This window comes from Chelonia mydas, chromosome 1 (assembly GCF_015237465.2).
Source record: "Chelonia mydas isolate rCheMyd1 chromosome 1, rCheMyd1.pri.v2, whole genome shotgun sequence".
Taxonomy (NCBI): domain Eukaryota; kingdom Metazoa; phylum Chordata; order Testudines; family Cheloniidae; genus Chelonia; species Chelonia mydas.
This window is the reverse complement of record NC_057849.1, coordinates 209,416,578-209,470,939: the sequence shown is the minus strand read 5'-3', so window position 1 is coordinate 209,470,939 and position 54,362 is coordinate 209,416,578. Positions and strand designations below refer to the sequence as shown.

At 46.5% G+C, this 54,362-nt stretch overlaps 1 protein-coding gene across 18 annotated transcripts; it reads left to right on the top strand.

The window, feature by feature from the left end:
• Positions 1 to 283: 283 nt before the first annotated feature.
• On the top strand, positions 284 to 53,870 carry LOC102942359 (C-type lectin domain family 2 member B). Of its 18 annotated transcripts, none has more exons than XR_005227251.2 (6): positions 286 to 1,071; positions 3,527 to 3,604; positions 7,082 to 7,269; positions 48,398 to 48,549; positions 51,143 to 51,686; positions 53,005 to 53,870. XR_005227251.2 is itself a non-coding variant. In XM_043548006.1 (5 exons), exons 1-5 carry the CDS (start codon positions 738 to 740, stop codon positions 39,055 to 39,057), a joined length of 870 nt encoding a protein of 289 aa, XP_043403941.1. In that variant the 5' UTR covers positions 284 to 737; the 3' UTR covers positions 39,058 to 39,171. The 18 variants fall into 18 exon arrangements, 12 of the variants coding, with proteins under 12 accessions (XP_043403941.1, XP_037767887.1, XP_037767923.1 ...); XR_005227253.2 differs by having other exon boundaries at positions 51,143 to 51,285; positions 53,005 to 53,868; XR_006291454.1 differs by lacking the exon at positions 53,005 to 53,870 and adding an exon at positions 49,509 to 49,619 and having other exon boundaries at positions 291 to 1,071; positions 51,143 to 52,949.
• Positions 53,871 to 54,362: the final 492 nt, after the last annotated feature.

The following is a 54,362-nucleotide window of genomic DNA, read 5'->3' as shown; positions in this document are numbered from 1 at the left end:
CACAGGGGGGCACCAGAGCAGGCACAACGGGGCAGCAGCTGCTGCCAGAGTGGCCACAGCTCCCTTGCTCAGGCTGCCACAGCAGACAGCAGTAGCTGGGGATGCCCCATTAAGCCATCCCAACCCATTCCCCCGACCCTGGCACCAGCAGCCCTGGGACCACTGCAGGTGGGGGGAGAAAGCCAGTGAGCCAAGGGGATTGGCTTCAGTGCGCATGTGTGTGTGCATGTCTGTGCTTTGCCCCTCTACCCCCCCCCCCAATATAGCAGTCAAACTATGCCTAGGCTCCTTTCTGTGCCATCTCTTCACCTTCTCCCCTGTGTCCCATGCCACCCCTTCTTCTCTGTACCACCTCCTGCTGTTTGTCCATGGCATCTCCTCCTTTCTCTGTGCTACCCACCCTGTAACCTCTTCTCTACTCCCAGGTCATTCCCATCTCCCTTCCCCTTTACCCCTCCACCTGCTATTCAGTCTGCTGTTCTCTGTGCCTTCCCCCTGTGCCACTCTGCCCTCGTCGCCCTCTGGAGGCACTGTTCTCCCCGTTCCCCACCCCTTCCCCTTCCCTGCTTGCCTCTCCAGGGCAGAGCAGGCGGGTGCTACCGGGGGGAGGCCGCCCGCCCCCCAGCCAGCGCGAGCCGCTGCCTTTCCTGCGGGCGCCCGGGCACGAAAGTGAAAGTGAAAGGGGGGAACCGGATCGTTGCGGAAGCGCGACCACTCCGAGGCCGCGTCCAGCTGGGATGGAGCCTGTCGGGGCCCAGAGGGAAGGAGAAGGGGGGATTCCTCCTCGGGCTACGTCGGGAGCCGCTGGGGCCCTGCCCGGGGGCCGAGAGGAGAGAGAGCCGCTAACAAACACAGCAGCCCCGGGAACCCCGGAAGATCGCAGCTCGCAGGGCACTGAGTGGGCACCGGGCGCCGGCAGCGAGCCCCAACCTCGCAGCGGGTCGGGAGAGCCGAGTCCTCGGTGTACTCCTGCCATTGGGAGCCCTTCGTTACCGACTAATGCAACTTTTTGGACCTGGAAGCTGTCGGAGTGCGGGGAGCAGTTCAGTCGGATGAAGGAAGCTGTGTCCGGTAAGAGCTTTTACTCCAGGAGACTGTGGAGCTGGTGCGATCTGAATTGTCCCCACTCCTCTCCGCTGCAGTTACGGGCCTAGACACATTTGAGGGGGAAGGGTGCCCACCTTTGGGGGTGGGGAGATTTTGGATGGGGGAAGAGAAGAGAAAAGGTCGTGTTCGGGGACGATGACCAAAGAATGGGGACTGTGTGGGAGGGAGAAAAGGGAGCGGGCTGGCGGTGGGACTATATTACAGGAGGAGGTTGTAATGTTTAATTACATTAAACCCCCCACATCCATCTCGGAAAGGGGCCACGCTGAACACCTCCATCGCGGGGGAAGTTGAGCGCCACATCCAGGTTGGGAAAGACGGCCGAAGTCCCAGATTTGAGTTCTGCGCGGTCCTAGCGAGATGCCCCGATCGGGTGCGGGTGGGGGCTGAGTTTGCTGCAAGCGCTAGTTGCACGCGAAGGACACAACACAATGGTTTTTTGCCCAGAGTGCAGGGCTGCGCACACATTTTGACTTCGGAAGGGACGCTCTCTCTCTCACAAAATCCAGTGGTGAGGCCCCTCACCCCAACAGTTGATTCGCTTTCAAGATGTGCAGCCAGGCCTCCTGCCCCAAATTCTGCCATTTGAACTGTGCAATATTATGGTCTGTTTTTCAGGAACAAAGTATAAATCTTGTCAGCCAAGTGCATCTTAATACACTTGTAAATTCTGTGATTAAGAGAATGTGTTTTTGTTTAAGTGGAAAAACAAAACAATAGATTCCTCACTCTTTCACACCCTTTCAAGCATACCTCTTTACGCAGGGATTATCACAGGTGCACTAGGAAAACGTAAAGCCATTGCTTATTTAAAAGGATACTGCCAATTAAAAATCATACTTCTCTTTGACAATGTTTCCTACTAACTACAAGTAACATCAAAGATTATTGTAACTAAAAGAGGTTAGAGAAAGAATATCCATTTACTTTCTATTTGCTAGCACATTGGCCCAGATCCTGAAAGGTATTTAGGTGCCTGACTCCCACTGAAATACCTTTGCGGGTCTGGGGCCTTGTGCTGAGTCAGACTCTCTACTGTCCCTGTACAGGAAGGCCAAAAAGTCAGAAGCGGTTAGTGCCTTTGAATGCCTTGGTCTGGGGCTGCCCTCTATGAAAGTTGCACTTCTCAAACTGGCCCCAAAATCTATGGGAAATGTGATTGCTGTTTATTTGTTTCCCTGTTTGTGTGGGTCTTTCATACAGGGGTGAAACAAACCTTTTTGAAACTAGAAAAATGTGATTATAAAACCACAGCAATTGGTAGGGGTATTCAGGAGCAGGTATAGAGCTTGAGGCTCCTTTTAACGAACATATATATTTTAAATTGATTAGATTTCAAGTAGACATGCCCTTTTAAATCCAAGTCACTACTGTCCTTGGTTTGTCCTGGTATCCTTTGTATCCCTTTGCTCCTCTCATATGAGATTCTAACTCTTCTCTGTCTCCCACCCCATGCCCCCCAACCCCACGGCCCCCCAACCCCACTCAAGTACCTCATCTTGTATTAGAATCATAGACTTTAAAGTCAGAAGGGACCATTCTGATTGTCTTAGTCTGACCTCCTGCACAATGCAGGCCACGGAATCTCACCCACCAACTCCTGTAACAAACCCCTAACTTATGTCTGAGCTACTGAAGTCCTCAAATCGTGGTTTAAAGAGTTCAAAGTGCAGAGAATCCTTCAGCAAGTGACCCGTGCCCCACGCTGCAGAGGAAGGCAAAAAACCCCCAGGCCTCTGCCAATTTGCCCTGGGGGAAAATTCCTTCCCAACCCCAAATATGGCAATCAGCTGAACCCTGAGCATGTGGGCAAGACTCACCAGCCAGACACCCAGGAAAGAATTCTCTGTAGTAACTCAGATCCCACCCCATCTAACATCCCGTCTTGCTGCATTCATTAATATAACATGATTACAGGTATGTACATGTGGCTGACTGGTTGACTGCGTTGGGTGGATTTGCTAGGTAGACACAACTGGGCAGATTCTGATCTCACACAGGAGTTGTGTATGCTTGAAAATTGACCCTGATTAAGATAGGGTGTGAATTTAAAGCACAGTAGCTGTTCCTGAATTACTCCATGTGTGGCCACTATTATTCCATAAGAAAAGTGCTTTCTTCATGTTTAGCATACATAATCCATGTGCAAATAGTAAGAGTGTCCACACGTGACGTTAATCAGGAATACTGTAATTCTGTGTGTAGAAAAGTCCTGTTACACTGATGTAAAACTGGAGCAACCACTTCTTTGACTTCAGTGGAGTTGCTCAGGATTACATTGGTGTAACTGAGATTAGAAATTGTCCCAGCGTTGTCTGAGGACTCCTTTATCTGGCTCTGTGGTGCACAGCCTAAGTCCAGCCAGTAGTCCTAAACCTGCAACACATGTTAAAGCCTTTAATGATCTTCACCTTTTCAGGATTTTTCTCAAGCCAGAAACTCGTTGTTGGAACTGTTGCTATTGGGATTTTGGTATTGGTCCTGGTAATTTTCCTGAGTAAGTATTTGTATTTTTTGCCATTTGAAGTACTGTACATTTCATCTAACTATCATGCTCTAGGACTTCAGTTGTCAAATGCAATAATACTTGTATCCAACAATACTGGAAATGCTGGGGCCTAAAGCCAGAACTCCCATTGATGGAGGCAACATTGCATTTTATTATGTCAGGCATCTTTACAGCAATGTGATGCTGCTATTGAGGCGGAATAACTTCAATATAGAATCTTAAAAAATGATGAAGTCTGCTATTCCAAAACTGTTTAATTCCCCCCCACAAATTAATAAAATCCAGAGGATTTAGCAATAAAATTACCTTTTTATTCTTAACTCGACCTTTTGTGCCCCTTTCCCACAAACATTCTGTGGGGTCATTTGCTATTTTTCGGTGTTTTATTTTTTTGTATTGTTCGTTAAACATTTGTTAAGGGTGAAATGCAGCCTTGTGTACCCCTAACGGAGCTGTCAGAAATTTTCTGATGAAAATAAGTTTAGCTTCAGGACATAACTTTTTTCAAAATTGAAAGAATTTTTCCAGAAAAGGATTCCCCTTTTTCAGCCAACTCTAGCCCTTAACTCATTGGAGACCAGAAAGAATCCCATTTTCCTACTCCACACCAACCTGCCATTGGATCGGGGGTGGACAATAATTTTTGCGGGGGGGCCACTCCACGAATTTTGGTAAGTTGTACCAGGCCGCACATTCCTACTATAGTAAAGGAGGGTGTGCGGGGTCTGGGAAGGAGTTTGGGTGCAGGAGTGAGCACTAGGCTGGTGCAGAGTGTTGGGGTGCAGGAGATGGTGAGGGGTGTGGGCTCTGGGAGGGAGTTTGGTGCAGGGGGGACTCTGGGCTGGAGCAGGGGATTGGGGTACAGGAGGGAGTGCAGGGTCTGGGAGGGAGTTTGGGGGCAGGAGGGGGTTCTGACCTGAGGCAGGGGTTGGGATACAGGAGGGGGTGTGAGGTGCAGGCTTTAGCTGGGAGGCACTTACCACAGGCGGCTCCCGGCCATCAGTGCAGCAGGGCTCAGGCAGGCTGCCTGTATGCCGTGGCCCCACACCACTCCTGCAAGCAAATGCGGCTGGCTGCTGCTGGCACGTTTCTGCATGCCCCTTGAGGGGAGGGGGGGCAGCAGGTCTCCGTGTGCTGCCCGCTCCTGCAAGTACCGCCTCCGGATTGGAGAGGGCAAGTGTATTGCCTAATAATCAAGGTTTTTTTCTCCTTTATCAAGTTTTGTTACTGAAAACTTTCACAATAGCCCGGGGGGGGGGGGGAGAGAACTTGTGAAGGAGCGGGCTGCTAGGAGTAGGTATGGAATGGTCACAGGATGACCTGCCAAGGAGTTGCCATGTAGAATGAGGACAGAGGATGGTTGGATGTTTAGAGAGGGTGGTGGATGGAGAGGTTGAATGGTGAGTGAGGATGGGGTTGGGAGTTTGAATACAGGGGCACTCTACCCTGGAAGAGGATTTAAGTGAGTTAAGGGAGTTTTATACACGTTGTCAAACACATTTTGTAACAAGATGTGCATAACTCCAGGTGAACCCTCTGTAGACAAAGTTCTATGAGTAGAAAGTACTTACAGTAGTATAGTTAATGCCTGTTTCCCTGCCCAGCATAAGCTATACTGGCATAAGCACTGTCATACTGATATAACTGCATCTACACTAAGGCTTTTACTGGCATAGCTATATTGGTAAAAATCATACCCCTAGCTGATGTATCTTTGCTGGTAAAATTTTAAGTGTACATGACCTTATTGTCTGCAACCCTCTGTCATGGAGTCACCAGGGCAATACTCTGGAACTACGCCGTATGAAGCCAGTCAGGACTCTGGGGTAGCATGCCTACTTTCTCTGAGCATACTGTCACCAGGGCAAGAAGCTTACACAGCTTCGACCTTCCTGGATCTGACCTTGGAGCATTCAGCATCCCCTTCCAAACCGTGCGCTTCCTGCAGTGAGTCCACTTGGATGGGGCTCTTGGGGAAGCCAGAGGGCCCTGCACCCCAACACAGCAGTCAGCATGTAGAACAAGAGGGTTTATTAGTTGACAGGAACACAGCATAGAACAGAGCTTGGTAGCACAGAAATCAGTGACTTCCAGCCAAGTCCATCTTGGGAAATCCTGGGCCAGATGCCCTTGACTCCCCTCTTCCAGTCCTCCCAAGCAGACTGCCAGCTTCCAGCAACCTGACCTCAGACACCCCCGTTGCTCCTTCCCCTTGTCTTTGTCCTGCTTCCCAGGCAAAGTCACCTAGTCGTCACCTGGTTGCATCCCACTCCTGGGTCTCAGGTTACGAAGGGCACCAGCCATCGCCTACATGCAGGCAGCTGGAGCAGCCTCACCTGCCCCCTGAGGGTCTCAGCCAAAGTCACGCACCCTTATTCCCACCACCTAGGCATTGGTGCAGCACACAGGGAAACTGAGGCACACACAGTATTCATGCAAAACAGTAAAACTCACATAGGCTCAACAATAAGACTACATAGACTCACATACAATGTAACAAGGGAAAATCCCCATTTTGTCACACCCTCCTCTGGCCATCCTCCAATTTTCCCATCTATTGTTGTAGCTCTTTTTTCATGGCTGCCATTGGTTTATAAGCTTTTGGGGTCAGTAATACACCTGTCTACATGGCAGTACAGTGCTCTGAGATATTTTGGGAGTTACTCTAATATAAATAATAATTCACCATGGGGTGAAATTCACCCTGGTGAGGATCCCTTGTGCAAAGCCCCTGACACAATTTATGCCCCTGATGAGGTTGTGCAGATGGAAGCAGATTCTATATTCTCTGTGCATTGCAGAAAGAGATTTCACACCAGTCCTACATAGGCCAATGCAGAAGGTGGTGTTTGGGACAGGCTGGGAGAATGGCTACATTACTGACAATTATGCAGATCCAATGATCTAACACTACACAAAAATGGTGAGGAGAAGCTGGAGCAGCAGGAGGTTCTGGCCACAGGTACTGGGACATAAATTCACTCCCCACAAGCTCCTCCTCCTCTCCACAGTACTTCACATGTATAAAGCCCAATTATTTTGACTTGAGGTGAGTGAAGTGACCCAAAAAGAAGATAAGAGCTTGTTACTACTATCAGCTAAAGTATAGCTCAAGTGGTAGAGAACTTTTGGTGCCTTTGGTGATGAAGGTGCTCATGACCTAGGATGTGCATTGGTACACATGGAGGATGAGACCGTCACTGAGATCCTGGGCATGTCACTGAGGGCACAATCCTGCATGGTGTTGAGCTCCCTCAACTGCTGAGACCAATGGGAGTTCTGCATGCAGAAGGGCTTGCAGGATTAGGTGCATTATTATTCTTTATTTAGTTTGTTTTTTCCTCCGACATTCACTGTGAATCTTGCTTCAGAAGGGCTAAACTTGGCTGGATTAATCTGCCCCAGAGAACCTGAACTGGGAGATTTTATCAGAAAGAATTATGACACATTTTTTTCCCTTTTTAGTTGTACATCTTTTCTCCTATAAAGAACCTCCCATCTCCCTGCCCTCTGAGCCATGCCCTGAGGACTGGCTGTACTTCAAAAGGAAATGTTATTACCTCTCAGAAGAGGAGAAGGACTGGGACTCCAGTCAGAGCTTCTGTTCCCTTTATGAAGCTTCACTTGCTGTGATTGAAAACCATCAAGAAATGGTAAGGGAATAAAAACAAAATTCATTTAGTCTCCTCCCTTAGCTCCTGTAATGTCCCCACTTTCTCATTCAACATTTGTCCTTTTAAGTCTTTATAAAATAAAAAAATTATGTGAGTCAGATAGTGAAAGATGCTAGATGGTCAGTCCAGGAAACCAAGGGCCTTTGTTTAACCCCAGCAGAGGCAGCAGCAATGCACACATTGCCCTGATGGCTGGATTTGAACTGGCAAATTATAGGTGAAATTATTAATCCCCTGACCCTTCCTCCCTCCAGTGCATGTCCAAGCTCACAGGATACAGAGATGAATGGATCTGTGGTAAAGAAATCAGATCCTGTAAAACACGGTTCAGTGAAATGGAGGTCACCTTCCAGTATTATATACTTGCAAATCTGATGTCTTCCTTTAAATACGGGGGAAAAAGAAACCCCCAGAAAAGGTTGGGCTTATACAAACAACATCTATCATGAGTCATATTAATTTTAGTACTTGAGAATGACAAATTATAGACTAGATAACAGCTTCTCACCTAGAAGACAATCCCAGAGTCCACATATGTGAAAGACTCCTTGGCTTTGAGGCTGCAGAATTCCCACCAAATTTAAGTACAGATGAGGGAAGACAGACTGCCTCTCCATGTAGTAATGACAGGTTTCAGAGTAGCAGCCGTGTTAGGAGACCTACAAGTCGCAATTCTTCAACAAAAAAACTTCAAAACCAGACTCCAACGAGAGACTGCTGAATTGGAATTAATTTGCAAACTGGATACAATTAATTTAGGCTTGAATAAAGACTGGGAGTGGATGGGTCATTACACAAAGTAAAACTATTTCCCCATGTTTATCCCCTCCCCTCACTGTTCCTCACACGTTCTTGTCAACTGCTGGGAATGGCCCACCTTGATTATCACTACAAAAGGTTGTTTGTTTTTTTCTCCTGCTGGTAATAGCACACCTTACCTGATCACTCTCGTTACAGTGTGTATGGTAACACCCATTGTTTCATGTTCTCTGTGTACTGTCCCACTGTATTTTCTACTGCATGCATCTGATGAACTGAGCTGTAGCTCACAAAAGCTCATGCTCAAATAAATGTGTTAGTCTCTAAGTTGCCACAAGTACTCCTTTCCATGTGGTAAGTGGGAGACATGGTTTTCCAACATCATAGAGGTCCCAAGATTAATGAGGAAAACCTGGAGATATGAGACCATTCTGAGAAGGCCATGCACCAAGATGGAGGTCACTGCATCCACACAACTTCCTGGCCCCACAACCTTTGGCCTCAGTGGCTTAGCTGTCATGGTTTCTCTAGATACACTAGGTCAGCCATCTTACTGAAGAAGTTTGATACCATGGAGTGGGATTCCATCTTATTGATATAGCCAGTAGGGAAATCAAAATGAGTTTGAAGGGGGACAGTGCTGTGAAGGACAGTTCTTCAATATCCTTTCCACACCTAGTCATCTCCCTGAAACCATGTAATACCATAGGAATAATATTTCTGTGGAGGGGCTTTCATGGTCTCAGACGGATGAGTGATGATGCCTCATTAGTTTAACCCACCTCCTTCTAATAGAATTTTGGCAACAGGAGTGGTGTTTTTGCTCCTCTGTCAATATATTTATATCATGGCCATACCTGTGGTATCTGACCACCTTAAAAGAATGTAAGACAGCCATCAGAATCTTAAAACAATGAGCCCAATTCATTCCTTGGGTTGTAGGCACTAGTGGGAGAAAATTTCCTTAGATTAAAGGGGGTGCTTTTGCAGAGCTATGGGTATGGAGTACAATATCAGGAGAGTACTCTAGTTGTGGTCTCTGTTCTTTACCACTCCAGTCTCTAAATTCTGTAAATTTTTGTTTCTCCCTTCTTATCTCTCCCTTCTCCCTCTGGAAAGCAGTGAATGATGTGGACTAATTACACTGCTGTTTCTTGTGGTTCCTTGCCTCCAGCTATCATCTGTTCTCCTTGACACACACTTAGGTCAAAGTGTTAAACATGGGTTCTTAAAATTAGGCAACTAATTCCATATCACACTGGGAGCAGTGGATCTTCAGGTCACTTTTATTTAATGCCTAAATATGGATATAGTTGCCTAATTTTAAATTACCCAGATTTGAACATTTTGGTCTTCATCCCTATTAAAGATACACACCAACTATGCCAAGGTGGGACTAGATCCCTTGATTGTGTCAGTGGTGTAGATCTGGACTGATCTACTTTGGCCTTCCTTGGATTCTAACTCACTGTTTTGTCATTTGCACGGACATATCTTCATTCCTTCCTGTTGTTGTCCACACTGGGTTAATCAACACTAGTGACATTGCTGCATTATTACTTATTATTAGATGAGAACTTGAACCTGTGTATTCTGAGTAATATACTGAACAGGTAACATACTGTACTCTTATGGAAAGTTTGGTTTCTGATAGACCAGGGGTGGGCAAACTACGGCCTGCGGGCCGGATCCAGCCCGCGGGATTGCCACCCCCGTGGCGCTGCACTGCTCTGGGAAGCGGCCACACCACGTCCCTGCAGCCCGTGGGGGTGGGGAGCAGAGAGCACCGCACGCTGCTCTTGCCTGTGGGTACCTCCTGCAAAGCTCCCATTGGCCAGGAATGGGTTACCGTGGCCAATGGGAGCTTCGGGGGAAATACCCACAGGCGAGGGAAACACGCGGAGCCCTCTGTGCCCCTCCTCCCCCCGACTCCCAGGGGCCGTGCAGGGACATGGTGCCAGCCACTTCCCGGAGTGGCACAGCGCGGGGCCGGGGCAGGCAGGCAGGGAGTCTGCCCTGGCCCCGGTGCGTGCCGCTGCCACCCCGGAGCCACTCTAGGTAAGCGGCACCGGGCCGGAGTCTGAATCCCTCCTGCACCCCAACTCCCTGCCCTGAGCCCCCTGCTGCATCCCGCACCCCTCCTGCACCTCAACCCCCTGACCTGAGCCCCCTCCTGCACTCCACACCCCTCCTGCACCCTAACCCCCTTCCCTGAGCCCCTCATACACCCCGCACCTCTCCTCTGCCCCAACCCCTTGCCCTGAGCCTCTTCCTGCACACCGCACCCCCTCCCACTCCCCTCACTCCGCCCCCGTACCCCAACCCCCTGCCCCAGCCCTGAAAGCAATTTCCCTACCCAGATGTGGCCCTTGGGCCAAAAAGTTTGCCAACCCCTGTGATAGACTGATATTTGAACTTTCTGTCCTACTTTAATCACTGAATATGGTCAGAAAGCCAGAGTTTTATCTGATTTACTGGCTGGTACAGATTTTATTGGTGATAACAGATAGTGACATGGAAATAATTCAGTCCTGAAGTCAATTTACACTAATTTACATCAAGATTGAATTTAATCCATGCTTTTTAATCTAATTTTATTTATTTGTATTGGAAAGGAATTCAGCAATAACAATGCTCTATACCAGTGGTTCTCAACCAGGGATACATGTATCCCTGGGGGAATGGAGAGATCTTCCAGGGGGTACATCAACACGTCTAGATATTTACCTAGTTTTACAACAGGCTACATAAAAAGCACGACCGAAGTCAGTACAAACAAAAATTTCATCTAGACAAAATGAGAAAGTAAGCAATTTTTCAGTAATAATGTGCTGTGACACCTTTGTATTTTTATGTCTGATATTGGAAGCAAGTAGTTTTTAAGTGAGGTGAAACTTGGGATATGCAAGACAAATCAGACTCCTGAAAGGAGTACAGTAGTCTGGAAAGGTTGAGAACCACTGCTCTATACCTATAAACTGATCACAGCTAGTCTATATATAAAAAAAAAAAGGAACATAGTAATTGCTACACTGGGTCAGACCAGTGATCCATCTCATCCATTACACTAGCTGCATCAGAAGAAAGTATAAGAAACCCTGGAGAAGGCAGTTACATAAATGTGCCCACAGTGAAAGTTTCTTCTTCATACCATTAGCTGGCGATTGGCTTTTGTTTGGAAGCACATCTGTTAAAGTTCAGGGTAACTGTACCTGTATTTCCCCTCAGTAATTCAGCAAGGGCACCCACTTTTGGCTTACAGCTGCCCAGCTGTTGCTTTCCTTCGTGGAGACCCCGTGTCTCACTCCCTTCTGACTGGGGTATTTCCAGGCTGCACAGTTCCCTGCCTTCACTGTGTATCTCCCAGCAGATAGTCTGTCTAACCAGACCTGCTTGCATTCTCTTCGGAGACTGATAACAGAGTGATTACTATAGATACAAGTTACCACACATCTCTTTCTAAGCAAGCCAACTTTACTCTTAAGGTAAAAAGCATTACAGAGAGAACATTAAAAACAGTGAAAGAACCTCCATGCATGCTAATAAACTTACCAGGCATCACCCCACTCTAGAGGTTTCTTTGTGGTTACAAGCTTATCAAAGCTTCAGGTCAGAACAAGCACATAATCTTATGAGGTCTCAGTAGCCAAGTCCTGCCAGTCCTCCCCTAAGGATTGGGGCCCTCCATGGACTAGGGCTCCTGTCATAGAATCATAGAATATTAGGGTTGGAAGAGACCTCAGGAGGTCATCTAGTCCAATCCTCTGCTCAAAGCAGGACCAACCCCAATTAAATCATCCCAGGCAGGGCTTTGTCAAGCCGGGCCTTAAAAACCTCTAAGGATGGAGATTCCACCACCTCCTAGGTAACCCATTCCAGTGCTTCATCACCCTCCTAGTGAAACAGTGTTTCCTAATATCCAATCTAGACCTTCCCTACTGCAACTTGAGACCATTGCTTCTTGTTCTGTCATCTGCCACCACTGAGAACAGCCTAGCTCCATTCTCTTTGGAACCCCTTTCAGGTAGTTGAAGGCTGTTATCAAATGTCCATTTGCTGCATCAAAAATGAGGCCTAGAATCAGTTTAAATGCAGGCTTTTATCCAAAAGTATTTTCTTTGTCGTCTGCTCCCTGGAAAATCCAGTTGGAACTAACATGTGCTTATCTCCCCGTGGGGCCTCAAAGGTTGAAGAAGGAAGAAGTTCATTAGCATCCCCCTCCTATTAGAGAAGATACACACAATACCCCAACAACATATACACAGTTACATTTTTAATATATTGTACACCAGAAGTATTAAGCCTAGTTCAATAAGGTCTAACTTAATTCAATAAACTTTATCTTAATTCCATAAGGTTTGTTCAGGATATTACAAGATATTGTCCGTCTGCTATAATATCCCTTCCAAAACTTTTAAATAAACCCCCTTACAGTCATAATCCTGAATATTCCTGCTAGCCATACAAATAGCTAATGATTTACTGAATCCTGCTCAACACTTGACCTCAGTGATAACTTGTGGCAATGAGTTCCACATGCTAACATGCTCATATTTCTGTTACCTTGTCCTCCCTTTCCTGCTACCTTCCACTGCTCTTTGTTTGTTTCACTCAGGTTAGGTTAGATTACACTGTGACTTAAACTAAGATTGTAAACTCTTCAAGGCAGTGATTCTTTTACTGTATGTCAGAACAGCATACCGTGGGGCGCTGACCTTGTTGGGACGGCTAAGTGTTTCTGCAGTGTAAACAATAAACAGCAATAACTTGCACTGGAGTAAACCACGAGAAACTTCACTGAAGTCATTGGAGTTACATGAATGTAAGACAGATGTAAGTGCAGAATCAGGCCCATCACTTTCTGTGTAATAACAATGAGAACTCCTTGATAGAATGACTAATCATCCCTCCTGAGTGGGTACAGAAAAGTGCCCAGTGGGGAAATTCAGATTAATATAAACATTGTCTTGTTTAGCATTTCCTCACTAAGCGTATGCACATGCAAGACTCTTGGATTGGACTGCGCAAGCGAGAAGAAGGCTTCTACTGGGTCAATGGCACTCCACTTACAACAGACCTGTAAGTTCCCTCTGAGTTTCTAATATATTGATGCTGATCAAGAATAAGGGAAGTAATTAAACAAATGCAGAGTTAGGGCTTGTCTACACATGACTTTTATACAAAACCAGTAAGTTTCAGTGCTTATGGTGTAGAGAAAAGCTTGGAAAAAGCCCTAATATTGCAACCCAGATGACAAATAAAAAGAACACAAAATGCATTACTTTTAAAAATCTCATTATTTTTGAATGCATGGAGTTGGCAATAGACACTCCTGACAGTGGTACAGTTCCAAACTGCTCTGCTTTTTCCCTAGTACAAAAAGCACTCTTACAGAAAATGAACCAGGGAAATACATAAGATAAACAGGGTCTGTTAAGACTGCAGAGAACAAAGAAATGCAGCAAAAATATAGAATGTGTTACTACTAGACACAGGAGAATAGGAAGAGCTTTCATAAATATTCCTGGATAAAAAATATATTAAACGTATCAGTACGTTGGAAGTAAAAAATCACTGGGGTATTGTAATTATCCCAAAGACGAGCATTACGAACTCAGGAAACTGACTTCAACATAAAACAAATCTAAACATTTTGTCAAGTATCAGGGGGTAGCCATGTTAGTCTGTATCCACAAAAATAACAAGGAGTCCAGCGGCACCTTAATGACTAACAGATTTATTTGGGCATAAGCTTTCGTGGGTAAAAAACCCACTTCTTCAGATGCATGGAGTGAAAATTACAGATGCAGGCATTATTATACCAACACATGAAGAGAAGGGAGTTATCTCACAAGTGGAGCACCAAACATTTTATGTATGGAAATGCACAGTTAAAGCACCCAAACAACTTAAACTTTGCCTGTAGCTATGCCATGCAATAACCAAACATGATTAGTGCATAATAATGTTTGTGATTAGATGAAGTGGATTTATAAAGCTATATTAGGTTTTTCGTGTTCCTCATGTTATCACTACAGGGCAGAATTAGATTGTTTGGCTAGCTTACCTGGGTATTCCCCATATTATAACATGTTTGGATGTTTTGGAATTTTTGTTTAGGAATTTCCTCTTTAAAAAACCAAACAATCGTATACCCAAACACTAAATAATAAGCCCCAAAATAATATTACCATCTGATATTTGTATCTTAAATCATTTTATTTTTAACTAGGGCAGTCAAACGATTAAAAAAATGAATCGTGATTGATCGTGAGCTTAAAAGAATAGTCATGATTAATCACAGTTTTAATCGCACGGTTAAACAACAATAGAATACCATTTATTTAAATATTTTTGGATGTTTTCTACATTTTCAAATATATTGATTCTTTTTCGAGTCCTGGCTCATGTCCGTTCCAATGTAGGTGTACGTGCACTGCATGCACCGTCGCCAGAAGGTTTTTCCTCTCAGTGGTGTCCATTGGGTTGGCTCCAGCACCCACAGGAGCTGCGCCCTCATGGTGCTGTATATAGGAGCCTGCAGCCCCGCCATCCCCTCAGTTCCAGCTTTCTGCCTGTGACGGTTGCTGGAACTGCTCCTTCTTGCTCTGCAGGTACCCTCCCCAGTGGACTTTCTTGTACATTTTCCTGTAAATAGTTATATAAAAGTTTGTAGTTAGTGTTTGCGGTAGTTAGTAGTTGGTAGCATAGAGTAGGACCCTGCTTCATGGGTTCTTTCCCGCTCCAGCACTGGGGCATGCCTCCGTCTCTGGGGTTTAAGCCATGCCAGGCTTGCCACAAGCCTATGCCTATCAGTGATCCCCACTCCACTTTCCTCAAGTGTTTGGGTGAATCCCAGCTGCGTGATCGCAGAGGAATTTATATCAGCTTGAAGCCCTGGACTCAAAAGGAAGGGAACAGAGACTTAAGTTCCTCCTGATGGAGGCGGCTCTTCATCCCTCAGAGCCGGGTCACCCTGACTGGGCACCAAGCACCCTTGCCTCTGTGTGGAGTGTGAGGCTTCTGTGAGGGACAGACCACAGCCCAATCTCTCTGGCACCGAGGAAGGACTCCTCATCAGCATCACATGACTCCTGGCATTGCCACAGTTTGCCAGTACAGAGGAGGTTGGTGCAGGAGAGTAGGCGGCACTGCTCCTGTTCCCTGGTACTGCACAAAAAGCAGTGCAAAACTGACGGGGGCACTCCCCTACCCCAAAGCCCACCAGTCGTAAGGACTCTGGCAGAGTGAGACTTGCACAGGGCCACTCAGACTCAACAACTGCTACTGTGGCACTGTTGACCCCAACCCCAGGGAGGGAGCTGTCGCGTCCAGTGCCACTGGAGAGCCATAGGAGTGTAGGGCTGGCACTCCCGTGCATTGCTGAGGAGTTCCAGGCAACATGGGACCTGATGTCCCTCCCAGTACTGCCATCACCAACTAGACGCGAGCCGGCACCGGAAGCAAGGACAGTTTCGGTACCAAGACCCCAGGTGTTGTCAAAAGGAAAGCCAGCAATGATGCAACAGCCCATCCCGGCACTGCTTGCTGGTACCATCTAGCACCCCGTTGGTCTCTGGGCAGTGAATCCTTGGCATCAGACTCACAAAGGAGCTGTCACTGGTCGGGCCAACTGTGCTGAATAAAGGACACGACTCAGGGATTCCTACCAATGGGCTGGCCAGCACAATGGCAGATGCTGGTGCAATGGCCATTTTGGACTCCTTGGGCTTTTCACCAGGCCCAGGGACCTCAGTCGAGGAAGTCATATTCAGTGGCATCAGAAAGTAGAGCCCCAGCACTACCTCTTCCTCTAGTGGTACAGGGACATGACCAAGGCACCAAGCCCGGTACTGTGCCTCAGGGACTGGCACCACGGGATCCGTCAGGAGTTCACAGGCAAGACCAAGTGCCGGTACTGGTTCTAGGATCCTCTACCTCCTCACCGGAGGAGGCGGTTGAAGGAACCTTAATGGTGCCCACACAAGATGACCACAAGTCGCAACAAGAGCTGCTGAAGAGGGTCACCCAAAACCTGGGGATCGAGGTGGAGGAAGTTTCAGAGACCTCCCATGCTCTGGTGGATATCTTGGCACCATTGGATCCATCAAGGGTAGCTCTGCCCCTCAGTAGTGCCATTTTAGAACCGGTCAAGGCACTGTAGCAGACTCCAGCTTCATTGCAATCTATGGCAAAGAGGGTGGAGAGAAAATACTTAGTTTCACCAAAAGGATTTGAATATCTTTATAACCCGCCCCCTCCTGGGTCCCTAGTAGTCTCAGCAGCAAACGAGCGAGACAAAGGCAACAGGGTCATACCCTGAAGGCTAAGGATGCCAAAAAGCTGGACCGTTTTGGCAGAAAGATCTGTGCCACAGGGGGGCTCCAGCTTTGTGTTGCGAATCAGCAATGCTCTGTAGCCAATATTATTTTAATATTTGGGGACCAATGACAAAATTTAGATTGCCCCAGGAGTCCAGAGCAGAGTTCTCAGCTTTGGTCGAGGAGGGCAGGGTGGTAGCAAAGGCATCCCTGCAGGTGTCTCTGGCTGTAGCTGACTTAGCTGAGCAGACCATGGTGTTGGCGGTGGCTATGAGAAGGTCTTCTCGGTTGCAGACCTCAGGCCTCCCTCACGAGGGGCAGCAGACAATCCAAGCCCTGACTTTTGAAGGCACTGCACAGGTTTCTGAGCAAATGGATGCCAAGCTGCACAGCTTGAAGGACTCCAGGGCCACGCTGAAGTCTTTGGGACCGCATACCGAGACCCCACGGAGAAAACATTTCAAGTTACAGCCATTGCCTCAGTTCTGCAGGTCACAACTGAGACAAGACTATAGTCAAAGGCAGGGCAGGAATTACAAGAGGAGACCTCCTTCTAATTCTCTTCGATCTAGGGATCTGGGCCCACCAGGCAGTCATCTGGCACCAAGCAGGCATTTTGAGGGTGTACCCGTGGATGGCATCCTCCCCTATTTTTGTAGACTGGCTATCCCACTTCTATCGGGCGTGGGCCCATATCACCTCAGATAGCTGGGTGCTATGCACAATAGGACCAGGATACACTCCTGAATTAGTTCTTCCTCTCCCTCCTGCCCTATCTCCTCGTCTCTTTTCAGGGACCTTTTGTGACACGACACCCCATATTCTTCACAGAAATATTGTTATAATATGAATATGGCATAACTAAGATGTATTTTATGCAAGATGGGTCATGTGAGATATCATTGGAAAGGTTATGATTTACTGAACATGATTATCCTATTTGTATGCATGTACCATGTTTGTATCTAAAGTTAAGACTATGAACTATGTAACAATTACAACTGTGTTTGTACCTGGGGAAACACCCACCAGACAGAATGCAATCAGCCTGGATGGGCCATTAGGGAGAACAATAGGTCTTTGAAGATGCTAATCTCCCTCCTTCCTAAGAAGTTTCCTGGGATACTGCTTTGGACACTGCAGGGTCAGGTGATAAAGTCACCTGGTACTGGACACTATCTTGAACTGCTGGTATTTTTCCCACTAGAAGGGGGTGTGGATCAAACTGGGAAACAAAGGATTCCTGCCATATATAAATCCTATTTCAGGCTGGGGAGTGAGTTAATCATGGTCAGTTCTTCGCAGAATCCCCACCCAAAATGACTGCTGGAAACACCTAAGACTGAACTGGGGAAAGAACTGGACCCAGGGTGGAAGGTGTCTTGCCTGTGAAAGGAATACCTGGAGATTTAAGGTGCAACCAGTACAGTTTACCCTCAAGAAACTCTGCAATCTGCTTAAAACAATATTTAGGGTGAGAAATTATTATTTGTAGCCAGCATTCTTTAGTGTATTAAGCTTAGTTTGCGTGTTTTGTCTTATTTACTCAGTAATCTGCTCTGATCTGTTTGCTATCCCTCATAATCACTTAAAATTTCCCTTTTGTAGTTAATACATTTGTTTTTTGTTTATTCTAAAACCCCGTTTCTGCAATTCATAACTGGGCAGGGGGGAAGCCATGCATATCTTCCTCCACAGTGAGAGAGGCAGGGCCGGCTCCAGATACCAGCTTTCCAAGCAGGTGCTTGGGGCGGCATTCAGAATGAGGTGGCAGTCCGTGTCCTGCGGCAGCAATTTGGTAGAGCCGCCACTGGAGAGAGGGGGCGATTTTCATAAGCTTACACTGTATAGATTTCTGAACAGCGCAAGACAATACAGTTTTGGGTTTACACTCCAGAGGGGATGTGCACTTGAATGCTGGGCAATCCCCGAGCTGAGTCTTCCCACACCAAACTGATTGCAGACTCTGGGTGATTCTACAGCTGGGTGTGTCCCTACCTGTGTGTGTGCTAGAGAAGGCTTGAAGGCCTGGCACAGCAGGACAGGGTGAGGGAGCCCAGGCTGGTGGAATGGGCGGGCTCAGTGGAACCCCAGTACATCAGGTGGCACTCCGAATCTGGGGGTCGGGGGTAACCCATCACACCGTTCTCACAAGCAACTTCTAATTCAAGAGCTGCGGACACTCCTACAAGTGGGAGAAGTGGAGGAGGTCTCCAGAGTTATGGGACAGGGGTTTTTACTCCTGATATTTCCTAATCCCCATGGCCAACAGTGGCCTCAATCCCATTCTTCGCCTGCAAAACCTCAACAGATTCATGAAGAAGCTAAAGTTTTGCATGGTCTCCTTGGCCTCCATTATCCCCTCTCTCGATCCAGGAGACTGGTTTGCCACTCTCAACCTGAAGGATGCATATTTTCACATCTCTATACTCCCGGACCACAGACAATTCCTGTGCTTTGTTGTGGGGCATGTGCACTATCAGTTCGCAACATTATCATTTGGCCTGTCAGTGGCCCTGCAGGTCTTCACAAAGTGGATGGCAGTGGTTGCGACCTTCCTGTGAAACAGTACAGGTATATCCCTACCTCGATTACTGGCTGGTTAGAGGCCAGTCCAGAGCTCAGATGGAAGAGTAGATTCAATTAGTACTGTCAACCTTCCAGAGGCTAGCCCTCTTGTTCAACACGCAAAAGTTGACCCTCGCCCTCATCCAAAAGATAGAGTTCATAGGGACTGTCCTCGGCTCAGTCCAGGCCAAAGCCTTCTTACCAGAAGCCAGGTTCCAGATGCGAAGCTCAATCACAGAGACCTCAGAAAATATCCCACCACCATTGTGAAGACCTGCCTGAAGCTCCTGGGGCACACTGTGTCGTGCATGTACACCGTAAAGCACATGAGGCTGCAACTCAGACCGCTTCAGGCCTGGCTAATGACCACGTACCAACTAGGCTGGGACTGCCTGGACAGAGTGGTCACATTTCCCCTTCGGTGATCAACTCCCTCTTATGGTGGTTGGACCCAGGGGTGTTGTGCACAGGTGTTCTATTCAAGAGACCACAGCCATCAATGTTTCTAGTCACTGACGCTTCTGAGCTGGAATGGGGAGCTCACCTGGGGCCCTCAGGACTCAAGGCCTGTGATCCCAGGAGGAGCTCTTGCTACACATCAATGTGAGAAAACTCAGAGTGGTGTGCTTGCCAAATGTTCCAGCCCCACCTGGAAGGCAAGTGTGTGTCAGTGCTTACAGACAACACAACATTGATATTCTATATAAAGAAAGGATAAAGCGCACTCCTCTCACCTATGCCAGGAAGTCAAGGCTTCCTACCTTCTGGGGCCCCAGAATGGGTTAGCAGATCATCTCAACAGGTCCTTTTCCAATCACGACTGGTCCATTTACCCAGATGTTGTGAGGGACATTTTCCAGAGATAGGGAGCTCCCTAGATAGACCTGTGTCATAAATATAAAGGGAAGGGTAAACACCTTTAAATCCCTCCTGGTCAGAAGAAAAACCCTTTCACCTGTAAAGGGCTAAGAAGCTAAGATAACCTCGCTGGCACCTGACCAAAATGACCAATGAGGAGACAAGATACTTTCAAAGCTGGAGGGGGGGCGGGGAAACAAAGGATCCTCTCTGTCTGTGTGATGCTTTTGCCGGGACTAGAGCAGGAATGCAGGTCAGAACTCCTGTAAAGATTTAGTAAGCAATCTAGTTAGATATGCATTAGATTCGGTTTTGTTTAAATGGCTGATAAAATAAGCTGTGCTGGAGGAAATGTATATTCCTGTTTTTGTGTCTTTTTGTAACTTAAGGTTTTGCTTAGAGGGATTCTCTATGTTTTGAATCTGATTACCCTGTAAGGTATTTACCATCCTGATTTTACAGAGGTGATTCTTTTACTTTTTCTTTAATTAAAATTCTTCTTTTAAGAACCTGATTGCTTTTCATTGTTCTTAAGATCCAAGGGTTTGGGTCTGTGTTCACCTATGCAAATTGATGAGGATTTTTATCAAGCCTTCCCCAGGAAAGGGGATGTAGGGTTTGGGGGGAGATTTTGGCGGGAAGACGTTTCCAAGTGGGCACTTCCCCTGTTCTTTGTGTAACACTTTGGTGGTGGCAGCGGTTAACCTAAGCTGGTAAGAATAAGCTTAGGGGGTCTTTCATGCAGGTCCCCACATCTGTACTCTGGAGTTCAGAGTGGGGAAGGAACCTTGACAACCTGCTTGTGACAAAGTACAACAGGAAGTGTCTACAGTACTTCTCCTTTCATAATTACAGTCTGGGTTCGCTTGCAGACATGTTCCTTCTCCCACACCATTTTTTCTATGCATTCCCGTGGATTCTGCTCATACACAAGGTCCTACTGAAGGTCAAAGGGGATAGAGCAAGCCTGATCCTGGTAGCACTGGCCTGGCCACATCAACATTGGTTCACCACCCTCCTGGAGCTCTCAGTTGGAAAACCAATCACCTTACCGCTGTTTCCAGACCTGATCTCCCAGGATCACAGACATCATCTGATCCTCAAGTCCCTCCATCTGACAGCCTAGAAGCTCCATGGCTGAACCCTTTGGAATTAGCGTGCTCGGACCTGGTTCAGGAGGTTCTGTTAGGGAGCAGAAAGCCATCCACCAGGGCCACCTACCTGACAAAATGGAAAAGGTTCTCAATCTGGGCCAGGCAGAAGAGGACCTTGCCTACTTGAACAACAATACCGTTTATCCTGCACCATTTGTTACATCCAAAACATCAGTGGCTGTCGGTGTCTTCGATTAGGGTGCACCTGGCAGCCAACTTGGCCTTACACCTGGGCATGAGAGGCAGGTACATCTTAGCTAACCCGCTCTGTAGCCATTTCCTTAAAGGACTGGACAGGCTCTACTGCAGCTGAGACAGCCAATCCTGCCTTGGGACCTCAACTTGGTTCTCTCGAGACTCATGGGGAAACCATTTGAGCCCTTGGCAACATGCTCTCTCCTTTATTTTTCGTGGAAGGTGGTCTTCCTCGTGGTCATCACCTTGGCCAGGAGGGTCTCAGAAGTCAGGGCCCTTACTTCAGAACCTCCCTACACGGTCTTCTTCAAGGACAAGGTCCCAGCTGAACTCCTAGCCAGCCTTCCTCCCAAAGGTAGTGTCGCAGTTCCACATGGCAATAGCCAGGAGCAGAGGTTGACCTTGCTAGATGTCAGGCGGGTGATGGCCTTCTACCCAGATAGGACCAGATCCTTTACGAAGACTACTCAGCTCTTTGTGGCAGTGGCAGATAGGATGAAGGGCCTCCCAGTCTCAACCCAAAGAATTTTTTCATGGATTACTTCTTGTATTCGCACATGCTATGACCTGGTGAAAGTCTCTGCTCCAGCAGTGATGGCATATTCCATGAGGGCTCAGGTGTCTTCAGTGGCATTCATGGCACAGGTTCCCATCCAGGATATCTCTAGAGCAGCAACGTGGTCTTCAGTCCACACCTTCACAACCCACTATGCCATCATGCAGCAGGCTTGAGACAATGCTGAATTTGGCAGAGCAGTGCTACAGTCTGCTTGTCATTGAACTCTGAACCCACCTCCTGCATCTACTTGGGAATCACCCACATGGGAATGGACATGAGCAAGCACTCGAAGAAGAACAACAGTTACTAACCTTTCCGTAACTGTTGTTCTTCGAGATGTGTTGCTCATGTCCATTCTCAAAACTGCCCTCCTACCCTTCTGTCGGAGATGCCAGCAAGAAAGAACTGAGGGGATGACTGTGCAGCAGGCTCCTATATACAGCACCATGAGGGCACGACTCCGGGGGAGGGCGGTGCTGGAGCCAACCCTACAGATACTGTGGAGGGGAAAAACCTTCTGGAAATGATGCACACAGCACACATACACCTACATGGGGATGGACATGAGCAACACATCTCGAAGAACAATAGTTACGGAAAGGTTAGTAACCATTTTTTTCCAATTACAACACAGAATACAAAGTGTACAGTGCTCACTTTATATTATTATTTTTTATTACAAATATTTGCATTGTAAACAAAAGAAATAGTATTTTTAAATTCATCTCATACAAGCACTGTACTTCAATCTCTTTATGGTGAAAATGCAACTTACAAATGTTCATTTTTTTCACATAATTGTACTCAAAAATAAAACAGTGTCAAACTTTATAGCCTACAAGTCCACTCAGTCCTACTTCTTGTTCAGCCAATCAGAAGTAAGGGTGGTATGGTATATGATGTATTGCCACCCTTACTTCTGCGCTGCTGCTGCAGCTCGTGGGACCTGACACTCAGCCTGCAGCTCAAGGCGGACTCCGTGCTGTCACCTGGGGGCTCCATCTTGCCGGAGCCCCCGGCCATCCCCCAGCCCTCTGGCCACTCCTGGCTCACCAGGGGCACCATTTCAAATTTTGATTTGGTGTGAGAAAGTGTGTGTGTGTTGCAGGGGGAGTGTGTGTGTGTTGGGGAGGAAGAGTGTGTGTTTGGGGGAGTACTGTCTCCTTAAGCAGAGCAATCAGGAGCCTGAACGCTTTTTCAGCCAGCTGCAGCTGCTGTTGGCAGCACTCACTCCTGAGCTAGCAGCAGTAGTAGACAGGCTCCCCGTGTTCCCTGACTCCAGCTCAGTGGTGACTGGGTACAGAGGCTGCGGGACAGGGACACTCTGATATCAGCCTTCCCACCGCCACCGCTTTGCGCAGCAGACAGAAGGCAGGCTCCTGGTCTGGAGCAGCTTGGCCAGGGTCAGCTCCATGGTGGGGGTGGGGGAAGTGGGAGCAGCAGTGGAGCAGGGTGGTGGGAGGAGAGGCACCCCAGCCCTGAGGCATGCAGTGGTGCTCCACTGAGCATGACACCCTGGGCAGTGGCCACCCTTGCCCACCCCTAAGGCCGGCCCTGTCTAGTGGGGCGGGGGTGATGCTGGTGGCAGGGGGCCTGGCTCCTCTCTCCCCCTGAAAGGTGTTTAACCTGCTCTCCTAAATCGCCCACAGACTACGGGACTGGGTCACGACTGACTAGTGCAACAGGAAGAGATAACTGGAGTCACCAGGCGGGTGGGGTCCTGCAGCGGTGGCTGCGAATCATCCTTTCCCTGCTTTATAGCCTCACGGCTGCTAGCAATTGCCCTTAACCCTCCCCTCATGTAAAATAAATCAATGGATTATCATGGGAAGAAGGGGCATGAGACCGGCTCCCAGGAGTCATAGAATCATAGAATAACAGAGTTGGAAGGGACCTCTGGAGGCCATCTAGTCCAACCCCCTGCCCAGAGCAGGACCAATCCCAACTAAATCATCCCAGTCAGGGCTTTCTCAAGCCTGACCTTAAAAACTTCCAAGGAAGGGGATTCCACCACCTCCCCTAGGTAAGGCATTCCAGTGTTTCACCATCCTCCTAGTGAAAAAGTTTTTCCTAATATCCAACCTAAATCTCCCCCACTGCAACTTGAGACCATTACTCCTCGTTCTGTCATCTGCTATCACTGAGAATAGTCTAGATCCATCCTCTTTGGATCCACCTTTCAGGTAGTTGAAAGCAGCTATCAAATCTCCCCTCATTCTTCTCTTCCATAGACTAAACAATCCCAGTTCCCTCAGCCTCTCCTCATAAGTCATGTGTTCCAGACCCCTAATCATTTTTGTTGCCCTTCGCTGGACTCTCTCCAATTTCTCCACATCCTTCTTGTAGTGTGGGGCCCAAAACTGGACACAGTACTCCAGATGAGGCCTCACCAATGTCAAATAGAGGGGAACAATCAATTCCCTCGATCTGCTGGCAATGCCCCTACTTATACACCGCAAAATGCCATTGGTCTTCTTGGCAACAAGGGCACACTGTTGACTCATATCCAGCTTCTCGTCCACTGTCACCCCTAGGTCCTTCTCTGCAGAACTGCTGCCTAGCCATTCGGTCCCTAGTCTGTAGCGGTGCGCTGGATTCTTCTGTCCTAAGTGCAGGACTCTGCACTTGTCCTTGTTGAACCTCATCAGATTTCTTTTGGCCCAATCCTCCAATTTGTCTAGGTCCCTCTGTATCCTATCCCTACCCTCCAGCGTATCTACCACTCCTCCCAGTTTAGTGTCATCCGCAAACTCGCTGAGGGTGCAATCCACACCATCCTCCAGATCATTAATGAAGATATTGAAGAAAACCGGCCCCAGGACTGACCCTTGGGGCACTCCGCTAGATACCGGCTGCCAACTAGACATGGAGCCATTGATCACTACCCGTTGAGCCCGACAATCTAGCCAACTTTCTACCCACCTTGTAGTGCATCCATCCAATCCCATACTTCTTTAACTTGCTGACAAGAATACTGTGGGAGACCGTGTCAAAAGCTTTGCTAAAGTCAAGGAATAACACGTCCACTGCTTTCCCTTCATTCACAGAACCAGTTATCTCATCATAGAAGGCAATTAGATTAGTCAGGCATGACTTGCCCTTGGTGAATCCATGCTGACTGTTCCTGATCACTTTCCTCTCCTTTAAGTGCTTCAGAATTGATTCCTTGAGGACATGCTCCATGATTTTTCCGGGGACTGAAGTGAGACCTGTAGTTCCCAGGATCCTCCTTCTTCCCTTTTTTAAAGATTGGCACTACATTAGCCTTTTTCCAGTCTTCCGGGACTTCCCCCGATCGCCATGAGTTTTCAAAGATAATGGCCAATGGTTCTGCAATCATATCCACCAATTCCTTTAGCACTCTCGGATGCAGCGCATCCGGCCCCATGGACTTGTGCACGTCCAGTTTTTCTAAATAGTCCCAAACCACTTCTTCCTTCACAGAGGGCTGGCCATATCCTCCCCATGCTGTGCTGCCCAGTGCAGTAGTCTGGGAGCTGACCTTGTTCGTGAAGACAGAGGCAAAAAAAGCATTGAGTACATTAGCTTTTTCCACAACCCCCTTCACTAGGTTGCCTCCCTCATTCAGTAAGGGGCCCACACTTTCCTTGGCTTTCTTCATATTGCCAACATATCTGAAGAAACCCTTCTTGTTACTCTTAACATCCCTCACTAGCTGCAACTCCAGGTGTGATTTAGCCTTCCTGATTTCATTCCTACATGCCCGAGCAATATTTATATACTCATCCCTGGTCATTTGTCCAGTCTTCCACTTCTTGTAAGCCTCTTTTTTGTGTTTAAGATCAGCAAGGATTTCACTCTTAAGCCAAGCTGGTCGCCTGCCATATTTACTATTCTTTCTACGCATCGGGATGGTTTGTCCCTGTAACCTCAATAAGGACTCTTTAAAATACAGCCAGCTCTCCTGGACTCCTTTCCCCCTCATGTTATTCTCCCAGGGGATCTTGCCCATCAGTTCCCTGAGGGAGTCAAAGTCTGCTTTTCTGCAGTCCAGGGTCCGTATTCTGCTGCTTTCCTTTCTTCCTTGTGTCAGGATCCTGAACTTGACCATCTCATGGTCACTGCCTTCCAGGTTCCCATCCACTTTTGCTTCCCCTACTAATTCTTCCCAGTTTGTGAGCAGCAGGTCAAGAAGAGCTCCGCCCTAGTTGGTTCCTCCAGCACTAGCACCAGGAAATTGTCCCCTACAGTTTCCAAAAACTTCCTGGATTGTCTGTGCACCACTGTATTGCTCTCCCAGCAGTTATCAGGGTGATTGAAGTCGCCCATGAGAACCAGGGCGTGCGATGTAGTAGCTTCTGCGACTTGCCGGAAGAAAGCCTCGTGCACCTCATCCCCCTGGTCCGGTGGTCTATAGCAGACTCCCACTACGACATCACCGTTGTTGTTCACGCTTCTAAACTTAATCCAGAGACTCTCAGGTTTTTCTGCAGTTTCATACTTGAGCTCTGAGTAGTCATACTGCTCCCTTACATACAGTGCAACTCCCCCACCTTTTCTGGCCTCCCTGTCCTTCCTGAACAGTTTATACCCATCCATGACAGTACTCCAGTCATGTGAGTTATCCCACCAAGTCTCTGTTATTCCAATCACATCATAATTCCCTGACTTTGCCAGGACTTCCAGTTCTCCCTGCTTGTTTCCCAGGCTTTGTGCATTTGTATATAGGCACTTGAGATAATCTGCTGATCGCCCCTCGTTCTCAGTATGAGGCAGGAGCCCTCCCCTCTCACACGCTCCTGCTTGTGCTTCCTCCCTGTATCCCGCTTCCCCACTTACCTCAGGTCTTTGGTCTCCTTCCCCCGGTGAACCTAGTTTAAAGCCCTCCTCACTAGGTTAGCCAGCCTGCTCGCGAAGATGCTCTTCCCTCTCTTCGTTAAGTGGAGCCCGTCTCTGCCTAGCACTCCTCCTTCTTGGAACACCATCCCGTGGTAGAAGAATCCAAAGCCTTCTCTCCGACACCACCTGCGTAGCCATTCATTGACTTCCACAATTCGACAATCCCTACCCCGGCCTTTTCCTTCCACGGGGAGGATGGACGAGAACACCACTTGCGCCTCATACTCCTTTATCCTCCTTCCCAGAGCCACGTAGTCTGCAGTGATCCGCTCAAGGTCATTCTTGGCAGTATCATTGGTGCCCACGTGGAAAAGCAGGAAGGGGTAGTGGTCCGAGGGCTTGATGAGTCTCAGCAGACTCTCCGTCACATCGCGAATCTTAGCCCCTGGCAAGCAGCAGACTTCTCTGTTTTCCCGGTCAGGGTGGCAGATAGATGACTCAGTCCCCCTGAGGAGAGAGTCCCCGACGACCACCACCCGCCTCCTTCTCTTGGGAGTGGTGGTCGTGGAACCCCCAGCCTTAGGACAGTGCATCTCATGCCTTTCAACTGGTGGAGTCTCCTTCTGCTCCCTTCCCCCAGACGTATCATCTGGGCCACTCCCCGCAATGGTACCTGTGGAGAGAACATGAAAACGGTTACTTACCTGTATCTGTGTTGCTGGTACATGGACGTTCCCCCTTCTTTTTCTGGAGGTCACATGTTGCCAAATTTCTTCACCGTCCTCCTGTCCCCGCTGTGCAACCTGCTCTGAATCTTCAGAATCTTGTGCCTGTAGAAGCATATCCTGATGTCTGTCCAGGAAATCTTCAGTTTCTCTTATGCAACGCAAGGTCGATACCTGTTGCTCCAGACCTTGAACCTTCTCTTCCAATATGGAGACCAGCTTGCACTTTGTACACACAAAGTCGCTTCTGTCCTGTGGAAGAAAGACAAACATGGCACATCCAGTGCAGGTCACAACAGCTGAACACTCCCCATCCATATTACCTTCCTACTACGAGCTTCCTCAGGAGACGCAGTAATTACTCAGAGAAGTCGTTAGGGTGTAAGCCTCAGTTGGGATACATTTCTGTAATCTGCACGTCTAGTCTGGATATTATAGAGTATCTTGTCCCTGGGTGCCTCCTATTTGCTGCCGCAGCCAGTGCCTCCCTCCTCGCCCAGCCGCTGCTGAGTCCCATCTACAGAGGTGTGCGATTAACGCTCATTAAAAAAATAATGTTAAGTTGTTTTGAGTTAATCACATGCATTAACTGCAAGTAATTGAAAGACATAATAATAATTCTACATTTGTAAATTGCACTTTCATGATAAAGAGATTACACTACAGTACTTGTATGAAGTGAATTGAAAAATACTATTTCTTTTGTTCTTCTTTTTTTTACAGTGCAAATATTTGTAATCAAAAATAATAATATAAAATGAGCACAGCACAATTTGCATTCCGTGTTGTAATTGAAAACAATATATTTGAAAATAGAAAAACATCCAAAAATATTTATAATAAATTTAAGTTGGTCTTCTATAATTGGTTAACTGTGCTATTAAAACTGTGATTAATTGTGACTATTTTTTAAAATCTAGATAATTTGTTTTGCATTAATCGCTTGAGTTAACTGCAGTTAATTTCAGAGTGGCAGCCGTGTTAGTCTGTATCAGCAAAAACAACAAGGAGTTCTTGTGGAACCTTAAAGACTAACCAATGTATTTGGGCATAAGCTTTTGTGGGCTAAAAGCCACTTCATCAGGTGCATGGAGTGGAACATACAGTAGGGAGGTATAAATACACAGCATATGAAAAGATGGGAGTTGCCTTACCAAGTGAGAGGTCAGTGCTAACAAGACAATTCAGTTAAGGTGGAAGTGGCCTATTCTCAACAGTTGACAAGAATGGGTGGAAATCACTTTTGTAGTGCTAATGAGGCCAATGTAAATAAGGTGGCCCATTTCAAACCGTTGACAAGAAGGTGTGAGTATCAGCAAGGGGAAATTAGTTTTTGTAGTCCACTCCCAGTGTTTATTCAGGGCTAATTTGATGGTGTTCAGTTTGCAGATTAATTCCAGTTTCTTGTTGGAGTTTGTTTTTGAAGTTTTGTTGTTGAAGAATTGCCACGTTTAAGTCTGTTATTGAGTGTCCAGGGAGATTGAAGTGTTCTCCTACTGGTTTTTGACTGTTATAATCCCTGATGTCAGATTTGAGACCATTTATTCTTTTGCATAGAGACTGTCTGGTTTGGCCAATGTACATGGCAAAGGGGCATTGCTGGCACGTGATGGCATATATCACATTAGTAGATGTGCAGGTGAACGAGCCCCTGATGGTGTGGCTGATGTGATTAGGTCCTATGATGGTGTCCCTTGAATAGATATGCGGACAGAGTTGGCACTGGGGTTTGTTGCAGGATTTGGTTCCTGGGTTAGTGTTTTTGTTGTGTGGTGTGTAGTTGTTGGTGAGTATTTGCTTCAGACTGGGGGGCTGTCTGTAAGCGAGGACTGGCCTGTCTCCCAGGGTCTGTGAGAGTGAGGCATCGTCCTTCAGGATAGGTTGTAGATCCTTGATGATGCGCTGGAGCGGTTTTAGTTGGAGGCTGTAGGTGATGGCTAGTGGCTTTCTTTTATTTTCTTTGTTGGGCCTGTCCTATAGTAGGTGACTTCTGAGTACCCTTCTGGCTCTGTCAGTCTGTTTCTTCACTTCACCAGGAGGGTATTGTAGTTTTAAGAACATTTGATAGAGATCCTGTAGGTGTTTGTCTCTGTCTGAGGGATTGGAGCAAATGTGGTTGTATCTTAGAGCTTGGCTTTAGACAATGGATCGTGTGATGTGGTCTGGACGAAAGCTGGAGGCATGTAGGTAAGTATAGCAGTCAGTAGATTTCCAGTATAGGGTGGTGTTTATGTGACTATCACTTATTAGCACTGTAGTGTCCAGGAAGTGGATCTCTTGTGTGGACTGGTCCAGGCTGAGGTTGATGGTGGGGTGGAAATTGTTGAAATCCTGGTGGAATTTCTTAAGGGCCTCCTTCCCATGGGTCCAGATGATGAAGATGTCATCAATGGAGCGCAAGTAGAGTAGGGGCTTTAGGGGACGAGAGCTGAGGAAGCTTTGTTCTAAGTCAGCCATAAAAATATTGGCATACTGTGGGGCCATGTGGGTACCCATAGCAGTCCCGCCCAAATAAATTTGTTAGTCTCTAAGATGCCACAAGGACTCCTTGTTGTTTTTGTGATTCATTGACAGCCCTATTTTTAACTTTTATTATCAGAGTCACCAATTCTAGCTGCTTTTTACCACTGTGGTGCTATGTAAACAAGCCAGAATATAGTGGCCAGTTTCCTCCAGTTCCACATGTCTCCCCCCGTTCACCCATGCACACACCAATTTCTCTCCCCAGGGGCGTGCACAAGGAGGGGTAGGCAGGTACATGGCACTCCCCCCAGTAATTGGCAGGGACACAGAACTCCTCCAGCCCCAGGGTCATGGTGGGAACTTACAGCTCCTCTGGCCCCAGGGCCGTGGCGGGGTGAGTGAGCTCCTTTGGCTGGTGGCCAACAGGAGAGGGCACAGAACGTGCCCCTCCAAAAGTGGTGGAACTTAAATTCCTACACATGCCCCTTCCTCTCCCCATTACTGTTTCCAACATTTCCCTTCAATTTTCCTCTCCCTGCTGTTCCTCACATTTCCCTGCACACTCACACACATGCATGCACCTGCGCATGCGCACACCGATTTCCTCCTCTCTTCTGTTCACAAATGTCCTTACACTACACTGCCAAATGTCCCGCTCCTGCCCTCCCTGTTGAGTAGATCTGGTGCAACAGTAATTTTTAAAAATAAGTGCTTAGTATTAGAACTGCCCTCTTTCAAAATAGCCACATAGAGCCACCATCTTCCTGAGAACAGTTTGGCTTCACACCACTTGGGAACAATGGAAGATGGTAGCTGTCAAGGCTGAATCCCCACTCTGGCACTTCGAGTGCAGAAGGTGGGGGCCTGCAAGGATTCTAAAAATTAATACTGGCCGCTCCAAGCTTGTATTAAACTTCCAAGGTTATAGCTTCTCTCTGACCTTGGCCTAGTAAATGCTGCCACCACCCAAATGAAAAAACCCCTTGGACCCAGGAAGGAGCATTTGGGAATTCCTCCCTGTGGGGTACCCTCAAGCCCTGTCCCCACCCTTCCCCCTCCGGGGAAGAGCTGAGAAAGAAAACAAAGGAAATTAGCTGTTGCTACCAGCTAATCAAACAACATGCACAAACCTTTTAGGACACGAAAAATCCAATCCTGTTCTTAAAAAAGGTAAATTTTATTAAAAACAAAATGGAAGAAAATACATCTGGAATTTAGGCTTTTGCTAGATTTTAAAAGAGCAATTCCAAAAATTAAGCACCCAAAATAGCTTTCTTGGGGTTTCAGCTTAAAGGTTACAAGCAAACAAAAGCATCTGGGGTTAGCACAGAGAAGTCCACAAGCCTTAAAAAATAAACAGAAATAAACCTAATCTGATCTTTCTAAACATTCCTAATTTACTTACATATTTGGGGGGGTTTCAAATAAGTAATTCTAGGTATAATCCGATGATTTCTCCTACCTGGCTTAAAGCTGTTTATAGCGTAGTCATAGCCCTGACTTTGGTCTGTTCCCCCTTCTCCGGAGAACAACCACGGACACAAAGGGAAAGCTTCCCTCCCAATTTTAAAAAGTTTTAGCCTTCCCATTGGCTCTTTTGGTCAGGTGCCCATTTCTTTACCTGGGGGACATTTTTAACCCTTTACAGGTAAAGCAAGTAGAGAACAGCTACCAAAAGGGATTTTACAGTTAACTGGCTGGCTGGGTGTCCATAAAGGAGAGCTTTCCCCCCCCCCCCCCTTCATTTATCACAGTAGCCATTTTGAGAGAGAGCATTTTTGTGAATGGCATCCCTTTAGCTTCATTCTCATTGAGAACATAGGAGATAGCAGCCATTTTGAAAGAGTTCCATGATGGAGAACAGTATTTGACAGCTTCTGCTGAAGGAGAAACATCTGAAACAGGTATGAAGAATAACAGGAAAAATGGCTGTTGATACTAAAGATAATTCTCAAAATATAGCCAATGCACAATCCATGAGTTTTAACTATATGGGACAATTTAAGGGTTTGTGTTATTCCATTATGAAGATCATTTGGGACATAAAAATGGTCTGACACAGGGGGCTAAATTTTAATTTTAAAAATTATTTTTAACTCAAACCAAGTAACAAATTTAGTTGTGAATTCTCAGGAAATTCCTTCTGTACTCAGAGCAAGTGCTGTAATTTTAGGGTAGATGACCTGTATTCTTCTTGTCTTACAAAGTGGTTATACCATTGCTTTATAGTGGAAAGCTCAACTCAGCCTTAATTATGGAATTGTGAGCAGCACTTCCATAATAATATACCAAGGGAAAACTCAGTAAAAAAAACAACAACAGCCTTTAAATTAGGAGACAGGCTGAATCTGTCATGATTCTAACATAGTTGTAATGGACTGTCTTTTTTTTTAAACAAGAAAAATAAAGAAAAAGGTCATGGAAAATTGAAGATCTTTTAACTAAAACTAGTAGAAGGCAGGAATGAAATACTAAGAAAAAGTGAATATCTGTACATTAGTTGCCAGTCATTGAGCTGTAAGTGAATCCCTGAACCACGGAGATTCAAGCAGGTAGCTGATAAAATTTTTTAAAAAGCCAGTCTGGTAAGCGTATTTAAAAAGGAAAGTACAGTGATCCTGGCAGTTACTGTCTATTAAATCTACCTTCACTCCATAATGGAGCAAACTTAAGAGAAAATATGTTTTCACTTAGAGGCTAATGGAACTAGTCGATGAGCAATAAAGTGTCAGGTTTATAAAGAATAAATCATGTTAAATACACTTGATTGTTTTTTGTGAAGAAATGCAGCAGTTATGTATATACCGTATCTGGAATTTAGTAAAACTTTTTATGCCATTGCAAAATCTTAATTGGAACGTTTAATTCAATCTGAAGTGACGCAAGTAGTCACATGAATTGAAACTAGCTTCAGTAGAAGTTTTGCCTCATAGAAGACTGCAGGATGTGAATGGCATGCTGGAAATTATTTCCCAATGACTGTTTTGTCACATATTTTTCAGGTTTCACATACAGGATCATGAAAAATGTGCCTACACAGATTCATCTAGTATCTCTACATCAGCATGTTCTTTACCTAGGCGCTGGATCTGCAGCCGCCATCCCTTCAAGTGAACAGTGCAAGGGGATCTTTAACAACCAAAAGTGGGCCAGAGTTTTACCATCACTTCAAAAAGGTGGCACCTCTAGCCCCACAGCACCAGAGGTGAAAGTAACATAAAACTCTTACCGGTACGGGGGCCCGGCTCCAGGTCCTCGGAAGGGGCAGGGCCTCAGCGGAAGGGGTGGGGCTGGGGCTCAGCCTCCCCCAGCCAGCCCTTCCATGCTGCCCGGCCCGGCCCACACCACCCAGGGCTCTGGCAGCGGTTTAAATGGCCCGGGACTCTGGCCACTGCTGGCCCCGGGGCAGCTGCCCCTTTTGCCCCCTCTCAGTGGCCCAGGAGGCCAAAAGGGCCAGTGACGTTAAAGCGAGAAGTTTTGTATCATCTGCCAATTTTGCCACCTCAAACTTGTTTTTTGGGCTGTCAAGTGAATAAGGGCAGTCAAAGTTCTGCTAGCCCTATGGAGCTGAGAGGACAGCCTCCTGACAAGATACCAGTTCACAGCAGTGTTAAAAAAAAGCTTTGCCCTAGTGCAGTCTCCACCTGGCTAACTTTGGCACACATCTTTTGAGGACTTGGGCAGGCTATAGGGTACTGGAAATAGAATTTTTACAGGACTTGCATCCACCCAGCTCAGAAGAACTGGATAGGTTCCATAGGCAGCAGGTATAAGAGGCCACCTTTGGAGCTGCCACTGAAAGAGAGGGAGCAGCGCGAGTGGCAGGGGGGAGAAGAGGCATGAGCAGCAGGTAGGGGGACCTCGGGGTGAGGACCAGTCAGGGCTGGGGATAGAGCATGGGCGGGGCTTCCAGGGGTGGAGGTTGAATTGGGGCACGCCTTGGGGTGGGGCCACGGTCCAGGCACACACAGCCTCACTAAATGGAGGATTGACGTGCTGCCCATGATAGGTTCATTGCTTTGGGAATCATAGAACAAATAGAAGAACCAGCAGAGTTGTGTACATTTGTTGGTCACTGCAGGAAAAAAAGATGGACCCCTTCACTTATTTATAGACCCCAGAGAATTAAATAAATATGTTAGTAGGAACATTTTCCACTGCCTACAAGAGGAGGAATTTTGGGGAGATGGCTGGTGCCCTTATTAAAACAGAGCATAGGTTTGTGTACATTCAACACCCCTTGGGGAGACACTATTTCCACAGACTGCCATTTGGGTTGTTTACACCCGACATGTTTCACTGAAAAATACACCAAATTTTGATGGGTTTAGAGGGCACTGAGGTTTATATAGAAGACATTTTGATCGGGGGAAAAACAGGACAAGGGCATGACCAGCAGCTCCAGGCTGCTTTGGAAAGAGCCCGAGCAGCAGGGCTAAAGCTAAGCAACCAAAAATGTAAATTTCATGTAATGGATATAAGAATACCTGCGAGAGAAGTTAACACAGCAAGGTCTAGAGGTAGATCACAGTAAGGTTGAGGCCATCACCAACATTGTTGGATCATATTAAAGAAGTTCTAAAATCACAAATGAGTTTGATTCCCCATAGTTTAAATTCCAGGGTATTACTAATTAAGAGGTCTCTTGGTTTTTGGTACTGTTTCTCTCCCTCTATGTGTGAAACTTGCAAGCTGCTAATTGTGTTAGTACATTCTAAGACAGAGTCTGTTCTCAAAGCAATTTTTTGTAACAACAACTACTCACACAGAGAGAGACTCAAAGCAATACTCTGTAACAACAGAAACAGCACCCAGAGACTCCCCGCCCTTTTGTTGTATTCATCTCGCTTTGTTAACAATTGTGATTAAAATAAAGGATGTATGTGGATGGATGCTTGGTGTGGATAATAACTGAATGATCAGGTAGGTGCCAGCCTAAGAATCCAGTGTCCATTGGCTGAAGAAGGCGTCAAGTGGAAATAACCACAGGACCCCCGGAGGGCAGACTGGAATCCACCCAACAGCCTCAAGGATGGGAGAACCAAAGAACAAGATAACATCTGGCAGCACAGAGCCGTCAGGAAAGTGACATCTGCTGATTGATTCAGCAACAGCATGATGAAGCAATTCCCACAGACTGGCATAGGAAGAAATTCCTATAAAAATGGACTCTAGAAAGTGAGAACTTTGGGGTCTGATTCTGCAAATCAACTTCCAGGAGCATCAGATAAGCATCTGACAAGGACCTGCTTCCTCCTCATGTCCAGGCCACCTGGCCAGTGGCGTGGCATGAGCAACTCTAGGGCTGGTAACTATGATAACAACCTTGCAGAACCTGTCTGTGTGTGTGTATGAATGAATGTGTGAATAAATATGAAATTGAATGGAATGTTATAGCTATAACTAACTGCTTACTATGATTCTTTCTGTATTCACAATAAATGTGGCATTTTGCCTTTTCCCCTTTAATAAGATCCTGCTGGTTTTTATTTTATTGGTATAACAACATGCCTGCCTCTAGACAAAGAAAGGGTACAAAGATTCTTTGGAATGGGGAACTATATAAGGGAATCTATCCCTAATCTAGCTGCTCAAACCAGTAACCTGAAACTGCTGTTCTACAAAGATATCCACTGGACATGGGATGCAAATTCTAATAAACAGTCTGAGAAACTGAAGGAGTTAATTAAAGAGGCCCCAGGGCTAAGGTACTATGACAGGAAGCACAAAACAGTGTTGTCCATGGGTTGCCTCTGAAGAGGGTACTGGTACAGTCCTCTTATAGAAGTATAGTCAAAACTAGAGACCAATGATGTATGTGTCGAAGGTGCTAACAAAAACAGAGTGTCAATAGGAAGTTTCAGAGTAGCAGCCGTGTTAGTCTGTATCAGCAAAAAGAGCAGGAGTACTTGTGGCACCTTAGAGACTAACAAATTTATTTGAGGATAAGCTTTCGTGAGCTACAGCTCACTTCATTGGTACGGACCAGCCTGAACTAATGGACTTACTGCTGCCTGATAACAGTGGTGTTGATGTCTCAGGGGAGCCTGAAAGGTCCACACAACAGCAGAAGGCACCTCAGAGACTAATTGAACATTGTTAGTTTAGTTACTAGGTTGGCTAAAAGTAGTTGAAATTCTGTATTATATTGATTTGATTGTTAATTATTATTATGTTTGACTGGGGAAGGAAGATGTGAGGAACTGTACTTTTAAGAGGCTCTGGCCTGTTGGAACTAGTTGTTATGTTATGAAAAGACTCAAGTTATGCAATACTGATCTATTACAATATTGCCAATCTCAAGAGATCAAAAACATGTCAGACATAAAAATCATGAGATTAAAAAAAATCAAATCATGTTTTTTAGTCTGTCTTTTGACTTTTAAAATCATATCTACTTTTGTCACTGTGTGTGATAAATCAGATTGAAAAGTCAACCATACACAAAAATGCACACCTTCCCCTGGCTGTTCAGATGGAGACTCCACTTACTTCCTCCCCCACACTGATAAGAGAATTCCCATCCATTGCTACCTGTGTCTTGACTTTCCTCTCCTTGTTTCCCACCTTTCCCCCATAGTCCCCTCCTCAACCTTCCTCCCTAATTCTCCTCCTTCCCATTTTCCTGACTGGTCACCTGCACCTTCATAAATCAGACGCAAAGGATTGTGATGTTATTTTTGAGTATACTGTACAAAGGCTATAAAATAAAGCTAGAAAGTGAACAGTGAATATCCAAGAAACACAAAGCATCCGGCCCATGGATCAAGTTTTCAAATGAATTTTTTAGTAAAGATTAGGTGAGCTGCAAAAATCTTTACATGAAGAAGGTCTTGCTGGAGGATTCTCTGCACCCTGAAGTCTTTAAACCATGATATGAGGACTTCAATAGCGCAGACATAGGCGAGAGGTTTATTACAGGAGTGGGTGGGTGAGATTCTGTGGCCTGCGTTGTGCAGGAGGTCAGACTAGATGATCATAATGGTCCCTTCTGACCTTAATATCTATGAGTCTACACGTCTTTATAATGTCAGCAACCCTGCTAACTGCTGGAAAACCCTCACCCAAGTAGAGCTTTCTATGTCTCGGTGCAGTAATTATATTTAGAATTCTTAATATGTTTTTTTTCAAATAAGCAATTCAAACACATTCAAAGTATTTCAAAAATATCTTGAAATCAGCCTTTCTTTGTATAATTTTGATAACTACATAAATTGCACCGACTTTCCAGTGTGCTGGGGGGTGCTCAACCCTCACCTCTGCCCCAGGCCCTGCCCCCACTCCACCCCTGCCCCCACTCCACCCCTTCCCCCAAGGCCCCATTCCACCCAACCTTTTCCCACCCCACACCCACCTCTTCCCGCCCACACTCCACCCCGCTCTGCCTGTTCCCGCTCAGTTCCGCCCCTTCCCCCGAGTGAGGCCATTCCCACTCCTCCCACTCCCCCCCCCAGCCTTCTGCACACTGTGAAACAGCTGATTGCGGTGGGTGAGAGACGCGGGGAGGTGCTGATGTGTGGGGCCTGCTGGCGGGCAGGAGGCACTGGGAGGAACGGGGGGTGCTGATAGGGGGGGCTGCCAGTGTGTGCTCAGCAACCACCATTTTTTCCCCATGGCTGCTCCAGCCCTGGAGCACCCACAGAGTCAGCGCCTATGACATAAATATATAAATTATCCAGTACTTACAATAAATCATTTAGGTTTTTAAAAAAGATCTCATTTTAATTGCACTAATTAAATAGTTTAAAATAATTATTTTTTATTTTAAATTATACTTCTCTCCCTCTGTACTGGGGCTTCTCCTCTGCCCAGGTCTCTGCAGCACCACTTCCCCAACTCCCCCAAGTCCAGGGCAACAGGAGACAGCAACTGAGCATGGGCCTAGCAGCGACTCTTCTCCAACTCCCTCTTCCCCTGTTCCAGACCTCTCTCTGCTAAGGCTGATACATACATGAAGGCAGTGATGAGCTGCCAAAATCTTAACAAGTTCTGATGTAAGGGATGTGCCCCAGTATGTATTTTTTGTACCAACAGAGTTACCATACGTCCGTATTTTCCCGGGAGGAATTTTTAAATTTAAATTTTAAATTAAAATTTAAAAATTCCTCCGGACGGCGATTTAAGAACCAAAAAGCCGGACCTGTCTGGGAAAATACAGGTGTATGTTAACCCTGCCTAAAGTTCTTTTTTAAAAGATGGGCCTGAACTAGAAATGAGCTCCGTTTCACGTGTGTGGGTCCCCGCCACTCCCTGGGGGTGTGCTAGGGTGACCAGATGTCCCGATTTTATAGGGACAGTCCCGGTTTTGAGGTCTTTTTCTTATATTAGGCTCCTATTACCCCCAGCCCCATGTCCTGATTTTTCACACTTGCTGTCTGGTCACCCTAGGGTGTGCACATGTGTGGGTCTCAGCTGCTCCCTGCCCCCCTCATTGAAGCAGGTGTGCAGGGTTACTGCCCTGGGAATTGCAGGACACCAGTGGACATGGGGCCAGCTGCAGACAGGGGCATGGGGCAGGACTAGCTGGAGGCAGGAGGTGCGGGGCTGGCTGTGGGCAGGGCAGGGGGTGCGGAGCTGGCTGGAGACAGGAAGGTGCGGGGTTGGCTGGAGGCAAGGGGGTGTGGGGCTGGCTGGAGACAGGGCAGGGGCTGACTGGAGGTAGGGGCTGGCTGCAGGCAGGGCAGGGGGGTGAAGGGCTGGCTGGAGACAGGAGATGGCTGCGGGCAGGACAGGGGGTGCGGCAGAGGCTGGCTGCAGGCAGGGCAGGGGGTGCGGGGGTGGCTGGAGACAGGGGCTGGCTGCAGGCAGGGCAGGGGGTGCGGCAGGGGCTGGCTGCAGGCAGGGCAGGGGGTGCTGCAAGGGCTGCTGCGGGCAGGGCAGAGGGTGCGGGGGTGACTGGAGACAGGCTGGCTGCGGGCAGGGCAGGGGGTGCAGCAGGAGTTGGTGCGGGCAGGGCAGAGGGTGCGGGGGTGGCTGGAGATAGGGGCTGGCTGCGGGCAGGGTGTGCGTGCAGCAGGGGTTGGCTGGATACAGGGCAGGGGGTGTGGCAGGGGCTGGCTGCAGGCAGGGGGTGCAGGGCTGGCTGGAGACAAGGCAGCGGGTGCGTGCGGCAGGGGCTGGCTGCAGGCAGGACAGAAGACAACCATTTCCCCCCTTTTTTCAGCTATCATGAACCAAACAGCACCTCTTCCACTGCCACTCTGCTCTCCTACGTTTTGAGCCCTTTTTCCAGGATTACCCGTGCAGGCGCCATAGCCATGGAGCCCACTCAGATCTCCACTGCAGTTTTGACCATTGTAAATACCTCGCGCATTATCCAGCAGTATGTGCAGTACCTGCAAAACCGGGCGAGGGAGCGACAATAGCGCGATTACGATAGTGATGAGGACATGGACACAGACGTTCCTAGAAGCATGACATGTGGCGATTGGGAGATCATGGTGGTATTGGGCCAGGTTCATGCCGTGGAACGCTGATTCTGGGCCCGGGAAACAAGCACAGACTGGTGGGACTGCATAGTGTTGCAGGTCTGGGATGATTCCCAGTGGCTGAGAAACTTTCGTATGCGTAGGGCCACTTTCATGGAACGTTGTGACTTGCTGTCCCCTGCCCTGAAGCACAAAGACATCAAAATGAGAGCAGCCCTCACAGTTGAGAAGCGAGTGGCCATAGCCCTGTGGAAACTTGCAACGCCAGACAGCTACCGGTCAGTTGGGAATCAGTTTGGAGTGGACAGATCTACTGTGGGGACTGCTGTGCTGCAAGTAGCCAACACAATCAGTGACCAGCTGCTATCAAGGGTAGTGTCTTTGGGAAATGTGCAGACCATTGTGCATGGCTTTAATGCGCTGGGGTTCCCTAACTGTGGTGGGGCGATAGACGGAACACATATCCCTATCTTGGCCCCGGAACACCATGGCAGCCAGTACATAAACCCCAAGGGGTACTTTTCCATGGTGCTGCAAGCACTGGTGGATCACAAGGGACGTTTCACCGACGTTTCACCAACATCAATGTGGGATGGCCGGGAAAGGGTCATCTTCAGGAACTCTGGTCTGTTTCAAAAGCTGCAAGAAGGGACTTTATTCCCAGACCAGAAAATAACCATTGGGGATGTTGAAATGCCTATAGTTATCCTTGGGGACCCAGCCTACCCCTTAATGCCATGGCTCATGAAGCCGTACACAGGCAGCCTGGACAGTAGTATGGAGCTGTTCAACTACAGGCTGAGCAAGTGCAGAATGGTGGTAGAATGTGCATTTGGACATTTAAAAGCACGCTGGCGCAGTTGACTGACTCAGCTAGACCTCAGTGAAACCAATATTCCCATTGTTATTACTGCTTGCTGTGTGCCCCACAATATGTGTGAGAGTAAGGGGGAGGCATTTATGGCGGGGTGGGAGGTTGAGGCAACTTACCTGGCGGCCAGTTTCGCACAGCCAGGCAACAGGCCGATTAGAAGAGTGCAGCAGGGCGCGCTGCCCATCAGAGAAGCTTTGAAAGCTAGTTTCATATGACTGGCCAGGGTACGGTGTGACAGTTGTGTTTGTTTCTTTTTAAGGTTCCCTCCCCCCATATATATGAAAGGAAATAAAGTCACAATTGTTTAAAAATTGTTCTTTATTATTTGTTGCACAAAACATCGAGAGAAATCAGAAGCTAGATGGGGGAGGGGGGGAAGGGGGTTTTGGGTTAGGGTGGTGGTGGCGGAGGGAAGGACAAGTCCAGAAACCAAATCAAAATTTAGGATATGCCAGCTTTCTGCTGCTTGTGCAATCCTCTGGGGTTGACTGTGTGGGTCCCCATAGCCCCCCACCCCGCCATGTTCTTGGGTGTCTGGGTGAGGAGGCTATGGAACTTGGGGAGGAGGGAGGGTGGTTATTCAGGGGCTGCAGCAGCAGTCTGTGGTCTTGCTGCCTTTCCCGCATTAGATCCATCATACAGCGGAGCATGTCAGTTTGCTCCCCCATGAGCTTGACCACAGCATCCTGCCTGCTCTCATCGCGCGCGTCCTTCCTCTCTTCGTATTCATGTAATGCTTTACACAACTCTGCAATTGTTTGCCTCCACGCATTCAGCTGGGCCCTATCAGTGCGGGAGGACTGCATGAGCGTGGCAAACATGTCATCCTGAGTTCGTTTTTTCCACCTTCTAATCTGAACCAGCCTCTGGGATGGAGTAGATAGGGGCCGCGTTGAAACATTTGCACGTGCTGGGGGAGGAGAAAAAGGGAGGGTAGTATTTTAAAAGATACATTTTAGAGAACAAAGGGGACACTCTTTCTCCATGAAACAGGCCATTCATAGTACACAGCACATGTTCTTTCTGTACAAGGTCGCATTTTGCCTCTTATACTGAAGTGCCTGCCACTTTGGTGTGAGTAAGCTATCACATGCGGCCAGGCAACAGAATTCAGCTTGCAGGCAGCCATGGTAAGCCCTAGGGGCATGCGGGATTCTGCTTCTTCTACATTAATTTCAATGCTTTCAAACTGCCGGGCCCCCTTTCCCATAGCAAGCAATGCCTGATGGGTTTGCCATACAAAAGGAGGGCCTGCGGGCTCTCTGGGATGATCGCTTCACACTACACCCTCCCCCCCACACACCGCATGGCTCTGATGAGGCTCTGAGCAGGAATTAGCACTTTAAACTAAATGGAAACAGCCCAGCATGGCTGGGTTTCCCCCCACCGTGTGGCTCTGATCTAGCTCTCACTCACCAGAAGTGCCTTCTCCAGGGTCATGGTCCGGGAGCATGCCTTGGGAGTTGGGGGAGGCCATTGGCTCCAGCGTTAAGAATAGTTCCTGGCTAGGGGGGAAAACGGATTCCCCACTTGCTGCCTGTGCACTGTCCTCCTCCTCCTCCTCCTCTTCATCCTCCAAAAACTCCTCCTCCTCGCTCCGTGCTACTCCCCCCTTGCAGGTGTCCATAGACAGTGGTGGGGTAGTGGTGGCATCACCCCCCCATAATTGCTTTCAGCTCACAGTAGAAGCGGCATGTATGGGGCTGTGACCCAGAGTGCCCGTTCACCTCCCTGACTTTTTGGTATTCTTGCCTGAGCTCCTTGATTTTTGTACGACACTGCTCTGTGTCCCTGGAGTAGCTTCTTTCCATCATGGCCCTGGAGACTTTAGCGTACGTATCTGCGTTTCTTTTTTTGGAAGGTAGTTCTGCCATAACAGATTCGTCTCCCCAACATGCAATGAGATCCAGTACCTCCCATTCGGACCATGCTGGAGCTCGTCTGCGAATCCGGGACTGCGTGGTCTCTTGTGGTGGTGGACTCTGCATGGTCGCCTGTGATGATGGACTGTGCTGATGCTGACCTGTGCTGATGGTGAGCAAATAGGAAATTCAAAAGTTCCCAGGGCTTTTACTGCCTACCTGGCTAGTGCATCGGAGTTGAGAGTGTTGTCCAGAGCGGTCACAATGAGCATTCTGGGATAGCTCCCGGAGGGCAATAATGTCGAATTGCGTCCATAGTACCTGTAACCCGGAACTGCAATCTCAATTTTAGCGCTACTCCACTTGCCGAGGTGGAGTACAGAAATTGGATTAAAGAGCCCTTTAAATAAAAAAAAACTGGTTTGGTCATGTGGACAGAATAAGTTTTATTTCGAAGTAACTCGGCTAATTCCGAAATAACTGTGTACTGTAGACAAGGCCTAATATAATTTATTTAAATTAATACTGACAGAGAACACTTTCTCCTTTCTCCTATGCAGGGACCAGATAATTTCTTTTCTCGTTAAACCTTCCCAGCGTGGAGCTTATAGCACCATCAAAAGGCGCAAGCTCTCTGTTCTCTTTCAATATGTCATGTGCAATCACCTTATGTATGTGGGGTTGCCCTTTGTGCAGCCAACTCATTTGCACATTGTTTGTTTCCCTTTGTGCATCTGATCAAATTTAGCTAGAATGGAGGGACACGTCTCTTGGGGCTAGCAGATGTATGAAGTATAAAGGTGGGAGTTCTGATGCTGCCTGCATATCAGTCGTGTATCAAGTTCTCTCTGTGTAATTTCAGTGTTGCCATGTGGACTCTCCTGGTGCAGCTGCTGCACTGGCACAAAGTATTGTGGGACCTCCCCCACCCTGAAATGTAGATGCAATAGAGACAAATAGGGTGTGGCGTGGCAGAAAGCTTGACTAGATCCCTCATCCCATTGGAGCTGCTGTGCTGGCATACGGTGTGCATTTAGGTGGAGGGAAGTCCTTGGTGATTCCCACACATCGGCTGAGTATGTGCTTGGGGTTCCTTCAGTGCAGCTGCCACATTGATGGGAAAAGGAGAGCAGTGTGTAGGAGAGCGGGGAGTACAGAGGATGTGAAACTGCCCCATCAGCACATAGGATTGGGAAAGGTTTCAGAGTAACAGCCGTGTTAGTCTGTATTCGCAAAAAGAAAAGGAGTACTTGTGGCACCTTAGAGACTAACCAATTTATCTGAGCATAAGCTTTCGTGAGTTACAGCTCACTTCATCGGATGCATACTGTGCATACCGCTTCTACCGTGTTTCCACAGTATGCATCCGATGAAGTGAGCTGTAACTCACGAAAGCTTATGCTCAAATAAATTGGTTAGTCTCTAAGGTGCCACAAGTACTCCTTTTCTTTTTGAGGATTGGGAAAGGGTTTCTTCAGTGCTCCTACTACATTAGCAGAGTGAGAGTTTGGGGTGTTTCCTAAGTGGAGCTGCCACATTACCACTGTCAGTGGGGAGGGGCTGTGGGTTCCTACTCCGTAGAGTCACCGCTTCAGCACAGTAGGATGCCTGAGTTCCTCTCAGTGCAGCTAGTAATTGGGAAAGTAGGACAACGGTAATGTGGGGCTGGAGTTCATTCAGTGCAGATACTATATCAGGGTCATGTTGACACTGAGGGAGAGGGAACACCCCCGATACAACTGCCATGTCTCCGGACTCCGTGTGTGTGTGTGTGTGTGTGAGACATGAATTTTCAGAAACCAGGGTATAAGATAGTAGGGGTCCTTTCCTGCAGCAGATGTAGTGTAGGGCTCTCCTTTCAGTAGTGTTACCATATCAGCCCAACAGCATGGGTGGCCTTCCCTTTGTGCAGCCACAACATCATCCTGTGTATTTGAAAGCAACTTCAGTGAAGATATTGCAGATATATGTGCTGTCAAAAGCACTTAGTGCCAGGAAAGTTTTAGTATATGCCAGTGGTCAAGCCAGAGGAAAACTAGAATTTCCATCCTGTGGTAAATTCTGCTATTTCAACAGTTTTCAGCCTGAATCAGGATGAAAAGTCAAAATACTGAAATTTGTTGCAGTAGGAAAAGTTAAGAAAAAACTTGATTCAAAATGTTTGTTCCAACCTTTTCAGTCAAAATGAAATATTCTGCCATTCCCAAATCAAAATGTTTTACTTCTCAGTTTAACTTGGAAGCGCATCTGCCCTAGTACCTCATGAGTGTTGTAGTGTGGGTGCCTCGTGTGCTCATCTTTCTTTCTGCTGGACTACATATCCCATGTTGCACCATAGTCTTTGCTCTGGTTGAACCACTATGGTATATCATGGGAATCTCATACAAACATTTCAATGGAATATTCTTGACCAGTTCTAGCAAAGAGTTGCATGTTTTATGTAATTTTTGACACTGGAATAGATGGGACAAATGCAAATCAGGGGTGGGAAGGGTGACAGTTGGGGGGCAGAGTTAAAGTATAGGAAAGAACTATAGAATTTAACAATATAAGAGACAAATTAGCATCACTTTTTGGATGATTATGCCCACCCTTTATTTGGAACAGAAGGTCGGATTAATAGCCATATTGGACCTGCCTTTGGGAGTTGTGTCAAATTCTGTTTTCATTAAAAATCTCCACCGAATAGGGTAGATTTTTTCAGTTTTTCATCTTAATCTGAGATTTTTTGAGTTCTGACACAAGGTGTGATGTGTAGGCACCACCTCTGCTGCCATCGTGCCGCCTTTTGTCAGACGGGAATGACCTGTAGGCTGGGCCAAGCTACCCCAGTGAATATGCGCTGAGAGCATGTTATAAGAGAACAATAAGAACATTTGCTTTCCAATTATTTAGCTTCTAGGGACCCTAAGTGTAAAGATCCATGTCTTGATAACTGGCTGCTCTACAAAGGAAAATGTTACTACCTTTCTGATGAAGTGAAGTATTGGGAGACTAGTGAGGAATTCTGTTCTCAACAAGATGCTTTGCTTGCTGTAATTGAAAGCAAAGAGGAATTGGTAAGTAGATCCATAGGTGCCGAGGCCAGAAGGGACCATTATGATCATCTAGTCTGACCTCCTGTAAAAAGTAGGCCACAGAACTTCTCCAAAAATAATTCCTAGAGTAGATTCTTTAGAAAAAGATCCACTCTTGATTTAAAAATTGTCAGTGATGGAGAAGCCACCACAACCCTCTGTAAATTGTTCCAAGGGTTAATTACTCTCACTGTAAAAAATGTACTCCTTATTTCCAGTCTGAATTGGTCTAGCTTTGACTTCTCACCATTGGATTGTGTTACACCTTTTTCTGCTAGACTGAAGAGCCCATTAGCAAATATTTGTTCCCTGTGTAGATACTATGCAATAAAGACTGTGATCAAAGTAAAGTGTAAGGATGTTCTCCGAAACATAATTTTTCTGTCAATATTTATTAAACCTCAAAACTCCTTTGTGAACAAAATCCATTGTAGTGATGGGAAAGTGTTTGGGGCTATTTGTTGTCAGGGGATTATCCAGTTTGGGTTATCAAGATATTATTTTATTCCAGAGCAAATTGACACTTTAGCACAGGGAATATGAAATTTGTTCTGTAGAGAGGTCCAAATTGCATTTTTAAATATGTTAAGTGCACTGTGGCATAAATTTAGGACCCCATACTCTCCTCAGTCCACAGTATATCTCCAACTGATGTCAATGGGAGGTTTGCACAAAGATCAAGGGTAGAACATGGACTTTACATAATTGACATTTTTCTTATTATCTAATACTCAGTACTTTATCGTCACATTCAGTATCACTCAGTGGGAAAATAAAATTGCTTTTAGGGTCCCCATTATTTCTGCTCTTAATTGTTTTTCCTTCCTATAGTGCAGGGGTGGACAAACTTTTTGGCCCAAAGGCCACATCTGGGAATGGAAATTGTATTGTGGGCCATGTATGCTCACGAAATTGGGGTTGTGGTGTGGGAGGAGGTGAGGACTCTGGCTGCGGGTGTGGGCTCCGGGGTGGAGGTAGAAATGAGGAGTTCAGGATGCAGGAGGGGGCTCCAGGCTGGAGCAGAGCGGATGGGGTGCGGGGGTGGGGTGTGTGGAGTGAGAGCTCCAGCTGAGGGTGCAGGCTCTGGGGTGGGGCTGGGGATGAGGGGTTTGGGGTGTAGGAGGGGCTCTGGGCTGGGACTGAGGGGTTTGGAGAGCAGGAAGGGGATGAGGGCTGGGGCATGGGTGTGTGTGTGAGGGCACTGGCTGGGGGAGCAGGCTGTGGGGTGGGACTGGGGATGAGGGGTTTAGGGTGCAGGAGGGTGCTCTGGGCTGGGACCGAGGGGTTCAGAGGGCAGGATTGGATTAAAGGACAGTCTGTGCATAGATACAAAGGGTAAGAAAATAAAATATTATTCTGCAATATTAGCTGTTTAAGTCCTCAGTAATGTAAAGAGGAAGTAGAGCATGTCCACAACTATAGACTAAAATATTCAAATGTGGGTGCCTAAAGTTAGGTTTATTTAGGAACCTAAATAAAACTGTCCTGATTTTTCAAAGGTGCTGAGCATCCACAAATCCCACTGACATCAATGGGAGCTCCAGGTGCTCCACACCTCCAGAAATCCCAGCAGTCATGTTCTGCTTGCTAAATATGGATATAGGTGCTTAACTTTAGGCACCCACATTGGAACATTTTGGCCCACACATTTATAAAAATAAAAGGAAAGGAAAAAAGTAACAGTGTGGCTAGTACCGTTTAAGTACTTCATTGCTCCTGCATGGATGAAATCCTGACCCTACCAAAGTCAACAGCAAATAGCAAAACTCCCACAGATTTCAATAGTGCCAGGATTTCAGCCAATGTTTTTAGAACCAAGCACTGCTTAAGTGAGTTGGCACTATGGGCCAGATTTTTAAAGGAATTTAGGCACCTTACAATGCAGATAGGAGTTTTTGAAAGTCCTACTAGGTGCCTAAGTGACAAAAATCAATGTGAGTTAGGTGTCTAGGTACTTTTGAGAACCCTATTAAGTGCCCCTGCGTCATTAGATACCTAAATGCCTTTAAGAATGTGGATCCATGGCCTTAACCTAGGCATTCCCCAACAGGTGCATCTTATATTCCAGGGGTGGGCAAACTTTTTGGCCCAAGGGCCACATCTGGGTATGGAAATTGTATGGTGGGCCATGAATGCTCATGAAATTAGTGGTTGGGGGATAGCTGTGGTTGAGCATTAGCCTGCTAAACCCAGGGTTGTGAGTTCAATCACTGAGGGGGGCATTTAGGGATCTGGGGCAAAAATTGGGGATTGGTCTTGCTTTGAGCAGGAGGTTGGACTAGATGATCTCCTGAGGTCCCTTCCAACCCTGATATTCTATAATTCTGTGTTGGGGTGAGGGTGCAGGAGGGTGCTCCGGGCTGGGACCGAGGGGTTTGGAGTGCAGGAGGGGGATCAGGGCTGGGGCAAGGGGTTGGGGTGCAGGAGGGAGGGAGAGAGTCAGGGGTGCAGGCGATGCATACCTCAAGCAGCTCCTAGAAGCAGCAGCACGTCCCCCCTCTGGCTCCTACATGTAGGCACAGCCAGGCAGCTCTGCGCGCTGCCCCATCTGCAGGCACCTCCCCTGCAGCTCCCATTGGCCCCAGTTCCCAGACAATGGGAGCTGCAGGGGAGGTGCTTGGGGCAGAGGCAGCATGCGGAGCCCCCTGGCTGCCCCTTCACAAAGGAGTCAGAGGGGGGACATGCTGCTGCTTCCAAGAGCTGTGTGGAGTGGGGCAAGCCCCTGACCCCACTCCCTGGCGGGAGCTAGAAGACTGGATGTGGCCCTTGGGCTGTAGTTTGCCCAGCCTTGTTATATTCAGAAGACTTCATGGAAGGAGGCTGTAGTGTGGTGAGCCTGCCCACTGGCTCAGGGGACAAAACAATCAGATACTCCCACTCCATGTCAGCCTTTTGCACAGACTCTTTTACTTTCTGTCACTTTTCTATGTTCCTTATGGTTTTGGAACAAATGATATTCCTGACCTGGACTGGTACTGCAGGATCCCCACCCCACAGCTCAGGGAATCGGATCACAGCCCTCTCTTAACCTCAGGACACCAACCCTGCCAGAAAAGTGTTTATACATTCTCACCTCCACCCCACAACAGCACTGAGGCCTCACTTATATCTTCCAGCTGGGAATCAGAGCCAATCATTAGCTGCTGCTTAATTGGATCAGCTGGTTCCCAACACCTGCCTGCTGGGCTTCTCCTTATGGAAAAGCCACAAGAAAAGCAGCACAAGTACAAAGGGTACAAGGTACATGAGGCATGAAAAATGCCTCATTTTAACGTTCAGATTTTTAAAAGCAGGCACCTATTAAGGTGCCTAAATACAGACTTAAGGGCATGACTTTAGGCACCCATTTAAAAAAAAATCTTGGCTTCTGTTTTCAAAATCCACAACAAAAGTTTGAATTGGGCAATACATAAAACAATTGTAAATAACTAATATTAATATCTCTTCACTCCTTAACTCTTCAGATTCAAAATGTGAGCTCTGCCCCAATGGATGGGTGCTGCACAGTGGGAGATGTTACTGTTACTCAGAAAATCGTGAGACTTGGAACTACAATAAAGAATATTGTTCAGAAAAAAAATCTGAGCTGCTTGTTATTGAAGATGAAACTGAAATGGTAAATCTGTATTGCCTACTGTGGGTCAACTTCTGATCTCATTTACATGGATATAAATCTGAAAAAGAGCAGAATATTTCCCTGTATTAACAGAGGTCAGTTCTATAAATATGCTTATATAATGCAATATGAATGGCTAGTAAGCAAGTGCGCTGAGGGAAAATAGACCCCTGTATATGAAGAAACCTCTTGGCTGTCTGTATGAATGATGTGATGTGCATCAGCCTAAATTTCACATAAATAATATTTGCAGTAATTTGTCTTAGTGATAAACCCCAACAACAATAGATATTTAGTAACTGATTCAGGGATTTCTGTCCTTCAATTTTTGTCCTAAACTTCTGTGCACAACTAAACCACCCCGAAGGCTGCTGCTTTTCACCGGTGGGTGGAGTGATTCCTCTGCGTACCTTAGGCCTCCTTTGCAGAAGTTTAAGTGTCTGTACAAGGCAGTGGAGAATCAGGTCCCATGGGCCAAATCCTAAACAACAACTTTGTCACTCTTGCAACAAAAAGGGACTAGAAAGCAGCTGGACCTCCCCAAATGGGGACTTCCCCAACATTTTTTGGATCTTCAGTTGACAGAATTAGTGAAGTGCTCTTCAGCATCCCGAACCCCTGCAGTCCCCATTACAAGAAGAAGAAGACCCATTACCAGCCGGTGTGCTTTAGAACCTGCAGCTGGTCTGAAGTAAGCTAGCATGGGCTGGGAAGAGCACAGAATAGACCCCAAGATCTGCATCCCATGCCACTCCCCCCTAGCAGCTGTAACCAGTGAATCTGGGCACAGCTGCAAATCTGGCCCCATGTGCATAGTTTGATGGTTTGTAAAACACTTTTCAATCCTTAGGCATGAAAAGTGCACAAGCAAATATTGTGTTATTATTGAACTTTATTACCACTGGAGTTTTGCAACATGCCATTATTATTAGGGTGTAATGATGTAATTCTAGCTGTAGGAATTTATAAACAAAGGACAAGGATGCTGTTTTTCTTTGGATTGGATTAAATTATGAAGAGAAGAAAGGAAGACGGATATGGCTTGATGATTCCAAACAACAGGGACACAGGTAGATTAATTTTCAAATAAGAACAGTGAACATTTCCAGACATTATATTGAAAGCTTTTAGGTTTTTGCCTCTGGAGATGTGAGGTCAGATTCTCAGCCCCCAACACTTACACTGCTGTATGAAGGAGCTGTAAACAGGGCAGCTAGGGATTTTCTTGGCACAAGGGAATCCCTGCCTGGTGTAGAGCTGGAGGGGAAAAGGGATCTCCCGAGTAACTTACCCACCTCAAGAACCTTAGAAGCCTTGCAGAGATGTGAATTGCCCCATTCATTTCTATGGTGTGTTCTCTTTCCCAGTCCCCATTGGCTCCCAGCTTCCAAACAAAGAGCCAATCAGGCCAGCAACTTTCCCCACTCTCCACCCAACAGTGGGTAGGGTCAAAATATTTCTCCCCAATAGAGAGGCAGTAAACAGACCCTGCATGTCTGACATGGGCAGATGAGCTAATGAGTGGAGAGTGGTACTTCTGCCCAGAGGGTGTGGAGCAGATCCTGAGGAGCTGCATGAGTCTACAGCTTTGATGTGCAACCCTTCTCAAGTTTTAAAAAATGTTTTCCATGCCTGTGATCCCCCTTTACTTTATGCCCTGCTCACCTGCAGCCCTGGCCATCACTTTAACTTGCCTCAGTTGCTTGGACAAATATATTCCCCCCTGCCCCCCCAGATGATTTATCCATACAAGGGCACATTGAAAACAAAGTAAAGCACACCACAACCTCGAGCCCACTCTTGACAGGTGTAAATGACTATACAAGGTGCAAGCAGTGTTGTTGCATCCGTGCCAGGCTCAGCATATGACAAAGACAAGGTAGGTGAGAGAAACAAGGTTTCCAAAACATGTCTCTCTCAGCAACAGAAGTTGGTCCAATAAAAGATATTACCTCACCCACCTTGTCTCTCCATATGAGGTGCAAGACAGTGGAAAGGCAAACCCAATGCTTGTTTTATCATTGATTCAAAAAGAGCAATCACAGGTCCTTGTTTTTCTCTCCACCAGGATAAATATTCTACATAATTCCAGAGTCATTTTGCAGTGCTTTGTGTCCCCTCCCAGTACATTGCAAGCTTGATCCATAATTCATCTTTCATACACAAATTCCAATAAGCCAATATATTTCCAAAAGGCTGAGATTTTGTAACAACGATAAGAATAGCAACCTGTTTTATTGAGAGGGGGAATGTTGGCCAGGATACTTCATGAACACCTCTACTCTTTCCATGGGATCTTTAATTTCCAATTGGATAGCCACCAGTGAGACACAGAAGGGTTAAAAACCATAAAGAATGTGTGAAGTCCATCAATAATGGCAGATCCTGTGAGATGTCCCCCTTCTGTGTGACCCAAAGGAAGCCCCATCTCTGTGGCCTTTGGGGACCTGACCTCCAAGTCTCACTCCCTCTGAAAGTAAGGTGGTACCAAGAAAGCATCTGTTCTTCTTTGTTTCACTATTTATGTTTTATGGTGTTGTAGAACCAAGTTATACTTTGATCTCCCTTATCTTTGTGTTGGTTTGTTTTTCAGTTTTAAAATAAAAGGAAGGAAGCAAGGAGAAAATTGTGCTGCTTATAAGATGACTGAAATGCATGCTGATAGCTGCAACTCCTGATACAAATGGATTTGTGAGCAAAGGGCCACTCTGATGGAGATCTAAGACATCCTGGATGGTAGTGACAAAATTGGTTTAGCAGGTTTAACATAATTTCACATCAGCTGGGATATTCCATGCAAAATGAAGGGAACACAACTTGAATTCTGGTGAAATTATACGTAAAAGTGTATTTAGGCATCAGACTCTGGTCTCACTCACAGCCACACTTCCTTCCCTGATGAATGTGCCAAATCTGTGAGCCTGACTGTGCTGTCCTTAACTACAAAAGCCCACTCTCTTCCACAGCTGTGAAGATAACCCAGATATTCTGGTTACCAACTTTCTACTGTCTAGCATACAGTACCTAATAGTTGTGTAAGCCATTTGCAAAGCATATGCAGTGTACCCTTCTCGCAACTAGACCATATGGAGGATAACAGCCTACCACTGTTGTTAGTTACTTCTTTAGCTCAAAAGGTAAAGATTTGTGCTGTGAATCTCAAAATCCTCTGTTGAAATCCTTTTGATGACCTATGTGTGAGGTCAATGTCATTCCAGATAACAGAAATTTAGTGTATTTTAATGTTTCTGTTAAAATATTAAAATTACATTCAAAACCCACTACATTAAAAGTACATTAAAGTTTCAGAGTCCATCACTTAAATGGAAATGCCAGAAATTAGGTTACCTTGAAATTATGAAAAAATGTTAATTATTTGATCGCATATTCTTTGTTCTCTGGGATTCCAGACTCTTTTAACGCATATGCTAGACAGTAAATGAGGCAGAGGGTTGTGAAAAGAGAAAGGACTTTCTCCTGTGGTCAAAGCATGTAACTGGAAGGCAGAAGTGTGGGGTTTTGGCTCTGCTACAGACCTCTTATATGATGATGAGAAAGACTCTTTCAAAATACATATGCCCCAGTGGGATAAATTAAGATTGCATGAGCAACTTTAATTCTGGCATTGCCCAATTTTTGAGTGCTAGACTTTGCAACCTTAACATTTATTTAATGTAGTGTTTTATATGTAGTTGTAATTGTTGTATACAATAGAAATTCATAAATGCATTGCATTTACTTTTCAGTGAAATTTTATTGCATAATCATTTAAATGAGAAATACTTATATAGCAGCATCCACCCAAACTCTGGAACATCAGAAGGTCCTTCATGACAGTTACTGTTAAATACGCTTTTGCAGAGTCCAGGGAAAACTATACATGTAGGATTCCAGAGCAGTGAATGGGTGTCATGTGCCCATACTAATGCATCAGACTAAGTTCAGCTGTCCACCAGCAGAGCAAATGACGACACAAGAGCATTATTAAATGTACTTAGTAGACAAATTAAATGGAAAAATTAAAATTTTCTCTAATCCCACGCAATTTTACACCTCTTATGGGTTACTTTTCACAACATTAAATAAAAAAAAACTTTAGACAGAAATGGATCAAGTTGAAGGTGTCCAGTTAAACAAAGAGTGCAAAGCAGCCATCTCTCACACATTTCAGGAGATACAAGAAGTGTATATATACAGTCTAATACTTTACATTTTCACAGGTCAAGACCCCAGTTCATTCAATGGATAGGTTCCCCTTTAGGTGCTTCCATTGGACTTGAACTGATCAGACATCTAGCAAATGGGAAAGTTGGGTCTATGGTAAACTGCACACTATGGCTTTTTTTGCTTAATGGTACACTCCAGTTTAAGAGACTGTATGCTTAAATAATAACATTTTGTTAAAATGACACAAGTCCCTGAATTTTCTTTCTTGCATTCCGTGTTGAATTGCAGTGAATTCTGCTGCCCTGAGACTCATTATCAGATGTAATCCATGCTTGAAGAGGAATATCCTACTTCACAGGATGAATAATGCTGCTGCAAAAAAGGGAGTGAGAGAAGGTTACTAGATGATGGAGAAGAAAGAAGATGCATGTCATCCCTCTGCTGAGCAGAAGCAGATGTCCAGGGACTTGCAAGTCAGCTTCTTATTGGAGGAGCAATCAGCGGAGGAATCTGGATACATACATTTACTGCAGGTTGATTATTTTACACTTGTAGACAGCAGTCCCTGAATAGAGGTGGCCATAACCAGCATCCAGGCAAATCCCTCTGTCATCAGTGCCGAGTTCCCAGAGAGCAACTCTGCCTCAAGAATTGACTCTAGTTACAGAGATTAAGGCAGAGAACAAACTCCCTTGCTGCTCATAACAGCTCCCCCCGAAAAGAACAAACATGACAACATTTTCAAATACCGAACAGTGAACATACTAAGGCTCCTCACTATTCAAATGTGCTTACAAACCTTTGTTATCAGGAGCACTAAATTTCTTGGAATGACCTTATGAAGATTTGCTGTGGGGGGTGAGAGTGGAGAGAGGAGAGAAAGGTATTCAGCCATTCTTGTTTTTTTTTTAACCTTTCATTATCGGTGGTGCTAACTGCACTTATCAGCTGTTATACAGCACCAATCCCTGCTACAGTTGGGGAGGGAGGTGCTGTTTATGTACAGGGTAATGGCAGATGCTGCCATTGCCTGAATTCAGGTTTCAGAGTAACAGCCGTGTTAGTCTGTATTCGCAAAAAGAAAAGGAGTACTTGTGGCACCTTAGAGACTAACCAATTTATTTGAGCATAAGCTTTCGTCAGCTGCAGCTCACTTCATCCGATGCATACTGTGGAAAGTGTAGAAGATCTTTTATACACACAAAGCATGAAAAAATACCTCCCCCCACCCCACTCTCCTGCTGGCAATAGCTTACCAACACTCTCACAAATCCTGGGAGACAGGCCAGTCCTTGCTTACAGACAGCCCCCCAACCTGAAGCAAATACTCACCAGTAACCACATACCACACAACAGAACCACTAACCCAGGAACCTATCCTTGCAACAAAGCCCGTTGCCAACTGTGCCCACATATCTATTCAGGGGACACCATCACAGGGCCTAATAACATCAGCCACACTATCAGAGGCTCGTTCACCTGCACATACACCAATGTGATATATGCCATCATGTGCCAGCAATGCCCCTCTGCCATGTACATTGGTCAAACTGGACAGTCTCTACGTAAAAGAATAAATGGACACAAATCAGATGTCAAGAATTATAACATTCATAAACCAGTCGGAGAACACTTCAATCTCTCTG

Excerpts from the sequence above, each read along its gene's own strand:
- LOC102942359 (XM_037911943.2), top strand. The coding sequence starts at position 738 with ATGGAGCCTGTCGGGGCCCAGAGGGAAGGAGAAGGGGGGATTCCTCCT. Across the intron at positions 1,072-3,526 it reads GATGAAGGAAGCTGTGTCCG|GATTTTTCTCAAGCCAGAAA; the intron begins GTAAGAGCTTTT and ends TCACCTTTTCAG. Across the intron at positions 3,605-7,081 it reads GGTCCTGGTAATTTTCCTGA|TTGTACATCTTTTCTCCTAT; the intron begins GTAAGTATTTGT and ends TTCCCTTTTTAG.